This window comes from Vanessa tameamea, chromosome 3 (assembly GCF_037043105.1).
Source record: "Vanessa tameamea isolate UH-Manoa-2023 chromosome 3, ilVanTame1 primary haplotype, whole genome shotgun sequence".
In the NCBI taxonomy this organism is placed as follows: Eukaryota; Metazoa; Arthropoda; class Insecta; order Lepidoptera; family Nymphalidae; genus Vanessa; species Vanessa tameamea.
In genome coordinates this window covers 8,488,194-8,560,282 of record NC_087311.1, presented here as the reverse complement: position 1 = coordinate 8,560,282, position 72,089 = coordinate 8,488,194, and the positions used below count along the sequence as shown (strand labels likewise).

General features: G+C 31.2%; 3 protein-coding genes across 3 annotated transcripts; 1 reads left to right on the top strand and 2 right to left on the bottom strand.

The window, feature by feature from the left end:
* The first annotated feature begins 38,156 nt into the window (after positions 1–38,156).
* On the top strand, positions 38,157–45,114 carry LOC113397480 (cytochrome P450 4g15). The gene is made up of 9 exons (XM_026635867.2): positions 38,157–38,292; positions 40,171–40,396; positions 40,759–40,962; positions 41,400–41,579; positions 43,256–43,452; positions 43,562–43,846; positions 43,942–44,179; positions 44,256–44,441; positions 44,533–45,114. Exons 2-9 carry the CDS (start codon positions 40,186–40,188, stop codon positions 44,709–44,711), a joined length of 1,680 nt encoding a protein of 559 aa, XP_026491652.1. The 5' UTR covers positions 38,157–38,292; positions 40,171–40,185; the 3' UTR covers positions 44,712–45,114.
* A 42-nt stretch (positions 45,115–45,156) lies between these two features.
* Positions 45,157–51,522, bottom strand: LOC113397581 (uncharacterized). The gene is made up of 10 exons (XM_026635998.2): positions 51,328–51,522; positions 51,010–51,221; positions 50,154–50,345; positions 49,701–49,768; positions 49,142–49,316; positions 48,886–49,063; positions 46,949–47,144; positions 46,585–46,714; positions 45,705–45,885; positions 45,157–45,268 (listed from the first exon to the last, which is right to left on the bottom strand). The coding sequence occupies exons 1-10, from the start codon at positions 51,459–51,461 to the stop codon at positions 45,157–45,159; spliced, it is 1,578 nt and encodes a 525-aa protein (XP_026491783.2). The 5' UTR covers positions 51,462–51,522.
* Positions 51,523–67,077: 15,555 nt separating this feature from the next.
* LOC113397582 (odorant receptor 67c-like) lies at positions 67,078–69,568 on the bottom strand. The gene is made up of 7 exons (XM_026636000.2): positions 68,929–69,568; positions 68,620–68,815; positions 68,333–68,429; positions 67,887–67,991; positions 67,709–67,797; positions 67,553–67,619; positions 67,078–67,134 (listed from the first exon to the last, which is right to left on the bottom strand). Exons 1-7 carry the CDS (start codon positions 69,545–69,547, stop codon positions 67,078–67,080), a joined length of 1,230 nt encoding a protein of 409 aa, XP_026491785.2. The 5' UTR covers positions 69,548–69,568.
* Positions 69,569–72,089: the final 2,521 nt, after the last annotated feature.

Below are 72,089 nucleotides of genomic sequence, written 5' to 3'. Positions count from 1 at the left end.
AATTCAATATTCAAAGACTATTCATAAAAAACTTTTTGTTATAAATGAAATATAGAATGTCGGTAATCGGTAGTGATAATGCTCTAGCGTTCTTTTTTACATAAATCATAGCAAAATAGTTTTATTTCATTTTAAATGGAGCCTAAATTACAGTTAGTTTTATAAAATACTTAATTGACCTTTTTAGTATAACATACAACTTGGCATTGCATCCAATTCTGTGAATTTAATGCACGCCAAACGGTACTGAATACATGGAGTATTCTGTGCCGTATATTGTAATATATAGTATAATATAGTTATGTAATGAACCGTTGCAGAATTTATATATAAATACGGTAATAAAAATATTGAATTAATATAAAATGATTCGGCATTTCATAGCTTTAAATAATCCCATGTATAGAAAACTTGTTTGACTGTTAATAAACGCGGTTTTTTTTAAAAACATTTTACACCGACTAATTTTATTTATACCTGTGTAATATTCCTCATCAATGCTATGTCATCTACTTAATTTGATTGATCCGAATATATACTTAAATATTTTAGTACATATATTTTTATAGTCACATTAAAATAAGGGTTATTGATCTCAACTCAACTTAAACACACAGGATAAATAAATTGCAATGACAAGTAAATTTTATAGTGACGAATAAATATGTAATAAAGTAAGATTTTCGTAATGATATATTAAACGGGAACACCACTCAAAAGCGAAGTGCTACATGAGTATGTCATCCGATTCGTAACAAATGAATGATGTTATTTTAGGTTAATGATAATTGCGTTTAATGAACCAAAAACCTCAAAAAATTAGTCAAAAATACAAAAAAAAAAAAATAGCTTTCAGTTCGTGTAGTGGTAACAGTACCTTCATCAAAGATCGAATACCGCTTATGTAACTAAAAGCGAATGTGACAACAAAGGACGGTGTGATTTCCATGACACAACACAACGGTAACTGAGCAAGCACGGCGAAGATCCGAAAGAGCATAACTTTACCATATAAAGAAGGACACGAGCGAGCTGAATTTCATTTTCTAAAACTCGATTACACGAGGTGACGCAAGGCGGGCTGGAGGTCGGCTAACGGCGACAGAGACCTCGAAAACGAAAGGAGTTCGAAACTGAAATTGAAGGGAGCAATCCCGTTATCCTGCCGGACTGTTGAGATGGAAAGCTCCCGTTAAAGAGGCGTCATGAGCTCCGAACATGCAACTATGACTCATGGGATAGATTCCACGACGCCCCCTGATCGCTAACAATAGTTGATTGTTGTATGTAGTTAGCAGTTCTCATTCTTCGTTCCTAGAATGACACTGTATTTTATACCTATATATTTTCTATTTCGCTTTGCAATATGCGTATGCAACTTGCATTTATATTTATTATTATTAACAACTATGATAATAATAGAGTTTATGACACGATGTAATGCTAACATTATTTGAATAACTTATTATTTTAACAATCAGGTTGACTGAAATGTAATTTCGAAATACTATCAATTTTCTGGAGGGATTTATTAAAAAAAAATACAACTTTTAATACAATTACGTATCACATTATAAAAATAAATTATATTATTCAAAATAAGTCATGGAAATTTTAATTGAGTATATATAAGTATTGACTAGAATTATTATGCAAAATACAGGAAATCATTTTATAACTCTTATTTAATACCATTAAATTAATATACGTATATGATTAATTTGAAGCTGTTAAGAGGCTCCGTGTAACATTTTAGCTGCATAGTTTATGACTCTTAAAAGGAAATGAAAAATGCCGTGTCTAGTTAATCCTGTCTCAGTACGTCCGCAATGTCCTACTTCTAGGTAACGGTAGTCTCTTGTAGTGGCGTAATTTTTTTCTAGGGTGCCTAGGACATGGCTTATACTTATGTATTATGAAACAGACATTTGTTTTTACTATACAATAATATTTGACTAAACTTTTAATAAATAATTTTATTATTTATGTGAAGCATAATACTTCATACAATAATCTACTGACTTAAATTGATGTATATTCATTTCAGTTAATTTGATTGATTCCACCAACCCGCATTGGAGCAACGTAGTGGAATATGCTCCAAACCTTCTCCTCAAGGAGAGGAGGCCTTAGCTCAGCAGTGGGAAATTTACAGGCTGCTAATGAGGTGATTACGACCGAAGCGGTACACTAGGCTCTATTAATTACCAATCCATAAGTTGTTGCTACTTTAGTTTGTTAATTTCTGTATTTATATAAAGTGACGTAGTAGTCTTATTTTGGACTATAAACTTTTGGCTATATAGGAATTTAATATAGGTCCGAGTTGATCTTTGCTTTAACCTTTTATAATAATTATATTTATAAGGTAGTTACAGAAAACAACGATTATATACGAGATACTTTTATATTAGGCTAGTTAGGCTAAAGCCTATACTATAATATTGTCAAAGGATGAAAGTCTGCAACATATGTTTATCCGCATTGAAGTATAAGAGAATAACGAAATACGCTACAAACCTTAAGAGGAGAGGAAGCCCAGTCGTGGGAAGTTTACAGGCTGTTACTTTACTTTACTATACTATGGTTTCACTACACACATTTAAGTTTTAAGGAACAGGCTATTTAATAATCTATTAATACGTACGAATAATAAGATAACATTAATGTAATTTTAATAACAAAATGTTTGTTACATTTTTTAAAAAGCGCCTACAGTATTATTTTAGCATTTTTTCTTTCTTACTATATTGCTACTATTTTAAATAATGTTTTATAATATGTTTTTTTTTTATCTTTTTATGGGTTTACATTTAAGAATAATAACTTAACTTATATTTATGAATTAAGTAAGAAAAAATCCTACTTCTTATTTTTTGCAGTTTTACGAATAGTGCCACCTATACATCAAATTATATACTATTTCTTAAATGGCTGCTGACTGGAGTCAATATTTTGTGGTTTCGACTTTCAAGCAGTTCTCTTTAAGACAATAAGATGGCGCTAGTTACCCAAAGTATTACAAACGAAATTTTTATTAGTTTCTATTAAATATTAATCCGGTTTTAAATATGTTGTTTATTGAGAAATACACGAATTTTTATACCGCTTAATTCAGAATTAACATAAAAACCTTGTTTACGATGAATGTCAAATTTAAATAGAAAAAAATGTAATATGAACGAAAATAATAATAATATATTTGAAGTATTAGCATGTTCCAGGTGTCAATGTTGAGGTTAATGTATTTGAAAATGAAATCGATGACTTAATATTCTACCTATTTTACAGTTTTAAATAAAGTAGGTACAGCGTCTTCTAGGCGATACAATAAAAATAAAGCAAAATTTATATAACCATTTTTATTCTTTTCAACTTTTATATATCTGAGCAAATGTATTTTAATTTTTTTGGAGTGGCATTGTGCGAATAGAATTTAATAGTACACATTCACGCATTACCTTCAAATAGTGAAAATTGTTATTTTACATAATAATATGAACGCGAAGCGGCGTAATAGTACATTATTATCTCACTCTCATTCGGTTATAATTTATTTATTTTTATGTAATACATAGGCGGACGGGGCATCTGTGGGACTATTACGGTTATAGCATAGCAGCTGTTGCTATCAAATATTTGTTGCGGATTCCATTCCACTCCCCATAAGTGGTCATCTCTGCCCATAGATGTTAGTGCTTTAAGAAATATTAACCATTGCCGACTTGGCCAATACGCCACCGACTCACTCACCCGTAAAACTGGAAAAGAATATTTTTAATTGCTGTGTGGCGTTAGAATATCTGACGAGTGGTTGATACGTCTACCCAATCGGTCCAGCACAAAGACCACTACAACATTACAACATTAACAGTCTGTAAATTTCCCACTGCTGGGCTTCCTCTCCCTTGGAGGAGAAAGTTAGGAGCATATTCCGCCACGCTACTCCGATGCGGGTTGGTGGAATACGTAGAATTTCGTTGAAATTAGTCACCTGTCCTGTTCTGTCATGTCCTGTCACATCACGATGTTTTCCTTTACCGCTGAGCACGAGATGAATTATAAACACAAATTAAGCAAATGAATATTCAGTGGTGTTTGCCTGGGTTTGAACCCGCAATCATTGAGTTAAGTTAAGTTAAGAGTTAAGATGCACGCGTTCTAACCACTGGACCATCTCGGCTCATCACTAATAACTACTAATCTATTGCTTTTCTGCTATAAACTCGATGTATTTAATAAAGTATTTCGGACCACTTTTAATTTAATATGTATCTATTTATAATGAAATTTATTTCGATAAAATTTGGTTAAAAATGTTTGTTATTAGTTTTCGGGTGCGGTGTCAGGTGTTAGGCATAAAAATTTAAAGGCAAGTAAGAAAAGCCTATTCCCTTCCCTGGGATACAAACTTACTTCATACCAAATTTTATAAAATTCCCTTTGGTAGTCTGGATGTGTCAGAGTAACAGACAGACCGACAGACAGACAGAGTTACTTTCGCATTTATAACATTTGTAGTTTCATTTTCAAGCATAGCATCAGTAATCACTATTGTATCTTTAAAATTATGTACACGTATACCGTCGAGAAATTTTCAATATAATTTATTTTTCGTCACAAAAAATATATATCTTTTGTTCAGTACTCCCAGTACCGTTGTTACTATAAGAGCACAAGAGTCCAGGCCAGGGCTTCCGGAATACCGAACTATTCGCTTATGCTTTATTTTCTGGCAACGTCCCTAGATGTTGTTATGACGTTAATTACTATATAGGACAGAAAAAAAGTAATCTTTATCTGACACCGTATTTTCGTGTACAACGGAATGGTTTCAGTCGACCCTGGATACGACGATAAAGTAGAGTTATTAATAGTTTCTCCTATTACGTAATTAAGTTTTCCTCGTGGTTCAAAACAACCGTTTCAAGGTAACGTTGATCATGTGAATAACTACGGAATTGTATAATATTTTTTATATCCGGCTTCCATCGAATCAAAGAAATTACAGCCACATCGTTATAATTCCATTCTCATCCTAGTTTTTAATTACATTTAATTATTTAATGATTTTACTGTACAGGGCTACTTCTTCAAGTTCCGATTTACCTAAAGGTATCAAGTAGCAGGAAATGTCTTAAAGATTTAAGTCAACCTTTGTTCCAAGTAATAACTAATGTAGATTATTTTAATATACAAGGTATAGCTGCCTGTGTCTGCTTAGCACGAGTAGAATAAAGATTCTACACGGAACGTTAATATTGAAGGACAAACATACAGACATTAATTTTAATTTATAAAATACTAGCGACCCGCCCCGGCTTCGCACGTGTGCAATGCTGATACTAAATATACTACAGAATATCTTTATATATAACGTTCACAGCTTTTTTGTCATTAGACAATACAAACCGCTATCCTTGTCCTTGCATTTAAAATTTGTAATATCTTCGAAAATATTCATTTCAATTACGTGCTCTAAAGGGCCATATTGATCTATATTAAATGCACAATGCATTTATGGTGCTTAATTGGATAAGGATTAATGTTGTATTGCTTAAAATCGCTTCGTAAATAAGCTCTTTTTCTCATAAAAAGTAAATGATAAAAATGGTTACTATGGGTTATCTCTAAGAGATAGACTATCTCGGGCTTTTCTGTAGACCTTTTTAAGGGATAAAATACAGTAGTACATTTTGATCTATCTCGTCAGGTTCAGCCAGCGTTTGCGATGTAAGTGCAAAAAAATGTTTATTTACAACACCAAATTAGAAAACTCTAATATTATCAGTGTTTATCTACTATATTATGCATGTATTATAGAAATAAACATTCCAACAACTTAAATCACTATCTATTAAAAAAAAACCGCATCAAAATCCGTTGCGTAGTTTTAAAGATCTAATACACCGGGACAGACAGACAGCGGGAAGCAAATTTGTTTTAAACTATTAATATTCGACAACTGGGAATTGAATTTCAGGATCAAATTCCACGCAACGATCCAAGCATCGAGGCAAGAAAGGAGGGTAAATAAACACAATAATTTACGCCGTTACAGTATAAATAGAGATGACAAAATTTAATCAGAACGACAAGTCACTACAAATGAAAATGAGATCTGGATCCGGGAACTCCAACCAACTTGGGCGCAGGAACAACGGCTATACGTTATTAAACATTTTTTTGTCAAAATATAAGTTATTTTTCATCGGTAGCATTTTAAAATATTACATTCTTTAAAAGGAATATCCTTTCAGTAAAGAATGTAAATATAGATATGGAAAATTTAGTACGTCATTTAGGCTCTGCCGGTTTGGTAATGCTTTTGAAGCTTTTACAAATACTAAAGGTATAATTATTTTTTCTTATAAATTAACGACCACTTATAGCTTAAAAAACCCAAAAAAAAAACGCATTAAATCAAGAATCAATAATTTTTATTTTCTTATAAGTATATTTTTTACATGAGTTTGTTTGTTTTGAAACATGTTCTTTAACAAAAATTAAAAACGGAATGAAAATGAATTAAATTTGTACAATCCAACAATAGAGAACATTTAAATCTTCAGTTTTCGATTATTTCTACACCGATGTTTTTCAAAAGCAATATTTCTAATAGGTACTAGAGATTTTTACACCTTTTACCGGCACACGTCTGACGTCTGGACCGCACAGCGCCGTTGGTAATAACTATTCCACTAATTTATGACAGTTACAATACGTTTCCGATTCTATTCCAATGCAACTTTGATCGAAACATAACTGGATCGTTATGTTAGGTGAATAGAAAAACGGCTAAACGCCACGATTACGATTTGATTTTATTGCGATAAAGTAATAACTTGTTACTAGAATTATTGTCCTCGCGTTTTTCGTATCCTAGCCAATACAATCCTGCAAAGATAACATTACTATATAGCATGTTCACAAAACTCATAGATTACTATTACACGGCAGCAAAGTATACTAAAAAGGCCCATATGATTGAGACCACCAGATATATTTTTTTAATTTGTATTACTTAAGTAAATATAATACTTCGTAATTGTTGCTTTGATATTCTATTACTGAATTTTCTATTTTTTATTATTCTCTTACCTGTAATAGATATTTACTGCTCTTAAATTTAGTTCTGAAGCTTTCATTAAAAGCACTTTTAAAATATTCATATTACTAAAGCACTTATAAATAACAATTTCAATGAATTTTAAGCGGGACCAATGAAAGCAGTACTCAGGGAGAGTTTCTGAGTACGGTTGATGACATTACTAAGAAACAAAATGTATCTACTTTTTCTATAGTTATCTGAAATATAGTCGAATCTTCCAGTTATTTAGCTTTAAGTTTTTTTTACACACAAACGTGGCAATAATTCTAAATTTGTATTAACTAAAATTCCGTTATTCCTATCATTCCGCTTTGAAATCGAAAATGAAAAACAATGAAAATGTCTATAAAATTGTTAAGGTATAAATTTTGTTTTAATAAACACAACGCTTTACGATGTTATAACATGCAAATTTTTAGTCATAATGTTCGCTTATATTTGGTTTACGTAAAATTATTATTTTTTGCTTAAAGCTTCTAATTAGGTTTTTATTTTACAAGATACGGGTGCTTTGTAAAAAAACTTATAAATATATGCTGGCACTGAAGCGCAACAGATGTATCGCGAGCATGATTCTAATTTAATGTTAATTTCTGATTCCTCACGAACTCAGTGATCTTTTAAACAATATAGAATACAATATTTGTTAAGTTTTTTTTTTTGGTATTTGGCCGGCTCTCGGTGTCACCGTTTAACTGTGGCAACAATTCCATCGTGCTCTAAGAAATTCTCGCAAATCTTTTCTTTGTCGCACCTCCAAAAATTGGAATATTTTACCAGCACACGTGTTCCCCTGCTGTTATATCCTAGGTTCCTTTAAACAATGCGTGAAGAGGCATCTTTCGGGCCGGCATGGCGAGGGCGACTAGTGCAGTCATTCCCTGACTGTACTGACGGTTTTCGCGTTTTGACTCCACAACCACTTACCATCAGACGGAGTAGAGTCATGTTCCTACCCGGGGTACATATACATAAAAAAGGCTCACCTAAGTGAATCAGAAACAATCGTCAATTAGGCAACCGTCAAATATCGATAATCTGGTTGGAATGAGTGAATGAACCAGTTTAATTAGAGGCAAAAGAGATATGGAACATGCTCGTATATCTCATGTTGAGATGGAAAGTGGTTTACAGTTCTTAAATTTTACACGACAGCAAATAGGCTGTGCCCAGCAATAATATGTCTCCCTAAAATAAGTAATTTGTGTGAATTTACTTTGATAAATTAAAAAAAATACAACATTTTTAAAACTCAGAGGTTGATTTCTTGAAAAACAATATTTATTGTGAAATTTTAATATTACATAGTACTAAATACGGTAGGTATTACTACCATGTATAGTAGATATACATACATTATAATTTGATTTCGATAAACATGATGATCTGTGATGTCCGATGAACCCTTGCGAGTGCAAAGATACATAAAGTACTTGCGGTTGTATGACGCATACGGTGAATAATGTTCTTTCAATAAGTGAATGTCATTATGTAGCATGATTTTTGCTCACTTAATACGGGTAGCCTGTTTACTGCCGATAGGAAACTTTTTCATAATTCTAATCTATAGAGGTTTTATTTCTTTAACGGATTCGCTTAAATCCCAAATGAGAAACGAAACGAGAATTTCAATTGAATTCCGAATTGTTAAAAGTTATTAAATTATTATGTACATAAACTTTAAGGAAAAAAATGTCTGAGGTATGACGTTTCTTAAGACCGATTGCTTAACCCTAATTAAAAGTGACTATATAAACAGAAATTGTTATTATTTCTTGTAATCACTATAATATGAACAGATTATTACCTTATCGGTATAAACCCCAGCTCAAACCCCAAGTCTGAGACTGTCAGTGGGAAGTGTGCACGGAGTGCACTTGTCTCGGAAAGCACGTAAAATATTTGATCCTGCGCCTGAACTCTTTCCGGTCCAATAAATTATGAGAGTCAGGGAAGAAAGTGTGCATCTGTATTTGCGCACACAGTTGTGCACTACGTAGTTGGCTTGTCTCGCTTGATATTTGCTCCCATGGCCGCAATTTCTTAGGACGACATTATATAAGCAGTACACAAATTGAAGAGGATATAAAAGTAGTGTGACCAATAGATATAATATAATACAATTAGCCGAAGGGTAACCTGATATTATATCACAAAATATGTAAGGCCTTTTAAGAACCTACAGAAAAGGAAAAATTACCAATACTCTCCACATCAAATATGTGTCAAATTACAAAATGCGTTGGATTATCTATGGTATAATTTAATATAACTACATGAATGTTCTTGAAGTTCTACTAAATTGCGCGAATGACGCAAGTCTTGAACTTTATGATTATTGTAAAGTAATTAAAATATTCCACGTTTCATATTTATACTTATTTTATTCATAGATAAATAATATCCCTACGATATTTATTTCATAGTTTTGAATTTTTTTTCAAAATTAAAATCAACCCAACTTTTTTTTAAATACGGTTATATCCAATATACATATTTCTATATCTCCGGTATATTCAACTGTTATCATTTACCTATATCAGTGAGTAATACAGTAAAAAAAGAATGACCATTTTTTAAGCCATCGTACATACAGCCATTTTAATCGTAGGGACATACAAGACCCAGTCGGCTACCATAACTAAATATTATAAATGTATTGTGTATAATTATTAAATGTAGAGGTAGTCTTGAGGACCAGGTTCTTCCAATTCCATTTTACGCACATTGATTATATTATAAATCCATATATATTTATTTAATACTTTAATCATTTAACTTATTAAAATATACATTTATGTAAGTTAATATTATATACAATATTGTATGCATCGCGTGTTTATATGATATTATGATGTATATGTATGTGTGTTTGTATGCTTAGTCGTGATTATTTTTATTTACTTTTATAAGAATATTTCAACACAATATTTATTATTGACTGGATTAATTATTGACTATTCATAAATATAATTAACTAGGTAAACGTACTCTGTGAATTAATTTTAAGAACCATTTAAATAGTAATACATATTCAATAATGACTTACGTAAATTGTCAAAAAATAGCGTTTATTTGTCGTTTAATTGGTACGGCATAAAAAAATGACTAGTGATTTTCCAAGTAAACAAGGTTTCACTTACACTATTCATTAACAAATGCAATCTACTACAGAGTAGGTACCGGTTTTCCTTGCAAGCTTGAACTCTTCGTCCTCATACAAGCTACACAAGTTGATCATAATTTGCCTACACAGGTACTCGTCTATGTATAAACAGATCATTTACACATTAATATTGAGTCATTTTATATATTTCGAGGTTGAAATGTTAAACAATCAATACATTAGTAATTTTAATTTTATTTTGCACAAGAAAGACAAAGTAACTTTAATGTTTATTAAATTGTTATAAGTCTAACGTTTTGAGGTTTCAGTTGTATATCAATTTCACATATTTGATAGCACGGTGTTGTAGTAGCTCTAGACGCTACAAAAACCATTTTCAAATTTCGTGAAGGCTTCTCATTGAGGTCATCGTACACGAATCCCAAGTTGAAGGTTAATCCTGGTGGAATTCTCTTACACCTTGATAGCGATAGATTGTTAAATTTAATTTGTTCTAAATCGGGGACTAGTTTATAAAGTTTTATATAAACTGGTTCAAGGGTCAAATTATGAAATGGTATATGTTGACTTGTTACTCCTCCTCGCTTAAAATCAATTCGATATGGATTTGGATATGATACCAGCAACCTTTCACAAACGTAAGATGCTGTTTTCTTCAACGGACTAGAAAAGTACTTGGAAATTTCTATAAATCTTTCAACTTCTGATTTCAAGGCAGCATTTCTTTGGGAATTTTGTTGTTCGTCTTCTATAAAGTCAGATTTGGTTTTCGCCCGAAGTTTATAAGAATTCGAATAGTGAGCTTCCTCTTCAGCAAACGGATCAATATTAATTACAGGAATAGTAGTAGTAGTTGGATTTTGTTTACTAAAATAATTTCGACGCATTTTTTATCTATTAATTTTGCTATAATTTTACTTTTATTAACGTCACTGTCATCGAAGAGGATGTAATCACTACAGTGAAATAAATTATAATCTATGTATTTCGCAACACATTACAATCGAATATACAAAACTTCAAATAAATCAGTAACAGTGGGTCGCATCTTTAATAAAATAAATTTAAAATTAATTATAGTGGGTATTTTTTACATTTTTAATGGTAATAACTGAATGCAAAAAGACATTACCCACTAAGGCTGCGTTCTTGCACGTGTCGATAAGTATTAGCATCTTTGAATGATTGACTATCAAGTCGTGCAAATGGAAAAGCCATTTTCTGAACGTTAGAGACGACATATTCAGACGAATCAATATTTCAAAACGAATGCGTAGTTATGTACTATCATAACCGTGCAAAAGAAAACAGCAGGAACTTTTGCAAGTTTATTAAGTACGCGTTTTAGGGCTTATAGAAAACTAAAATATTATGCCTGTTACCAGTAATACACGGTCTTACCTTTAAAAATACATATGTCAAATGGTAATGTGTGTATTTTAAATGAGGACATTCTTAATAAGTCGACTATAATACAGTATAATTAAATTCTGATGTCCCCCTGACCGATTGCGGTCACGGCGGTCATTGTCGTCGGACACTAGGCTCAGGAAACATTATAGAGCACAAACGTGTGCGCAAGCAAATAACGTAAGCTCTCGTTCGACCTCACGGACTACCTCTTCGCTTTCCAAGCTGAACACGCTTCCCGCGCTATGCTGGGCGATGTCCCGGTTTGGAATGTTCTATTGACTAGGCCCTCTCGGCTCTCAGAACTACAAAATTATTAACTAGAAAGAGTACTAAGAACTAACGAACACTGTATTTAAAATTAATTATTGAAACTCTCTTCACTTTTATTATCTTTGAGAATTCTAAACAATGTAAATGAAAATTTATGTACGTTCATGAATCTTACTATAAATCACATTTTTAAAGAATAAGTTTTTTTAAAGTTTTTTTTTACATTATACCTTAAATGTTAAAATATCTAAAATACAAATTTTGATGAAGACTTTTACACGAAATACAATAAAATCAGATTTCACGGCGTCACGCAGCGATTATCCCATTAAGACATTGTAAATACTAATTTAATATCTACAATTAAAATTATTCATAGCTTTGGTTCAGTGTTCAGTGTTCTCTGACAAGCTAGCATGCACGCTGATATATTAGTGTCTGCTATGTCCATGAGAACATGTGCTTTGGGTAACTCCCATGACGTGTGTAAAAAAAAAAGAAATGCTATAACTTAATATGCTTGCTCAATGTATGCATGGACTCGTTTGAGCTTACGCTTGTCTCTTGGTCAGTTCTCGCGAAACTTTTGATGCTGTCATTAATTTCGCATTGAAATGCAGACCACCGTGCGAAATGCGTAAATAGCCGCGACAACGATCCACTTTCGTACGTCATCACACGAGTTTACAACACAAATGTGGTGCCTGCATAAAATGATGTCTCGTATAAGACATTATTTTAAATACATGTAACTTTATATGTATATCTAGGCATTAGGACAGGACATAGCGAAGGCCTTCGATCGCGTGTGGCACAAAGCGCTTCTTTCGAAGCTTCCTTCCTATGTGCTTCCCGGGAAATTATGTAATTGGATTACCAGCTTTTTGGCAGATCGGAGCATCAAGGTCATTGTCGACAGTGCATGCTCCGACCTAAAATTCGTCAATGCTGGTGTTCCACATGGCTGCGTTCTATCACCCACTCTGTTTCTTCTGCTTATCAATAACTTGTTGCAAATCAGGAACATTCACTGCTATGCAGACGACAGTACCGTAGACACCTCATACACCGGCCGTGCTAATATTTCTCGGGAAAACGTCGAAGAAAACCGGAACAGACTTGTGTCTGAAATCGAGTCTTCGTTAAACAAAGTCTCGAACTGGGGCCGGCTAAACATTGTCCATTTCAACCCCAAAAAGACGCAAGTTTGCGCGTTAACCGCCAAAAAAACACCATTCGTTGTATCTCCACGATTTGAGAACATTCCGATAGCCGCCACAGCTAGTTCAGTTCCGCGGTCAATTGGAAGGCAAAGCCAAATTGGCAACAAAAAAGCTCGGTGTGCTCAGCAAGGCAAGACAGTATTTCACGTCGGCCCATCGCCTAAGACTATACAAGGGGTAAATTCGGCCTCACATGGAGTACTGCTCTCACCTCTGGGCGGGTGCTCCCCAGTACCAGCTCCTTCCATTTGACCGTATCCAACGTAGAGCGGCTCGAATTATCGACGATCAAGCCCTTTCCGATCTACCTGATCCTTTGGATAGCCAAAGCGTAGAGATGTTGGATCACTCTACATCTTCTACCGATTTTTTCACGGGGAATGTTCCGAGGAATTGTTTGGATTAATCCCGGCTGCTGAATTTCACCTTCGGACATCTCGTCAAAATTCTAAGTTTCACCCGCACCACCTAGATGTCCGAAAATCCAGAACAGCGCGATTTTTAAGACATTTTCTGCATCGCATAACCACTCTGTGGAACCAGCTTTCGCCGGCGGTTTTTCCGAACCGATACGATTTGGAAACCTTTAAGAAAAGAGCACTCCTTCCTTAAAGACCGGCAACCCCCCGAAGTTGCAGATATCCATGGACGGTGGTAGTCACTTTCCATCAGGTGAGCCTCCTGCTCGTTTGCTACCTATAACATTAAAAAAAAAAACTGTAATAATTTATGCCAATTAAACTTAAGTCGGTATTTTGAACTTCGCTTTAAAACGCTTAAATTCTAAATTTGTTTCTAAGTTTTAATTTCAAAATATTGTTCATAATTACTGATTACGCTGTATATGGGCGAAACTAACCCAAGAGTATTTTTTTCTTTAATAGTATAGGTAGGCGGATAGTAAGTGGTCACCACCGTCCATAGACATAAATGCTGTAAGTTATATTAACCATTCTTTACATCGCCAATGTGCCACCAACCTTGCGAACTAAGGTGTTATTTCCCTTGTGCATACAGTTACACTGACTCACTCACCTCAACCGGAACACAACAATACTAATTATTGCATTTGGGCGGTAGAATATCTGATAAGTATGTGGTACCTACCCAGAGGGGCTTGCACAAAGGCCTACCACCAAGTAAGTAGAACATTTAGTGGCCTGCCTTTTAATTATAAACAAAAGGTCAGTCGTTTGGATGGTTTCATAACCTTTTTTTTTTTTTTTGTTTAACGAGGAGGAAATGCATTTACGCATGCCGCCCGGTCGGGGGACCGGGACGGGTATGTGGGACTCAACCGGGGCCTAATGCCTCGTGCCAGGGCACGCTGATGCTAATACCCTGTCCTACCCACTAAAACCATCCTCGGGTTTCCACCATGCCGCCGAGTGGTGAGGCAACGGGATCGCCAAGGGCATGCAACCGCGACCCCACCAGCGGCAGCCGCCGTAAGGCGGCTGAATATACATGGAAAGCGCGCCTAGTGCGCGCCTTCCCCCTCATCCTCCACGTGTGAATGTGACGAACTCCCCCGAGTCCGCCACTGGAGGCTGGGCGTCAACGAAGCTGACGCCCTGCGGCGGATAAGATGGTAGGCTCCGCCGCTGACCGCCGGTGTAAAACACCTGGGAGGCTCGAGTAGCGAGCCCTCCCACTCCCTCCTAGCCAACGAGGCCACTCACATGGTCCGCCCTGACGCCGATCAGGGACGTACCAGGAGCGGCCCCGCGGCTTCCCTCCCGCCAGTCTTAGCCGTGGCCGACGAGCAAGCTCAAGCCGGCCCCGTTGCCCAGGGTACACCACGAGGAGGTGACTGACATGTACCCCATGGTTTCATAACCTAGCCAACATATCACATGTAAGTATTTCTTATTAAATGAATAATAAGTTTATCTTGTAGAAATATAAAACCTATTCGACAATTGAGAATTTGAGTCCTTATCAATACGATAATATATCCTTGAATATACATAAAAACCATATTAAAAACTCAAAATGTTAATAAAATATAAGCAATTTATCTTTGGATTCAATCTTTTAAAACTCAAGTATTTACCTTGCATACAATAAAACAGTCAGTAGTTACGGTCAGTGATTTTCAAAAGCATTTTTATTTATAAAATAAATAGAGAGTAAAAATTAATATTCCCACTTAATCAAATAGAACTATAAGCACTATAAGAAGCGTGATCTTACTATAGTACAAAGTGCTTAGTTCCATTCATGATACGTCGGAAAAGTTATTGTTATTACGATGTATATTCGTAAAAATGTATACGATTTGTGATTTATGTTTTTAGACTGGATACAACTCTAATTAATCTAAAATTGTTAAACCCCGATTTGATTTTGGAGATGTAAATTCATTTTACTTTAAAATAATAATATAATAATAAATATAAAAATAAAATAATAAATTATATACGTATCAAGTGTTGATGATAATCAAAAATATAGATTTTTTTTTCGATTAATTAAATTCACAATTATAACATTATTTTTTGTTTATACTTGTAGCTCTATCTAGCACAAATTAATTAATTAATCTTTTGAAATAACAATTAGTTATAAATTAAAAAAAAGATATTTGTAAATTGCATTTTCACGAATGACCACAATCCTCTTGCTTGCCACGGGTACTTCAAACATTTATCTGTATGTTTCTTAAATCTGTTGCGATCGTTCTGTTCATATAAGATGACTACGGAAGAAGTTTTGACTGCGCTTTTTTTTAATTATCATAATGTAATTAAAATAAATAACAAGAAAAACCATGGAAATGCAAGACGGTCGTTCGAGAGACGGTCTACAGCTAGGTGGAAATATAGAAATGAAATTAATAAATTTTACTTGGTGCTTTGTGCCAGCCCATCTCGGTTAGGTATCCACTCAGCACATAATCTACCGCTAAACAGCAATATTTACCTTGTATTGTTGTGTTCCGTCTTGAAGGATGATAGATTTCCAGTATAGCTACAGACACAAGGGATATAACATCTTATATAGTTTACAAGGTTGGTGGCGCATTGGTGACGTAAGAAGTGGTTACTATTTTTCACAGCATCAATCCCTATGGGTGGACGTGACCACTTACCGTAATGTGGTCAAATTGCCTCAGGTCAGCCTACCTAATTCATATAAAAAAAATCAAACAATCATTACGAAACAAAGAATAATCGCGCTTCGTCCCCAATCACCAATCAATAAGCAAACGAACTTCGTACGTACTATTAATTAAACAAAAAATGAACTATACATACATATAATAAAATTGAAGTGTCTGTTTATAATATTAAAATAACTGCTTTTTCTTAAAGGCATAATATGTATATATACACGGTACATATACTAATATAACATTGTTTTCAATTATTGTCTGTCTGTCTGTCTGTTTGTTCCGGCTAATTAAGTTTTTTTTTTTTAACGAAACCTAACGTCAACCCAGTCCGGTCAACTTAGATTATATGAACTGTTACAGCGAAACAAATATGTTATCGATACAAAAATAGCAACACTTAAACTAAGGTGTCGAGAACCCTGCATTTAAACATTTAAATATAATACGCTACACTCATTACTCGTGTATTGGGAAATAACGTATTAATTTAAATTTATCTTTGTCTATCTTAACCTTCTACCAATTGTATCGAGATTTAAAAAAAAATATTATGTACTTTGTTCATAAATTAAAATAATGTGTAATTAATTTTAAATATATAAGGTTTAGTTTTAATTTTGTGACTAAATAATTACTATCACTCGGATATTGACAACTTACATGTTTGTTACAAGTTAACGTACTAAATTATCAATAGTTTTAAGTCGATAATTCAATCTATATTGTTTTTTTATTAAAAATGTTAAAAAGAGCTATTATTAACTTAAAATTATAGGTAAGTATATCTAAAGCAAAGTTGCTTTATACATAGTTATATTATAGAGATTGAAGTTAGACGTTATTTAGACAATACATAAATAAAATTAGCCAAGGTATATCATTTCCCATATGAGGTCACATATACGCATATTTTTGATTATCGACAATGACATTATTTGACAGCTTAAAGTTAGTGAGTAGAGATACCTAACCATTATTTTCTATTTCAAATCTTAACTGCGTTCAACATTATAAGAAGACTCATATAGTATATACAAACACGTTAATTCGACTCTAAGTAAAAACCATTTTATTATTCTAATAAAAAATTCCGACGTTTTTATATGAAAGATGTTCTTTTTTGTATAATAAATAATAATAAATATTCTTTATTCGAAGCAATTTCAAACCCATAAGATATACAAAACATACATTAAAATTTAAAAATAATAAAAGAAACTAACAATAAAATCAAAAAAAAACTTAACCTAAATTAAATTAAGAGTAACTATAAGTCTTTTCTCTCTCTTTTTGAATAGACGATATGGAATACAGAGGACAGAATTCTGTTGTTATTCATGGCTACTCTGCTGTAGAATGAGACCCTGAATTTCTATAGTAGCGCGGCAAAACCTGCAACTCTGCTCTCGGCGAACATGTCAGTCGCACTACACTGCCAGGGCAAGTTCATCATCACCTGGAATGCATTATTATATTATACACGAAGAGTATTATACGCACTCCTCCTGTACCGGTACCAGAGTTGGCTGGTGTATAACGACTGACAGTATGCCTTGAACAGAGTTACCTTCACTTGTTTGAGGAGTGGTAGAAACGTCTGGCTAGCATGTTACTTCTACAGGCTATATTGCGCCTCTGTTGTTCCAAATCGTCATCATCCGATAAATTATCTGTTACAATATGCCCCAGATATTTAAATTTGGTAACAATTTTTAACACTGTTCCACATAATCTTATCGGTAGTATTATATCAGGGCGTCTCTTATATTTAAATATCATAACTTCCGTTTTCTTTACTGTATGTTAGGTGGTGTCTAGTTGCATACTTCTCACATATGTTTATTAATTGCCTAATGCCGTTGACCGACGGACTAAGCAGCACCATGTCGTCCGCATAACTAAGGTTATTAACGCGCACTCCATCGACCTATAAAAATATATATGTCCATGATTTAAAATAAAAGTATTAAATTGTTAAATTTAAAAATATATATTCTCATACATTCATACTGATTCTCTGCCATTCACAATGAGGATGAGAAAGTCAAAATCATGCTCCTTTATTAGCACGACTGAGAAACTATTATGTGGTCTGCCTGCGTCTTAGAACCGACCTACGTGTCTGCTTTTTTAGATATATGTATATAATAATAACATAAATAATATATATAAATTTCAGCCTTGCTGAAATAACGTAAATTTTTGTCAAATTTAAGTAGCTTTGAAATTATAAAAAATAGAGAAGGAACCGGAGTAAGTGTCTGCCATTGAAGTTTTCTATATATTTATTTATATATTTTAAGATATCAAAAGGGCAGACTTGCTGCGATCACATTTTGAAAGTCAATTTTTATGCTTTTCGACTCCATGGCACGCTCAAAGGAACCCTCGATGGGAATAGTGAACCTCCATTTCACCGACAGCAGGGGAAGCAGTATACCTGGCAGTAATATGGAGCTTGCTACTAAACCGTAAGTCTGCCGATCACTGGCTCTCAATTTATTCGTTTATAACTAGATTATTGCACTGATTCGACAACGACATTTTATTATTTCGTTAATTAGGCGGGTAGGTAGGACAGGTGCGTTGACGCACAACCGCACGCGGAAGCGGTGCGCAAGGGACCTTCGGATCGGCCTTGATTAAATTTATTAAATTCGAGCTTTTTAAACGTTATTATAACAACTGAAGCACACTGTATAGTCCAGCCAATAAAGCCCAAAATCCCTAACAAATTCGTAACTCGGCGAAATTTTGTGGGTTTGTTTAGTAAGGTAAAATAACTTACCGTGTGATTTTGCAGCGTCGTGGGTTGAAGAGAAAGGGTTGAAAAGGGGTGAAAAGCGTTTTTTGTTAATACCTTTGTTAAAAAATTAGTAACACGCTGCAAATTTGCAATTATCATGTTTATGGCATTTTATAACATCTATAAAATTTGCAGCGTTTTGCAACATACGCTAACAACCCACGACGCTGCAAAATCACACGGTAAGTTATTTTACCTTACTAAACAAACCCACAAAATTTCGCCGAGTTACGAATTTATTAGGGATTTTGAGCTTTATTCACTGGACTATTATATCATTGTAACTACAGTACTTTGAATATAAATAAATACAATTTTGTCACTAAATGTAGCCAACCTTAAATTAATATAAGCACATCTTAACTTTTTATAAAACAATACATCAATTGGATTACTGGTACTGTATCGAATAAAAACCTAATATAAAACAAAAACAAATTTAGACAGCGACTATTAATTTTGCTTAATATAATTTGGCTTAATAATGTTTATAACTAAAATTCGCCCATAGTGAAATATTCCACGGCTTGTTGACGTCATAAGTGGAAACATACCAGTTATTTTTTTAACCTTTAAGATTATCTCAGTTTTTGCATTGTTGATTTATCCTCGACTATTTCGACCTACTTTGTATAGTGTTATAGAAAAATAAATATTATTTTATTTAGTTGGTGCTTAAAATGAAAAAGTATATTACATACAATTACATTCACAGTATATATTCTTATAGATACTGGATGTTTGTATTGACAACACCATCTTTATATAATATAATTAATACAATATATTTCGTTAGTGATCGCGTAACTTCTGAACGATTTGATCGATTGAGGTCATGTTCACGCTATATACTCGTATATATTATGTGTGTATGTTGGCTTCTCCTGATTGGTCAAAGCCAATCTGGGTACGTGCGTCGAGGCATGGCTCTACTGCGGCATTTGCTCATAGTCAGCATCTTCTACATAATGATGGTATTGTCAATCAGAGGAATGTAAATAGGTGTTATATCGTGAGTGTTTCTGCACTCAGAATGGACTGAACGAGTGATGATTTTTGATGCGAATTATATACCAATCTAGCGCTGTATACGGCAGGCGAGAGGTGACTTTTTAGACCCTCAATACAGTCAATTCTTCTCAACAGCATGCATACGCCAGCAATCAAAATGTGTACTACAATCTTTGACTGCTTGTTGTAATACCTCCAGTTGAATCGCGGATGACTAATGTCTAGGACAAATTACCCCTTCCATCGTGATTGTGAAATCTACTTAATAAGCGACGAAATTCGCTAGCGCCACTCATTATCCATCCTCGAGGCATAGTATTATGCGAATAATCAAGTCATTAGCTAGGAAGGAAAGTACCAGATAATGATTACGATTTATTTGACAAGGATGTATCTCTGCATAACCAATTGCGGAATTCACGAATATTTTTTTCTAAGTTTGCGTTGGTTTTATCATCATTCACAGTCTCCACACACTAAGGATTTTGGCTAACTTTCATCACCAATGCATGGACACTGTGGAGGATTTGTCTTACACGGATTTAGTCCATATCAATAATAAGATCCGAGAGATGGTGCTGTTGCTGTTGTTGTTGTTAAAAACTTGTACATAACAATTAAAATAAAAAAATAATATAATATATTATGAGATACTAAATAAAACAATACGTAACGTGAAGATTTTACTAGGAAAAGGTATAAGCTTTTAATGTAGAATAAAATAATAACTGGCAGTAAATTTGAATAGATACCATTGTATATAAGACATAAAAACGTATGCATATTAGCAACATAAAACATAACATAAGTTTCATCTTAGATATAAAAATTTACTAATTATTTCTGAAGCAAGTTTACGAAATGAAGTGAAAATTGAAAAATAATCATGAGTTTAATCATTAATAATTTAATGCAACCTGAATCTGTAAGCTTAATTAGTGCTAACAGAAATCTAAAACTTCATTTTTCAAAAGAGTTAATTAAAACGGGCAATTTATTTACCCTTTATAATTTCTTCAACCATTAATTTAGTTCATTACGCAGAATAAAAGAGGTTAAGGCTACGTTGGAAGGCTCTAAGATATTAATTAGGGAAAATGGTTCTAAATATTTACAATCGTAATGTAATCAAAATTATATTTCTACAATTCCCATTTTATATTAAACTTTTGATCTAATAAATAGTAGTAGGTGTTCTACCTGAACGGTCTGAAGGCCAGATCAGGTACGGGTCTCGAAGATCTTCTCTTTAGCTGGATAGCCTCAACTACCGCTTATTGGCGCAAAGATTTGCCTTTAGGTCTGAAAGGCCAGATACATACATGACACAGTGGAAATAAACAGTGACTTTCAGTCAATAAAAAAGAGCTGTTCGGTATATTTATAATCTAGGAAATCGAGACTTTCGAGAAAATCGAACCAGGAGCAGCCCCATGGCACCCCGCCGCGTCCCGTTGCCCAGGATGCACCACGAGGAGGTGACTGACATGCACCCCATGGATGTAACTGCTTATCAGATTTTTTTTTTTAAAACCTCTCTCAGTTTGGGTTTTCTGGAAGGGATGGCTAATTATCCATAAATTCGCCGGTTGTACAACACATCAAATATTTTTTAGTCCTAAGATTTCTGTGTATTATGTTTGTGGTAATAACAATAAATTATATCAACATTAAACCAGAGGTAAAATGGGCAATGCAAATAAACAAAAACTCTATTACTTTAAAATAATCGGTGGGTTACCGAACCTGTTCCCGAAGGGATATCCTATCGCATCAGCTAGTATCATTCGAAAATAATAATATCGAATTCCACAAATAACATCATTACTTGGTATCGGTAACATGAAGTCCGATTATTTCCATATGAGTATTTTTTTTTTTTAAATTTAACCTATTGTGCGCGTGTTAGTTCGGCCCCACGAATTATTAACATTATATTTTATTAGATATATTTGATTTTAAAAATTGATAAATAAGATTTGTTGTCTTTGGATAAGGATTATAATTGATGAGTAAATAAAAAATATATCATATATTCGATATATAACTTCATATCCCGGAACCTAAAGTACTAAAATACTCGACTTATTATAATGTTTCAGTTACTCGGAAAGTATTTATTTGTATGTAATGTAATAAAAACGTGATTCTATGAGTTTCTTTATTAGAAATGTATGTGCATATGATTAGTATAATGTATTGACGTTAAATAGTTGACGATGAAATGTTATTGTTGTTTTTTGAGTAAAAAAGTCACACAATAACATTTGAAATTACTTAATACATATTAGAAGATAATCAGAATAAAAATTTCTTGCAAAAATCCTGGCGTCTAAATTATTTTTGTTTGTATCGGATTTCGCGTATCGTATTATAATAGTAAACAAAAAAGTGCACATACGTGTACATTATAATATGCTCTGGCTTGCCTTCAGTTACATACATCATTATGTACATACAACGCCAATTTGTATGAGTGATGGCGACCACTTACAGCAACTTATTAGCTGGCCTATTTGCCCGTCTACCCAACTGTTTATAAAAAAAAAAAACAAAATAGGAATGACTTTATATTTAAACTTCAGATTCAAACGCGGTTAGGTTTAGACAATTGACTGATGTTGGTGCTCGATTGATATAATTTGCATATGTATGTAATATACATATAGCTTCAGACACAAAATCCATGTCACATTTGCTTACCAATAAATATATTTCGAAGTCATGTTAAATAAAATATTCAAATTTTAGGCTAGCTAATTTTATTTTAGGCTCAAATTGCATAGATTGACTTTACTCTGCATATCTTAGTTAAAATATAATTTTAACTTTATATTTTTAATATTTAAATATCGGTTTGGCTCGTGATTTTGTCTAGTTGGTTAGAATCCAAATAACGTTGATTTTGTGTAATAAACGTGTTCTTTTAGAGCGTCAGAGATTATAAGGTTATTCGACTATAGAGGAGTCAAATAAAACCAGGTTTATCTTTTAAATACGTTTTTTGTATAAATATTTTGTTTAATTAATTAAAATAATAGTAATCGGTTGTAATTATGAGATACCGGTCCCATTTCCTTTAACACCTCTTACGAGTAGCTGAAGGATGTCGCTTCTTCCCATCTTAATATATTTAACTGATTTTGAAAAATATAAAATAGGGAAGAGGTTGAATTGGCCCGCGCTAGCCATCATCTGTAGATTCCAACCATAGATCGGTGAACGTTCCTCGAACATGGGACCTGCAATTTTATAGTACACCCACATTTTATTAATTTATTTATTTATTTATTGGAAAAGTTACACCATCAACATATCACTAAGCACTTAAAATTAATATCTGTTGGGTAACATACAAAATGATACGTCTTTAAAGGTGTAAACAACATAATGTATTAAATAATGTATGGACTAGAACTAAAGTCTCCACCAGGTATCACAGCCGTAGCTGAGGTATATATATATATATATAAAGACTAATCATCTAATTAATAAACTAGACCGTAATCTAGCAGTAATAATTGCAGTATTTAAATTGACGTTTAGACTTAACAATAAGTCAATAAACTGGCTGTGGTGTTTATAAAGTAGCCAATGCCACAACAATAATAATAAAAATAAGGACCAAATTCCCATAAATAGTCAATCAGTCACTGTTAATAATTAATTAAATCTCAAGTGCACAAACGCCAGACGGCCTAATGCAAACAAAACGTTTTTCGTGCCTATATGCGTCAATACGCACAGTGTCGTTAATAAAATATTCTTAGAAATAAGACCAGAAGTTATTTTTTTTAAATACAAATTTATTACTACCCTCAAGAAAACAATTTACAAAACGATTAAATTAAACGAAAACTAAAAATGTAAGACCTCTGAAACTATTACAACAATTACGGAACAATCTAACGAAAAACCCAACGGACAGAAATGACGTTGCCGATATGTTGACTCGATAACAGCCGAACAGCAAAGACAGCGCGCCGGGTGCTGGCGCTGCTTTTTATATGTTTTCCCCACTCTTCTTCCATCTTCTACAATATGTAATAATTCCATACATAGTGGAAAAATATTCAATCAAACTCATAGATAACCGTGTAGGAATTATTTAAGTGGATTTAACATAATTTGTTATATTTTCTACCGTAGTAGGCTCACCTGTTTATTGTAATACTATTTATAAAGTATGAATATATTATATTTATTTATGATATCTATACGCAGTACTCTTCTTATAACTAAGACTTATAACTACAACTATTTCCAATCTAAATAGTTAACTTTTAGAAGCTACATAGCCAATCTAAATAAAGTATATTTCGATTTTGTTATATATAACGTCATAGTTATTCGACTCATAGGTTAATTTAAACAACCTTTATAAGTAAGCTATTAATACTTGTTTACATTTGAATTGTATTTTTTTTTATAGATATCCTAGAAAAGTGTATTATAATTGTAAATAAGTAATTGCCTAGAATCTTCTAGAAGCAGTAAATATACTATAAGAGTATGCATGAGATTAGTTGTTATTTTTACACACTATTTAAAATAATTGATATATGAAAGCACTTCGTTTCTCATTCGTGAATTCATAATAACCAACTTACGCTGGTTTGATGTGGTGTCGTTTAATTTGTTAAAACAATAGGTCATTGTCATATTATATTTCACGATCGTGTTCTGTGGTGAGTTGTGCGTTTGTTCATACAGAATAGTTCTACAGGTTCTATCAGTGCCTAAATGTATCTAGATTTAATAAATAACTTAAAATTGAAAGTAAAAATTTTAAATTACTCTATTTTGTTTTAGATTTAAATTGAATTTAGGAACAAATTAATTACACATTTAATAATAACGATTACGATTTTTTATCCAAGTTATTTTACTTTTTTGAATATTTGAATTTTACATTGGAATCCCCACTTTTTATATCAACATACGTACTCTTTGCGTGACATTCAAATAAATTTAAACCAGTTCTTAGTTCAAACAATTAAATATACGAAGTTGGTAAATATAGTGATTGATTTATTAATAGTTTGTTTACGCAGGATCATATCCGATATTGAATTTAGTCTTGTCTTGAGTAATTATTTTATAAATTCGGAATATTTCTGTCGAGAAAAACCAGAAGAAACAGAAACAAACGCAATAGTTACTCTTTCTAATTATTAAATTACAAGGTATAAGTACTTATCTATCTAATAGCTGTTACCCGCGGCTTTGCTCGCGTAGAATATGAATATATTTACAAAATATATAAATATTACGTTAATGTAAGACCTCTTTGTATGGGGTACATGTCAGTCACCTCCTCGTGGTTTACCCTGGGCAACGGGGCCGGCTTGAGCTTGCTCGTCGGCCGCGGCTAAGACTGGCGGGAGGGATGCCGCGGGGCCGCTCCTGGTGCGTCCCTGATCGGCGTCAGGGCGGACCATGTGAGTGGCCTCGTTGGCTAGGAGGGAGTGGGAGGGCTCGCTACTCGAGCCTCCCAGGTGTTTTACACCGGCGGTCGGCGGCGGAGCCTACCATCTTATCCGCCGCAGGGCGTCAGCTTCGTTGACGCCCAGCCTCCAGTGGCGGACTCGGGGGAGTTCGCCACATTCCCACGTGGAGGATGAGGGGGAAGGCGCGCACTAGGCGCGCTTTCCATGAATATTCAGCCGCCTTACGGCGGCTGCCGCTGGTGGGGTCGTGGTTGCATGCCCTTGGCGATCCCGTTGCCTCACCACTCGGCGGCATGGTGGAAACCCGAGGATGGTTTTAGTGGGTAGGACAGGGCATTAGCATCAGCGTGCCCTGGCACGGGGTATTAGGCCCCGGTTGAGTCCCACATACCCGTCCCGGTCCCCCGACCGGGCGGCATGCGTAAATGCATTTCCTCCTCGTTAAACAAAAAAAAAAAAAGACCTCTTTGTATACCACATTGATGTGTATTTCAGCCCTAAGGATAGAATATCCAGAAAAGCTTTAATGCGAATCAACTCATTTTTAATCAGTAGCCCAAAAATAAAATTTCGAGCTTCTAACTTCAAAATGACCGACTGCCAGACTAACCTGTATACAATATGTCAACCCCTACTTTTCCCTTTAGGCGTAAAATATCAAGAAACTCTTAAACACGTATCTACTCAATTTTAATCAGTAGCCCAAAAATAAAGTTTCTTACTTCTAACTTAAAAAATGACGGTCTTTCAGACTATCCTATATACGAAATTCCAACCCTCTTTCCCTCCATAGTCGAAAAGTATCCAAAATCGTTTAAATACGTATCAACTCATTTTTAATCGGTAGCCCAAAAAGAAAATTTCATGCTTCTAACTTTAAAAATGACGGACTTTCAGACTAATCTGTATACGAAATATCAAACCCTATTTCTCCCCTTAGGCCTAAAATATCCAGAAACGCTTAAATACGTATCTACTCATTTTTAATCAGTAGCCCATTAATAAAGTTTCATGCTTCTAACTTAAAAAATGAAGGACTTCCAAACTAACCTATATAAGAAATTTCAACTCCTATTAAACCTCTTAGAAGTAGAATATCTAGAAACACTTAAATACCTATTTAATCATTTTTAGTCACTATCTCAAAAATAAAGTTTCATATTTTTAACTTAAAAAATGACCGACTTCCATAAAAACTTTCAACCCTTATTTCACCCCCTCAGAGGTAGAATATCAAAAAACGCTTAAATGCGATTTAATCATTTTTAATCAGTATCCATAAATAAAGTTTCATGTTTTTAACCAAATAATAACGACTTCCATAAAAATTTCATCCCTTATTTCGACCCCTTAGAGGTAGAATAGCAAAAAACAATTAAATACGTATTTACTCATTTTTAATCAGTATTCCAATAATAAAGTTTCATGCTTTTAACTTAAAAAATGACGGACTTCCATAAAAGCTTACAACCCTTATTTCATCCCCTTAGTGGTAGATTATCTATAAACGCTTTATACGTATTTACTCATTTTTGATCAGTATCCTAAAAATAAAGTTCCATGTTTCTATCTAAAAAAGTGGTGACTTCTATACAAACTTTCAACCCTTTATTTCACGCCCGTAGGGGTAGAATATGCAGAAACACTTTTGTAAATAAGTATCTACTTCTTTTTAACAAGTATCCCAAAAATAAAGTTTCATGTTTGACATGACAATACTTTCAACAACTTACAACCTTTCATCCCCCTTTTCAACCATTTACAGCATTTTTTTCCAAATAAAAAGTATGTCCTATGTCCTTTCTCAGGCTCTTGAATATTTGTGTACCAAATTTCATTTAAATCGGTCTAGTAGTTTTGGCGTGAAAGCGAGACAGACCGACAGACAGAGTTACTTTCGCATTTATATTATTAGTATAGTATGGATATTCCATTAATGTAAAAAAAATAACGAATTCTGCACTTTTTATCAGAGCCCTTTCAAATGATAAAAAATACAAAATTTAATATACAGTAGTAATCCGATCCGCTGGTAACTTTTTTACACTCAATATTTTTTTAATGTCGATGTTAACTTTTTTCCATTGTAAGTGTAGGTATATTAGAAAGAAGTGTATGTATAAGAAATTAAATTTACCTGTATAAACGATTAGGATATTTAAAATTAGTCAATGTCAATCAATATAAAATATGTATGTACGAATATGTATGTTCTTGAGCAGTTGGCTTGGAACATATCCCATGTTGTTTCAACCGGATTGGTACTTACATACATACAGGGTTAATATAAATATATAAACCCACGGTGCCCCAGTTACTGTGGGGCTGTGGTGTGCCATTTACTATAGTATAAAAAATAAATACAACCGAGTTTCTTTCGCATTTATTCACAGGTCTTATTCTGTCTTAGTCTTATTCGCTTCTACCAAAGATTTTTGACTTTGACTTTGATTCATCCGGCACATGAACACGAGACGAATGAAATTCATTAATGTATTCATTCAATCAATCAATCATTCATTCATCCATGAAAACATACTGATATCTGCCCAGATTTAAATACATCTGCAATAAATATTTGGTTAAGATTTAGATGTTCTAAGCTCTGGGCCACCTGGGCTTATAAACATGTATTCATATGTTAAATAATAGATTATTATATTTTCGACATTGCTTTAATGTAACAAGGTTATTTTACCCAGTGTTAAACAGAGACGTGACCACGTTGTAGGTAATTTTTTTTTTAAATACGTATAATATGTTTACAAGTAAAATGTAAATCACAATTATTTTAGTTATTCAATAAACTTTCAATTCAATTTAAAATTAAAATCCAACTAAGTTCATTAAAATAAATATAAAATAAATGTTTGAAATAAATGAAACAGCTGACGTACGTCTAGCAACACCGGTATGAGGATGCTATTTAATTTAAAAACGTCTAGAGGTACTTTACAGCAACACCACATTTCTAAAGCATATACAATCTCATCACAAACGATTATGGTTCGTGTCTGCGATAGAAAGTCATTGTCATTCTTTTCTACCCATCAAGTAGTCAAGTTTAGCCTGAGTTCACCTGAGGACGACTATGGTATACCGTACCATAGTATATACCAAAGAGGTTAAGTACGTAGTCTTCTGAAAGTTCTAGACTGATTTTAGCCTTATTATTATTATCACCTTTAAAAATATTTGTGATTTCATTAGGTTTGATGTTATTATTGTTAAAGCTGCGTGCATGTCGGTTTCGACATTTAGTCTTCCCATCTTGAGTATAATAAAACATGCGTCTATTGATCATAACTAATAGCAACTAAAAAAAATCAATTTAACCGTTTTAAAACAATTTTAATCACAGCGAACAATAATTATATTAACCTTTCCTTACATCACCAATTCGCTACCAACCTTGGGAGCTAAGATATTATGTCCCTTGTGCCTGTAATTACACTGGCTCACTCATCTACCAAACTGGAACACAACAATACTAAGTATTGCTCTTCTATTAATTAAACCTTTCTAAATATTGTTAGAAAGAACTCACGTGCGATAGCACTATTTGTAATTAATAGGTAACTAACGTAACGTGACCTACACCTAAGTCAAAAAAAATATTGGTTCATCTCATTAAAGGTTTTCATAGTTGAAATGACAAATAAGTTAACTAAAAATTAGATAAAGTATAATATATATTGCATTATAGTTTTAATCGTTAAATAAATATATAATTAAAATAATGAACAAAACAAATTTTACTTACTCACACATTTTTAGCTATATCGACAAAAAATTATATGTTAAGAAATATTCTCGGCTGCCCCTAAATCTTTAGATTAATATTTTAATGTTTATAAAAAGTAACTATAAAAACGTAATTCAGCTAGCACTGATGTATGTAGCTTCAGTTAATTTATTTAAGTAACATATAGTCATCATCTATATATTTTAAAACCTTAAATTAATTATATATCAAGATATATAATTTATCTTAGTGATTTCAGAAGACGAGTCAACTTTATTATCTTACTGCTTTACATTCGCTAAACGTCAATTTATTTGACTAGTGTGCATCATTAGTGGCCAAGAGTTGACTATTATTTTTTTCGATGCGTTCAGTTTCGACAGTCTATCTAGACATGTTAATAATTTAAGTAATATGAGCTAATATAAAGAAATAAATCTTGGTGATTGGTTAATTTGATGGTTAACAAAATACCAGCACATATTCCGGTAACACTTTTATATAATTAAAAATCATTTATATATCCTTATAAGATTCTCTCGACCATAATATATATATTAAATTATTTGTATCAATTGTATCAAAATTTTGTGTTTATGAGTAGCGACAGCCGACTTGGCTTACGGGTAAAATTAAGGATGATTTTATTAAACAAATATTATAATACATTAAGCGTCGGGCAAAGAGATCACTCCACTTGGGCTGTCCAAGGTCATCTTACATCTCACGATTCACTGCACTTCCCACATTTTTTTTTCTTATAAATAACTACCGGTGTACATTTTTTTTTTGTTTTTTTTTTTATGGCATTGATTGGCGGACGAACATATGGGCCACCTGATGGTAAGTGGTCACCACCACCCATAGACAAAGGCGCTGTAAGAAATATTAACCATTCCTTACATCACCTATGCGCCACCAACATTGGGAACTAAGATGTTATGTCCCTTGTGCCTGTGATTACACTGGCTCACTCACCCTTCTAACCGGAACACAACAATACAGAGTACTGTTATTTGGCGGTAGAATATCTGATGAGTGGCTGGTACCTACCCAGACGGGCTTGCACAAAGCCCTACCACCAAGTAAAAAAATATACGCATTTTTTATTATTACACTATTAATAATATATCATATATTTTTATAAGAACTAATGTGCCCTCGCCCACGGCTTTACCTGCATGGAATTCAGTCTGTGCCTGTAAGTGCCTGTAACTTCACATAATTATGTATACTATTATTTCAGGCTGAAATCTTATTCTTATTGGTATAAAATATAGCCTATATGGCTTCTGGATAATATAGCTATCTAATGGTGAAAGAATTAGGCTATAATTTATAGGCTTATAAGGCTTATCATTTATATGAATTAGGCTATCATTGAAGTCGCGGGCGAAAACTAGTTATCTATTAAAGTTACCCAGTCGTATTCTGCTAATTTTTAGAAGACATCTTCAGATCTACAAGTCTTATACTGTAAGTATATCTGCTCCGTGTTGGATAACGCCTGTACCTTCAATTTCCTCACCGAATACATACAATGGCCTATTTCTCGTAAAACGTACAACATAATATAGATATGCTATATAGCTTATATGTACAGTCAGTGTAGCATGCCAGTAACGTAACTATATATTAATTATAAATTATAAATTACTAGTTTTTGTGTAAACATACAAACAAGTTACCTCTTTATAAAATAAGTATGAGAGTAGATTTCCGCTCCCAGTAAACACGTGTAAGTGATACATTATAAGAATGATACATACTAATAAACATATTTCATTTCTAATAAACACGTGCTTAAATATTAAATTCTATTATTATGATTCCAAATACAGACTTTCGTACATTTTTCAACCTCTATTTCCCTTTCTACGAGTAGAATTTCCTTCTGGTAAAATCTCTTATCGAATGCCTACCTACATGAATCTTACCAATAAAAGCTATCTTTTTAATCATCCTCATAGCTAAGCAGGTTTCCTCACGAAGTTTTCTTGTACCGTCAAGCACGAGAAGATTTTTAAACACAAATTAAACTGTAAAACATTTGAAACATTGAAATTTACGTATGCACATTGCAATCGATCGTCACCGAAACTGTAAAAATAGATTTTTAGATCACATAAAGTTTTGTTGTAAACTATGTGATGGTATTCATTTATCTTTTATATATATTTAATTATTGCATCATAATATTTGTGTATATCTCAAAATTTAAATATATATTATGTGGTAGCTTTTATACACTGTACGTAAGAAATCAAAACCGGTAATAGGTATTTTATAAACATAGATTGCACGTATTTTTTTTATAAAAAGTATATACTTTTTAAATACTAATTTACGTCACCTGTCATAAAAATGAATTATTTTCAAACGAAATACTGAACAGGTTTTTGATATAGTACATCTTGTTGCTTGACTGTCTTGACCTAGAGACGAGATATACGTTTTTACGTTGAAATAGCGAAAAATAATTTGATAGGAGGATATTCATTAAATTATTATCTTTGTTAATAATACCCATAATAACTACACATATGACCCTTGAAACTGGCCCGAACACAGAGAATAATAATTAGTTATAAAAAATATTAAATTGAAGCAATGATATTGAATTTCAAATAACATCAATAAATATATACTAAGTTGAATAATTAGTAATTATACTTGATAATTAATATTAGCAATGGTTTATTATTGTATGATTTAAATTAATTCATATTACTAAATTTTCATTGGAACATATTAAATCATATCCATGATACATCAAAATATTTCTACTTATTATTATTTAAGAAAAAAAACATAATTAAAAATAAGATATACATCGTTATAAGATTAAAGAAACAACAATAAACCTTTATTAAATTAAAGGCTTTAGGTTGGTATTTGACAGGTGGAGGTTTCCTTACTACATTTTCCTTCACAGCAGAACACGAGATGAATTATAAACACTAATTGAGTATATGAAAAATCAGTTATGCTTATCCGGATTTAAAGCCTAGCCCTATAATGAAAATCGAAGATCTACTCTGATCTGCCTGTGTTTTCTATGCATGAGCCCGGGCCATCTCATCTCAATGACCTAAGTTGCCCAAAGATATTTGAATAATGATAATTTGTGGATTATTACAGATTATCCAAAATTCATCGAATAAAATATTTTATAAGAGTAACAATACCATTATATCGATTTAAACACGTATGAAGATCTGACGTTACATAATATTATATCGCGTTGTTTATTGTACCGAGAAACTAGAATTCCATAAGATATTAATGGTGAAGCAATTAACATACTTGCTAAGAACATAACAAACTTATATGTAGATTTTAAATTGCTTTAAATCGGATTGAATCGGAAAGAATTCGCATTTATCTTCTAGAATTGACTAACACTGTGAATTTTTTATTAATATTCATATATAATAATAGTAATAACGTATCTGGTTATAAAGTGGTCTTGTGCTATATCTCTCTCCGGTCGTGTCTGACCGCGCGTCATCACACAATATTGCAACGACGGCTGACCGTCAAACACGTCACTTTCGCGTATCAATAGAGAATGCACCCGTACTGAGATATTGCACAAGTTTGTGGATATTTCCTGTGCAATTTGGTTTTGATTTTGATCTTGAGTCTTATACTTGATATTGATGATTAGACATCATTTTGTGGGGACAATTATTTGAACACAATAAATATTTCCTACTATATGGCGAATCTATTCATATGATAAACTTTTATGCATGCATTCACGTCAAACGATTTCTAAGTACTAATCCATAAAACTCATAAATATCAATATTTTATTCATTTCCTCAGAATAAAATGATTATTAAAATTTAGTCATTTATTAGTGATAGTTATTGAGATGTTATTTGTGATCTTGTAAATTTAACATTGAACTAAATAATATACCGCAATGGTCTAGTACGTATCATATCGATCTTGGCCTTTATATTTTGTTTGATCCAAGCGAACTCCGCTTTTATTGATGTTCTAAGAAATTTATACAAATAAATTTATAGTAAAATTTTAATCAGATCTAATTTTGCAGTAGAAATGTATTATAATATACTAATTATACTTCAGTTTCACAAAAACAGTTGATCAAATAATCTACAATCTTATTTTTGGCAGCTTATTATCGAAAAGAGCAGGAAGACGTATGTAGAAATAAAAATACTAACTTTATTTTCGTCAAGCTGTCCCAACCATCGGGCCAGTCAGGGACACCACCGATTCGGGGACAGGGAAATATATCACCAAAGACTGCGCTCCCAAGGTGGGCGTCGTTTTTTTCCAAGTCATAATTTAGGAGCGACAATATAAAGTGTTATTACGCAGTCATACAAATAACCATATTTCTTATTCATGCGTATATATGCGTGACCTAACTGAACTCGAACTTACCTATTAAATTTATTTTATATGTTATGTATGTATTTGCACAATAAAATCCACAATTAAAAAAAAAATATTGCTAATCTATTAGTTTATCTTACTTTAATTAATTTATTTATTTATTAAATAGGAAGCCAACACAATGTACATACAATATTAAAATATCTTATAAAATATGTCATTTTTTTTAAATTGTTGCGTTTGCTAATACATCGCAATTATAGGCTAACTCATCATGTACAACTCCATTATTGATATGAACATTTTTTAATCTAAAAACATAAAAAACGAGCATGCATTAAATTAAAATTATTTATATTAACACGTTGACAGTCCCTGCATCACATATGATACAAATTTATCTTTCACCATACGTCCTTGCATCACATCTGATGCAAGTAGGCGTACAGACTCTACACCGTTTATTGGCGAGGACGTCTGAGTTAGGGAAATAAATATTATTAGGACGTCTAGAATAGATATTAAGAAAAGTAAAACACCAATGAACCAACACATTTTTTTTACTGAATGAAAATATTGCTAAGACAAAAAATCAATGAAATTCGTTAAAGCATGGGATACAAAATGGCTTATTACATTGCTTACACTCTGTGTGTACCTGAGGTGATTTCTTCTGAGCTTCTTTTGTGGTGCTGCCAGCATCCTTCAATTTCTTGTAGCAACTGAGACAACGTTTTCTTGCAATTTTACCATTAGCTATTCTAGGTATATTGGTAATTTTATGCGATGAAGCCATTAGAGATCTTGATGGCCCTGTAGCGGGTACAGCTAATGCTCCAATTGTCAATACTTTTTTTATTATGTGTTCATGGCCAGCTAATAATCTAAATTTTTTGGTTGGATTTAATTCATTGTGAAGGATGATGGCGTTCACAACTCCAATAGACAAAATATCTACTGCTATCTTTTTGTACCAAATACATGTCTTTCGCACAGGAGAATTGTAGCTTGCTAATTGATCCGCTAGATCAATTCCTTTTTTTTCATTATTGTACGTAAGCACCATCTTTGGTTTCATAATAGGTCGAAAACCTCCAGATAGCTGCATTTCATGATTGTGGCATGTAGATAACATGAAAATATCACGTTTGTCGTGCCATTTGAGGCACGTCATGCAGTCATTTTGTTGAGCGGCGACTTCACCCTTTTTCAATGGTTGGTGTACCACCTCATAAGGAAGCCCTCGCCTTATTTTTCTGACAGTTCCACAAAAATCAGTTTTCTGGTTTTTAAGAAATCTAGCTAAAGGTACACTGGTATAATAATTAGCATCACTTAACGGTCGGGAACTCATTTTTGCTAACTATTTTGTGCAACAATAGATCTGCGATGCTCGATTAATTATGATTAACGTTTATAATTATTTTTATGCAACTACCGCAAGAAAACTAAAACAATTAGTTATATGAATACCCACATTTTTTGCTTCGACGTTCCCTGCATCATATGTGATACACTAAAATTAAGGACGAGACGTCCTTGTATCACATGTGATACATGCTGAAAATAACTGTAATATTACAGTGACGGAGATTTCAAGTATAAATTTATTAAATGTGAAGTATTTCCAACTACCTTTAATAAAAAAACCGCAGGACGCCACGTGAAGGTTGTTGGATTTGGCCTGGACAGTCAACGTGTTAAGGTAACTATAACAAGATATAGATAGATTTAAAATAATAATAATAATACAATAAATAAATTTGAACTACGCTAGTTCGGTATGCGGAAAAAAGAATCCAAACCAAAATATAAACAAAACATTCGATGCGAAGGTAGTATGGACAATTCGTGGCAGTGTTTATCGATTTATGTAGTATATAAATTGTTGTAGTATGTTTTTATTTTAATTTTGTAGTTTTTGATGTTGTCACTAAAAAGATCTAAATCCGCTTCTTTGTAAATATTGTTGTAAGTTTTCACAGCCCTATTTAAAGGGGCTAAATTTGTTTTTGAAAACCGACATTCGACACAAGATCGGAGCAGTATATATTCCCTGATATTATTTTATGTAGAAAACACAAATCCATTATATCTCTGCGACTAGTAAGTATACTCATTTTGTAATATTTTAACAATTTGGAGTAATCATTCAAATAATTCTTATTATTGTCTTTATAACACAAATACTTTAGAAACTTTTCTGTACTCTTTCCAATCTGTCTTTATGAGTTTGATAAAACAGATTCCATGCAACTGAGCAGTATTCTAACTTACTTCTTATAAATGATTTACACAAAGTAACCATAGAGTTTGATTTCTTAAAATGTTTTGTGTTTCATTTGATAAACCCTAGTGTAATTAAAGACTTACGTATAATTTCGTCAATATGCGGAATAAAACTCAATTTATAATCAACTGTTATCCCTAAATCTTTTATGTGGTATACTTTTTTTTAGAATACAATAATTAAATATATTATAATCATAATTTATATATGAGGTTTTTCTGCTAAACCTAATACTGAAACATTTAATTTCATACAATTTTTAGTACACCATTTTGCAAACGTATTTATATCTCTTTGTAAACATTTAGTATCTTGAATTGTTGAACATTCTTATAATTTTTTAAGTCATCTGCATAAAAACCAAATTTACTGTATTTAAAACAACTAATAGCATCATTAATAGAAATACCAAATAATATTGGGCCCAGACAGGAACCCTGTGGAACTCCAGATGTTGTTACAAATGTTTTTGACTCATATTCTCCCAAAACTAATGTATCATTTCTCTGTGTTGCAAATAGGTATCAAAAAGTTTAAGAAAGTTCCCATTAAACCCGTAATTACGAAGTTTTCTTTTTAGAAGATTCTGATCAACGAGGTCAAACGCTTTAGCTAAATCAGTATAAATACAGTCCACCTAGGTATTGTTATCCAATGACTTCGAAATATCATGCTGATTTTCGAATATTTGTGTTTTTACTTGCCACGTGAGAACGGGAGCAATCAAGTTTTCGAAAATCTTCGAAGACACAGATAAAATTGAAATTGTTCTGTAGTTTTTTTATATATTTTCTGTCACCACTTTTAAATATAGGAACTACTCGAGCTTTCTTCCAAAGACATGGATACTTTCCGACACCTAATAATTTACGATAAATTAAAGAAAGTGGCTTCACCAGAGTAGAAGCACACTGTTTAACGAATATTGACGGTATATTATCAGGGCCTGCTCCTTTATCAATGTTTAGAGACTTCAATTTTGCTAGTACTTGTTTCTCAGTTATAATGACGTCACAAATCTCGGAATTACAATGACTTACGTTATATATAGAAAGCGAAGTATTTATTGTTATTAATTAAAATGATTGAGACTAATATTGGGCCATTCCTCTCTTACGACCAGCTACCCCCATATTATTAGCAATCGCTTGAATAGCACATCGACCAACTATTTTCTTTCCAACTACATTACGATAAATAGATATATCCCGAAAAATATTATATATCACTATTACTATTCATACAGTTATTAATTTTATATCTCTATTGAAGCGAATCCCGGGCTAGGGGTTCTGGAAGAGCAGAACAATGTTCTTAAAACATATCAATCCTCATTGTCATATTAAGGTGTCATAAGAGCAAGCTAAAGAAAATTTTGATAAACATAAGGATGCGATTCGAGTGAAGGCACTCGATACCGTAAATGGCTTAGCCACTCGTATTGTGGCAGGAAACCATCCGAAAGTAAAAGCATTTCTAAGAAAAGTTGGCATCAGGCACGTGTTAAAGCCTGCGAAAGGATTTTTTGTCCATCTATTTTCTACACGTATCCCAAATAAATGAGATAGGAATTTGAACGGGAAGGAGAAATTATAAAACTGTTGATTTTTAAGGCAAAGTGTCAAGGTATTCAATGAATTATGATTTAAAAAGCCCTAAATATGATGTCTTATTTAGCTAAGTAAAACCCTGTTTCTTTACTATTTATAATATTCTTATTCGAACGAATGAAACGTAGTTTTAAAAAAAATATTATAGAACATGTACGGATTGACCTTGAAAACTCCACAAGAGCAGCCACAAGGTTAGACTAACTATATAAATCATACTGAATTAATGAATATTATTAAATGCATTTTTTATATTATTTGTAATAATGAGCTAATGGAAAAATTACATTTCATTTAAAAAAGAACGAAATAATTAAATATATCAAGTAAAAAAGTCTTAGGTGGCAATAACGTTACATATCTCTTAGACAGCAGATTTATCAGCCTAAACATCATTGAGTACATTGAGTAAAATGTTTCAGATCGATGTCATTCATTTCCTTAATTTTTACTTTTTTATAGTATGATCATTAAAACATCGATATTATGTTTAGATATAAGTTTAACTTCAATACACTATAAATTCGAGTTACTTTTTAAGCTGATCCAAGCATAAACTTACAAACATTTGCATTCAAATAAATCAGATATTATGCCACAATGTCGTATTCGTGACGTCAAGCGCGTGTATATAGGTGGTTGCGCCGGACTTTTGTAAATAGTCGGAACGCGTGATACGCGCCCCTCAGAACTCAAAATAAATTGCATAGTAGTGAGGCCTTTGTGAGCCGGACATAAGTAAAGGTAGGGATTATAAAAAGTTTTATAAGTGTGATGTGTAAAATTGAAATTTTAATAGTCCTCTTTAATGGATTTTGTTTCTATGTATAAAGTTGGTGGTTATTTTAATGTTTGAATTGTATGATGACCAATATCGATCAATAAGGTAAAGAGTGTCACTGAATCTTATTTTATGATTTTATTAATTTGTTCCGATAAAAAAGGTAGGCCATATACATTTTCATACTAACAAAATTATGAATTCAAAGAAAATGCCCGCGTGTTATGCCTTTACTATATATTGTAATTTTAAAGTTTTATATATATTTTTTATGATTTTTTCTTGTTATAATATCATACATGCATTTCAATAAAATACTTGTATCTTAAAATAAACATTGGTTTAAAGAAAAACTTATTAAGTAATCAAACGATTACTTATAATTAACATATTTACACAATTATTAATAATTTCGTAAAATTTATACTTGAAAAAAAAAAACATACAATTTTTTTTTCATATATTAAAAGATACGGTCGTTATAGTTAATTATAAAACTAGTTAAAATGAAAAAAAAGCTAACTCATAAAGTACCTATACAATGATTTTGCTAGCTCATTGAGTTAGCTTAAATAAAAAATAAAACTCAAATTTAAACAAAATTACTACACAAAAAATGCCAAAATTATTAAATATAATTAAAAATAAGAGTGAATTAATTTAATTAATTCTTTGTGTCATAATTAATTTAAAGAAAATGAATATCTTTTACCGTACTAACTTCATATAGCAACTTTTATAACAGGTTTCATATTTTTAAGCGAGGATTCAATATTAAAATTTTCCATGAGGCATAAATATAATAGGTATGCTTGTTATTTATTGAAATATTCTGTAGGATGTTGCAGCCTCGAGCAATATATTTAGAGAAATTGTTTATGAATATATTTTAAAATGTAACAAACCTTTTTTTTTATATACCTTTGGCACGTTAGCTTGCAGTAAGTTATAGAATCTTATCACGTTGTATTTCTGAGTTTTCTTATATCATTTGATGCATATTTTATCGAGAAATAGTTGTGATTTTGTAATTGCTGTCATACATATTAATTTAGATTCGATTAAATATTTATGAATATGTATTTATTATGTACCTCGTGTACTTTAAGATGCAAAGACTTTTTAATATGTTAAAGTAATATATTTTAAGTTACGTTAAGTTGCGTCGCCTTATTTAAGGCATTTTTATAACCAAGGTATTTTTTTAAATAGTTCAAAAATAAAGACAAAAGTACGAGATTTCTTTGACAAATATTTTTTCTAAATATTAATTAATTAGAGGAGGAGAGAGAATATTATATTAGAGGATAAGGTTATTTATTTATTAAAAGATATAAAAATAACTTTGAATAAAATTATGTTGAAAATATATTGAATGCCTGAATTGTTATTAATTCATGCCGTCATCTTTAATCGAAAATAAAGATACAGGAAAAACGTAATTAAATTTTAGAAAATTTACATAAATGTTGACGTAAATAAATGTGTGATAAGTAACATTATGATTAATTAATAAATAAATCAATCAATATATTTTTGATGTTGAGGTCATAAATCTTTAAGATATTTATTATTTAAATTCATTTGGTATTTGATAGATCATTAATTCCTTTAATCTCTCGGAAATTAAAATTGTTGAGTATTATACATATGAATAAAATGTTTTAATGTATTTATATGTAAATTTTAAGATGATTCGTTATAGCAAGTATTAATTATACCTACTTAATATTCACTAAATTTGTTTGTAATGTTACTTAACAATAAGCACAATCGTTTTAACCTTCTTAGTATAGTATTTTATAATCTAAACACTTACAATATTCCATACATTTTAACAGAAAAACAATATCAAAATGAGTTACGCGGCCACTGAGACCGTCGCCAGTAGCAGCACGTGGGCAGCCACCAATTTGTTCTATGTGCTGTTAGTACCTGCAATCCTTTTATGGTATGCATACTGGCGCATGTCAAGAAGACATTTGTATGAACTCGCTGAAAAGATCGCCGGACCCAAGGGCTATCCTCTCATTGGAAATGCTCTGGAATTTACTGGAGGATCAGACGGTATGTGTTAAAATAGAAAACATACATCGTTTTAAAGCGAATTCATTTATTAAAGAAAACATATAGTAACTCGTAAGTTTTTCTCAAACTATGAACCTTTTTTTTTCTAATATTACATTATAATAAATGTAATACGATTTTTCATTATTTATTAACAAAATTATTTCACTTAAACACTACGAATGTATCTTGTAATTATTTTTAAAAGAAAATATATATTACAAAATCTTTTTTTAATATTTTTTCGATTAAATAATAAGCATTATAATTTAATAATATAATCTGGCAAGACATTTACAATATACAAATATTATATTAAAGAAGGAAAAACAAAGAAAGTTAATACTTAAAAAAATGTACAGATATTTTCAAACGTGTCGTGGCGAGAGGAGATGAGTTCAATGCAGAAAATGCTGTCAAGATCTGGATTGGACCTAGGCTTATAGTGTTCCTGTTCGACCCTCGTGATGTTGAAGTCATCCTAAGCAGCCACGTGCACATTGACAAAGCCGAAGATTACAGATTCTTCAAACCTTGGCTAGGAAACGGTCTGCTCATCAGTACTGGTAAGCATTACCATCAATTTATTAAAAGCAGACGGTGTTTACATATTGTATAAATATTGTTAAAAGTATATATCCAAAAGTAGTTAATTGACCGACAGACTCATAAAATAGTTTTGCTTTATTCTAATAGCAGTATCTAAATAATAAAATGTAGAGTAAGGTCTCTGTATTTGTAACTTGAATACTGTTTTATAAATCATCAGCTATTTTTATACAGAAATTACTCAGCGAAATAATATTTTTGCATAATTTCAAGAACTAAATATTGCGCAACAAATACAATACGTTAGCGAAATACAACTTTAAATATATAACTAGTAAAGATAGCCTACATTCTCAAACATTACGACGTCTCAATTGAATACTAATATAGCAGATTCATTGAATACGATTTTAAGCCTTATTACATTTGCTTGACTCTTGTGTTTTTATTTTAGGTCAGAAATGGCGTTCCCACCGAAAATTGATCGCTCCGACTTTCCACTTAAATGTACTTAAAAGCTTCATCGATCTATTCAACGCCAACTCCAGAGCCGTCGTCAACAAACTGAAGAAAGAATCTGGATCCTTCGATTGCCACGATTACATGAGCGAATGTACTGTCGAAATCCTTCTTGGTGAGTATTATGTAAAAAATCTCAATAAAAAATATATTACCTACGTATAAATAATTAATAGGAGTAGTAATAAAATGCAAATCGTTGCTAAAAGTCTAGTTTCAATGTCAATTTTAAATAACATTGTAGACCTTGGCCGACTTTACAAAATATAATAAAAATTATGTATGAATATTTAGGCAAAATAAGTCCTTCTGCTCTATTCTAATTTCAAAAGTTATAATTTATGGAAAAATATATTTAAAAAATATCTTTCCGTCTGTGTATATTGCATGACTAATTGAACGGAAGCAAGGAAGTTGTTGCCATCTAGTATACTACCTTCAACTTACGCTTCGACTGACGTTACTAATAAGGTGTAATCATAATACTGCAGAAAATACTTCACGCCTATTAAAAGACAAGGTTAAATTGTATGCATTTATTAAATCTTGAGGGTTAAAGTTTATTAATTACAAACGTACATTCATGATTTCTTTCTCATGGGTATTTTATAAAAAATATAGAAACCGATCGATCGCTTGATACATATTTAGGAAAGTATTTCTAAGCTTTTCAATCTTTCCTTTAAATATAAATACTAAGGTATTTTCAATAACAATAACTTCAACGACGTATCAATTAGTTTAGAAAATTTAGTTAATATATTAACATTAAAATAAAAATAAAATCTTATTCTTTTAATAAAGTGCAACTTTTAAGGTTTTCATTCACTGCTTATAATTAAGATCATCTCTTTAATGTACGCGTAAATTCTTATCATATAACAACTCTACTTTATAATAACATTTCACGTTAAATCTCACGTGTCGAAAACTCTCGTTTGGGTGGACGTTATCTTTGATGTTGATAACATAATGTATCAATAAAAAATCAAGAAAATTCGATTTCATAGAAATTTATTTCGAATATAAAACTATTCTACATCAATTTTGACACAATCCACGTCATATTGATCTCTATCTCAAGGATCGGCTACGAAATATGTTTGATATAAAAAACAATTTATACGCCAAGTCACGTATACGAGTATCAACACTGACCGCCATGCTCCGACGAACTGTTCTTGAGAATTTACCCCACTCCATCACATCAATGTTTTGCAAAACGAGGCAAAATTACTAGTCTATAAATTAATTATCCTTATTCACAGGAATAAAATATTGTTCGAAAATCCTTCCGTTTCTTCGAGCTATTATAATTGCTGAAACCAGTTTATTAAATTATTTTTACACATACATTATTGTATTTTACACATATCTTTCACTAGGAAATCATTTCAGATATAATCTTCTTATCAAAGACAAATCATTATCGTTTAGAGAAACATAGAAACATGCTATAATACTCGAAATATAATCTGTGTATTTCAAAATCTACTTAACTGCGCAATGAATCGTATAAGTATATCAAGTAGTGTAACTCACCATGATGACATAAGGAAAAGTTAGTACACATTAAGTGTCAAGTTTAGCGACCCCCCACAGCCACACGTAATGCTAATGGGCCATAATCACCATCTGTAGGCAGAGTATAATTGTCCATTACTATAATGATTACGAAAAATTAAATTCAATCAAGGTTAACGGTATTAGTTTTTAAATAGAAATATCTAACTGTTACTTAGTGCTTACTCTGTTGTTTTGTAATAATAAGACTTAATATTTTGTCGGCAGAAACTGCTATGGGTGTCAACAAAAGTACCCAAGACCAGAGCGGATTTGAATATGCTATGGCAGTCATGAAAATGTGTGATATCTTGCACTTAAGACATACTAAAATTTGGCTAAGACCCGACCTCTTATTTAATTTCACTCAGTACGCTAAGTTGCAGCATAAACTTCTTGATGTCATTCATGGTTTGACCAAAAAGGTATGCTTTTTTGATTTCCACTTTTTTACGTATGTATAAATAAAATATTAAGCAATTACATAAATTATTAAGGTTAAAAAATGATTTCATGTTTGTATCAACGTTTTAGGTCATTAAAAGGAAGAAGGAGGAGTTCCAGTCTGGCAAAAAACCAACCATCGTAGAAAGCCCAGAAGTTTCGGAGACTAAAGATGGTCTACCTTCAAAAGTAACCTCTGTTGAAGGGCTTTCTTTCGGTCAATCTTCAGGACTTAAAGATGATTTAGACGTTGATGATGATGTTGGTCAGAAGAAACGTCTTGCTTTCCTTGACCTTCTTCTGGAAAGTGCTCAAGGTGGGGTTGTAATTACTGATGAAGAAATCAAGGAACAAGTAGACACTATCATGTTTGAGGTACATTGGCTATGTTATATGTATTTATTTTCATTTATATTCGTTTTTTTATCTTTTTTATTTGCTATAATTTTTAACATTATGAAATATTTTAGGGTCACGACACCACAGCTGCTGGAAGCAGTTTCTTCTTGTCTTTAATGGGAATTCATCAAGATATCCAAGACAAAGTTGTTGAAGAATTAGACCAAATTTTCGGTGACTCTGACCGCCCAGCCACTTTCCAAGATACTTTAGAGATGAAGTATTTGGAGAGGTGTCTAATGGAAACTCTTCGACTTTTCCCTCCAGTACCAATTATTGCCCGTCATCTAAAACAGGACATCACAATGCGTAAGTTTATCTTTTGGTAAAAACATAGAGGGAAATTAATACAATTAGGAATAACACTTATTATTTTTATCGATAGCATCTAATGGCAAGAAAATACCAGCGGGAGCCACGGTTGTTATTGCAACCTACAAACTACATCGTCGTGAAGATGTCTATCCTAATCCCGCCAAGTTTGACCCTGACAACTTCCTGCCAGAGCGCTCTGCTAATCGCCATTATTACGCTTTCGTGCCTTTCTCTGCTGGACCCAGAAGCTGCGTCGGTAAGATAATAAATTTAATATTCGTATATTACATATTTATGCAGTCTTCGTATTTGTTTGTATTGTTATTTTACTGTATCTCGTATTATAGGTCGTAAATACGCAATGTTGAAGTTGAAGATCATTCTTTCAACTATCCTGAGAAACTTCCGTGTCCACTCCGACCTTAAGGAATCTGAATTTAAACTTCAAGCTGATATTATTTTGAAGCGCGCCGAAGGATTTAAAGTACGCTTGGAGCCCCGCAAGAGGACAGCAAAGGCATTCTAAACAACTCTACCAATATAGTACAAAAACCTGAATATTTATTGTAACTGTGTGCACATTTTTACAATATCTAGAGTTAACATTATGTGATACCAGTACTGACTAAATTATACTTAATTTAATTACTAAGAATGATAATTTATCAAAGGTGGCAGAATTTATTCATGGGATCGAAGGAGGTACGACAAATGTAGTTTTATTTTGGTTTGCTTTAGCAATGATGTGTTGTTTTCTGGGCAAGCAAGAATCCATCTTAGGCTGGATCAATACTTAGATATTATTGAGTGTGATTGTAGTCAAACGTAAGCCTATTGTCTACAAAAAAAAGGAATTATATGTTGTAAATAGTCAATTACATGTATATTACGAGGATACAGATAAAGCAATAAACGATAAATAATAAAAATATGCATTTTTATTATACAAATTAAATATATAACAAGAAAAATTAAGAAATACTACTTCGAAGCTTTCTTATATCTTCAACAGTATCTATTCTACCCAATAATGCTTCAGCATCTGAATTAGCCATCATCAAATTTTTGTTAGCAAGATGAAATCTAAAACAGATTTTAGAAAAATATTAGTCAATCGTTTTATAAATTAGCTTACAAAATATAAAAAATGCAATAAATATTAGTTTTACAAAATTCTGCCTTAATTTAAAGACAATCTGAAACATCTTGACGAAATAATAAAACATTTGCCATCTGCGAAGCCAAAAATCTACTATTAAAAAGGATTTGCAAATTGTTTCACCACGATGCTTCACTCGATGGAACTTTTAGCTTATAGTCACATGCCTGGCATGTATCAGAATTCTTTTTAAATTTGAAAAATTCGTCATTTTTTTAATGATTACTGCAGAGGTACATATTTGCCCGGGTTACCCACGACATTTGTTTAAAATATATAAGCATGTTTTCTATCACTAGAACCCTCTCAGAACTTGTCATAATATATAATTATTGTATCATTCTGAATATTAATACATACTGCAATACATCCAATGGTGTCCGATTATGGACAGGACATATACATGGAACTAATTGGTGATGTTGTTTAGTAACCCACCAACCAGAACGAGCCAATTTCCATTCGATCATTTTCAATTTCGCAACGGAACATTTACCAGACTCTCTTATCAAATTAAAAAATGCTGCCATTAATTCTTGACCTAAAAAATGATGATTTATTTTCTGAACGAAATCTTTACAAATATTATGTTACGTACGTATTTTATTAATAAAGAGATATTTTGATAATATCATACTTTTTTTAAATCTGGTTAGATAATATCTTTTTGGATTTGTAACATAATTATAAAAATGATAAGATGAGTGTGGATAATAAGTATGTCTAAATATTAAACCTGATTTTTCACTTCAGTCTTAGTCTTCAGTAACTTTATATTAAAAATAGTGGTCATTATTAATATAGAGGAATTAATAATTAAAATTATTTGAATTAGTAATTATTTAAATTTATTGTATATCAAATTTAGCATCACCTTTAAACTTATACCTACATAGCTTTAAATAAAATTTAATTTGTTACATAATATATTATATAGGACTTTAGCCCAGGAAATAAAAAGAGCGTTGTGTAATTAAAAATAGTTATATCCAAAGTCCAAATAACAACAACTCGTAATGTTATTTATCATCAGTTATCAATAATGTTGAATTTTTTGTGTACGTTACTCCAAAACTAGGTAATTTATGACACGATTTAAAAAAAAAAATATATTGATGTCAGTTAAATTTTAAGAAACAATTTGAAGTCGGTTATTATTTTGTTAATATTTTATATTATTAAAGTTAAACAACAACAACAACCTATTGAGATTACAACCATTAATTAATTAATTATATACCAGCTGATATAGCCATCATCAATCTAGATTGTTCCGCTTCTTCTTCATAGATTTCTATGGTATCGGTTTTGTATATAACATCCAGCTCGCTAGATGTCTCTTTATCCTTTTTTACTATATTTTGTTTGGGCTGTTAAAAAATTACATAAAAAAGTTAAATTAGTCTCCAATATTTATAATTGTTCAAACAGCTCATAAAAACTGTGTAAATACTGAACGGACTCTTCTCCATAATATGGGTTGCCAAAATTGAAATGGTGTATTTAATTATAAATAAGTAAATTATAATAAAATAAAATTTACAGAAACTCAGAACGCTACACATAGACTATATATTTATTTGTAATCATAAAAAATCAAATACATTTTGCCAATTCAATCCCATAAAGCATTGAAACGCTTCAGTGAGATGTTGTGTGCCAAGTTCAGGTCTCTCTCGTCTCAAATGCAACTCTCCTAGAAGATGTAAGGCTCGACCAAGCTGTCTCCGAAGGCCGTGTTCCATTGCTAAAGCGCCCATTTCTGTAAGTAACTTAGCCGCCGTTTCGTGCTCGCCTAGTCTATTGAACGATACAACATTAGTAAATTAATTAAAACATTAATGTATGTTAAATATGCACATGACCCATGACAAATATCGAATATGTTATTTTGTTCCTCGTCAATTTAATAATATGCAGAATTATAATTAACAAATTTGCTTATAATGGAATAAAAAAATACCATTAATTAGCCTGTAGGACACTGTTATATGTTTTGTTGGCTTTATTTAGTGTATTAATTTACTTTCAGTTAACTACATATTAAACTATCTATTCAATTTAACTTGGTTCTAATAGATTTTGGGGACAATGATGAAGTTTTTCACATAATACATTATGAAGAGTAAATTAAATGATCAACAAAATATATATAGTAAGTAGTACTGAAAGTAACATTATTTAAAAGACCCCGCTACTAGCAAAGATGTCGTCTCTCCCAGAGGAAAGGGGGCTGAAGCCTAATTCACCAAGCTGCTCCAATATGGGAGTGTCCATACACCTGTAGTACCACCTTCAGTTCTAATATTAACTCTAAATCATGTCTTTTTAGAGTTATCCAAATAAGTATGAAAATATGTCTAAATAATTTTAAAAAACATTTTATTCGTGTTTTCGAAGCGTGTTTTCCATGCGTATTTCTTATTCAATAATTACGCAACTGCTTTTAGTATTTATTTATGATAATAATCTAATTATGTACATACTATTTATTTTATTTTATTTACAACATCCACAGGCTTACAGTGGCCCGTGCCTTTTCTTACATTATACTTTTATACATTTTGGCGTTTTTATATTTTATATTTTTACTGAACATCAGCAGATCTTCGCTGGACTTCGAGCTTGTCGTCTTCTTGGAAGACGTGACCCACACTGCCTTTTTTTTTACATATACATACTATTATTGCAAAAAATAGGCCCAAATAATGCGTATTACCTCTGACATTTCATAGTTAGTAAAGTAATATCTTTAAAGGTATTTTTTTATACATTGCTTTAAGCAAAATGGCTAAGCCTTCGATGGAGTTACCATGAGTTCGAAATATTATTATCGAACAGTTTTAAAAATACGATTTCATGAAACTTAAAATATTATAATTATTTAAAATTAAACATATCGAATAGTCGATAGTTATAGTTTAGTATAGTTTAGTTATAGTTCGAACAAGTCACTTTTAATGAGTCTGACATATGATTGATTTTATTAATTATTTCGGATAAAAGACTATATTGTTATGTGGTGCCTAACAACTACATTTTTATTTATTACCAGACAGTATCACAATATATTTTTTAGGAGCAAATTAATGGCAACATTTTGTATTGAATCCTGTGGCGACGAGTGTGCCACATATATTATGAACATATATTACGAATTATTGAATGGTATTGGATCCTTCTCTATTACCGTACTCATGGTCTTGAAAAGATTCCTTCTCTGCCTGTGTGTATATATCTACAGGATCTAAGGTTAGATTTCAGGCATCACAATACCGTTATACGGATTTAGAAGCTGGGACTTTATTACTTTGCTGGGTGAGTATACTCGTATACCTCCGTTAACTTTACTAAGACAGTACGCTACGTGAAATGGTTGACAAGAAATTGTACGGATACAATTGTTAACTTAAAGAGATTGTTTGATTGGTCATTTTTAAAAAAATTGATATCAAATTTATTTTTAAAAAATATATATTGGTTTATATATAAATATTGGTCAATATATAAATATATTGGTTAAACAACACATCACAGATACCTTTGCATGACAGCGGCTAAGTGCATCTTCGTTTCGCATAAACCTTTGACATCACCACTTTGTTCATAAATTTGAAGCGCTCTTAGAAAAGTTTTGTGTGCATTGTTCAAGTTATTCATCATTAATTGACTTACGCCAATTTCTATTATAGCCTCAGCTATTTTTGGCGTATCTTTTGCTTAAGAAATAAAAATATTTTTAAATGTAAATTTAATTCTAGTTACATGTTGCTTTATATTGTTGAGTTTAACCTTACCATCCCTTGCTCTACGTTCAGCGAGTCGCGATAGCCTCTCTGATTTAGCGGGATCGACATCTCGAGATAGTCGCGCTTTGCTAAGTAGTACTCGATGTAGTTGAATTGCAGTTGCGGAGAACACTGTTTCGGATGATACATCACCGCCTTCATCAGATTCGATTAGAAGCCAATCCTGTTTGTTATAATTGTGATCAAATAAAGATTTTATTTATCAAACAAGTACATAAGTAACTTTTACTAACTAGTTACAAAATTAACCAAATTGGAATTAAGAGGCTTTAGTATTTCCTTACAACTATGGTACCAAAGGTTAATGCATTGTAATTACACTTTTTCACTTCGACACCTGGTCCATGAAATTTTATTCTTCGCTGTAAAATATTTTTTTGTTGATCGAATAACTATTAAATGGATATCATTTCTGAAGGACCAACTACGCATCACTTATATTACTCTGTCTTATTCATTTTATAAGAAAATTGTTTACCTATACAGTAAAGTTTATTAGTGGGCATATTTCTCATTATCTAACCTTGCTTCGTTTTTTATGACATACCTTTCCGATAGCACAATCTCTAACTTCGGTGAGGATGACAAAAGGCTCTTCGGGATCTGCACCTGGAACTATTTGATTGATTTATTTATATCATTTGTAAGTACACATAATAAACGGAAAAAAATATATTATTCTCAATATTCGATATATATTCGTCACATCAATATATTATATCAAAAGTACTGCGTAGTTCAATCGTTTACTACGTCATAAACTATGATTAACTACTTTTTTTTTTTTAAAGCATAGTTGTTTTATAACACTAATAACGCACAATCAACTCCGCGATGAACATACCTAATTGTAAAACTTGTTTCTATGAACAAAAAATATATCGTGTACATATTTTGTACGTTTTAATATAATAGATATTACAATATCTCATCGTGTTTTTTTTTAATTAATATATTAGATAAAATGGAATCAATTAGACATTGTTTTTTTTTAACTCACATTTATCAAGCAAGAAACAAGCGTAGTGATATTTACAACAGCCTTTCTGTCGCCCTCCATCTATTAAATACTGACTTGAAACAGCTATGGACGCTAAAAAGAACTTTTCGGCAAGCCACAAAATTCCTTTTCCTTTTTCAGAGTAATATAATGCGAGGCTTAATAGTTCTAAGCACTCTTTCTTCGTATTTTCTAAGTGGAAAATATTGAAACATAATAACACTATCGCAATAATTCTACTGTAAACTATATACTTGTCGGGCTTTATGCTAGCACATCTAGTTAGGCCCATTCATCACATATTTTACTGCCAACCAGCAATGCTTAGTAATATTGCATTCCAGGTTGAAGGACGAGTGAGCCAGTAAATAGGACCGCAAAGGATAACATCTTAGTTCCCAAGATTTTCCCACGTCTAAGAGCATTTTGTACAGATGCTTAAAATTTCTTACACAGCCGATGTCTATGAGTGGTGGTGACCACTCACAAAAAAATGGCATATTTTCCTGCCTACCGAAAATAAATTAAATAAAACCTTTACAATTTTAAGCCAGTTTTACCTAATTGGCACTACTAGGCATGTTACAGTATTTAAAATATAAATAAAATTATCTTCATTAAATCTATCGCATTAAAATTTTTAATAGGCCTAGTATATTATTAACTTGTTATACTTTGACTCCCCCCTCGGGCCTATGATTGTAGCTAATCAGGGCTTTCATATATATTGTGATCCATTTAAAGTTAATCTATTTTCTATGTATTTGTTTTAAATATTGTATGAAATATTATAAATATATTTTTTAATTTAAAATTTAAAAGTGATAATCTTAAACGAATACTATTTTCGTAAAACCTTTGTCACGATATTTTTCAGCTTTAATTAAGCAACTACTGATATGTTCAAGGTAGTCTTCCTTCTTCCTAAGATCCACAACTATACCGATGTCATCCTCTGCCAAAAGCTGTATGTTGTCATAAATAAGATCTTGTAAGTAATCCGACGATTCAGAATATCCGCTTTCTCTCAATTCCAATATGAGGCATTCGTGTAGAGGTAATTTGCGTCTGATTGACAAACAAAATATTATACTTTATAGAACATCTATATAATGATTAAAACGGGAAGTAAATATAAAGGATATGTTAATGTAATAGAGACCTTTGGATTTACCTTCGGATTCCTTTGGCATCTAATGCATCTAAACTAAACAAGGCTCTATTTCTTAGATTTTCTAGACTATTCTGTGTCATACAAGCCATTAGTTTTGGTAGACGACGTCTTCCCGGTAAAGTATCAGCTTCCATGATTTTTTTATGATTTCGAGGTAAATATAAAAATAAACTTTTTTATTTAATATGCCTCAAAATACATATTTTTTAATAATAATTACATATTCATTAATAAAAATTAGTGACTAATAACATATTTTTGACTTTTTGTCAACTATTTGTAAATATGTCAAAATTGATATTTTATTTTTTATAATTTAGTATAAAAAAGTATGTAGTCGTCGATTTCAAGTTCGTCCAAAAATTGCGAGTATCTTAATAGGTCGTTATAAATATAAAAAAGCGGTGGAGTAACTCTTAAAAATTTGATTTTATGTTTATTAGTAGTTATCATAAAAACTTTAAATGTTTCAATAATAACATTTTTTTAAGGTTATGTTTGTTATCTGTGTTATAATATTTATAAATGGTATAATATATAACATTTCCACTAGTTTCAATGGATATAAATGTTATATATGATTTTAAGATTTTTATGTTTAATACTGAAGCATCTAAATCCAAGATGATGGAAACCGCAAACGCTGCGCTCCTTTGATCTCTGAAAATAGATAATATTGTATCGAAGATTCATTAATTTCTATCACTTATTTGATCTGTTTTTTATAAATTCTCAATTTTAATGAGTAATTATTTATGTACACTCAATCGAAGTAAACAGATACGTTTTATTAAGCCGGATACTACTTATAATAACATAGTTATGCATATGTAAAAATGCTACGCTAGTCTATTCGTATTAAAAAAGAGCAAGGGCGGAGCTGGTACGAAAAAACTCACTTAGGGCTAGCCAACAGTGCAAAAATCGGTCTATTAATTTATTTTCCATTTTGTAATACATGTAATTAAAGATGTTCCGAATACTAATAAATTATTACTTGTGTTGTTTACCTTTATTTAGCTTATCAATTTATCTTGGTAGTCCCTAAGTCTCATACTGTTAAGTTAATATAAATGTTATGAGTTGTTGGTACACTTGATAAATATTTAAAAAAAATAGCCATATTATAAAACGTTCTGGGTACTTGCGCAATGTGGCCATCGCCTTACACTAGCAAATAACTTCTCGAAATAATTATACCAAAACGTTTTTGCGTGTTTTTATAAGTTTTGATAGGTCCGTAGTAAAAAAAAGTAACTACCTACAACAACATAATCATATACCGTAATAAATATACATCAATTTGCTTATGAATATATTACGTTTACATACAGACTAATACAAACTTAACTCCTTAACGAGGGAAAATCTTAGAAAGTAAAACGTGGCGTAGAAAAGGAGGCATTGCTTTCCCTCTATTTAAAGGCCTCCCTATAATAATAGTGCCTAAAAGCCGATTAAAATTGCTATTAATATTTACGCTTGTGTGCGAAAGGTTACTATATATTATACAATTAGTGAGTTTATGTTTGATAGCACACTTTGGGAATGAAACGATCGCCTCCTGGCTGTTTCTATTCATATACAATGATGTATCTAATTAATTTGACAAAAAAAAAAAAGACCCACTGAGTTTCTTTCGCCGGTTCTTCTCAGGTCAGGGTGTTCCTTTTTCCGAATCGGTGGTAGTGTTTAATTTGACCATCAATAAGTAAGTGTAATGCTTCTATGTTGAATAAAGAAATTTGAGTTTGAGTTTATCAGGCGCCTAAATATTAAATAATATAATATTTACAATATTTCACTTATTTGAATACTTGTGATACAAGATCAATATAATTTTTCTCTATTTTTCATATAGTTAATTTGTTATAATAATTGGTTCACGTAGAAACTTTAAATATTGGATATAAGATGAATCTTGTACGTAATTTGTTTTTGCATGTATTTATCTGAATTTACGGAACAAACAAATACAACATCCGCAAATAGCTAAATACAAACATATTATTTCAAGTTCAAAAACAACTATGACTAAATATTATATTTAAAAAAAAAAATTTAAAAGTTTGGCATACATCTTTGGCGAATTGCCTGTCTTTAAAATATGGCAGTGACTGACAGATGTCGTAATTTAAATCTTTGGTAACTAATGTGAACAAAGGATATGTGTGAATGATTCTTAGAATTATTTGTTTTATTTTGTTTTGAACTAGTTATTCGTGCCAATAGTTCTAACTCAAATTGTGTTCTGAAAAACAAGCGATCTGCTAATTTAATTAACTATTTAAAATCGTTTGAATATAATTATGACATTAATAAGAACGTTCTTTCATTTATTGTTTAATATAAATAAATTTACTTCAAAAAAACTTATCTACTTAAAAATAATAAAATAAGATAAAATTTGGTATAAAAAACACATAATCAAATTAAAGTGGGACTAATAAGAAGTATTATTCTTAACAAGAAAATCATGTTTATAAATGTGGTAGTAAGTAATTCAACCAAAAAATCGAATAAAAAATCTAGGTATTCGTTTTTTGCGGTTATCGATAGCATGTAAATTCTTAGTCGGTTAAGATGAATCTCTCATGAACTAAAATATTATTTAAATTAAATAACGCTAACGTAGTTTACCTTCAAACAACTAAATCATGCCTTCTAAGGTCAATGTCTCAATGTTTAATTGCAAAAATGGTTTAAAATTTAGATACGTCTATTTAACTTCAAAACAAGTAATATTTCACACAATCTCAGTAGTTATGCATATTAATACGATGTAAAGTTCTTAATCTACTTGGTAGTTGGGTTTTGTGCAAGCCCATCTGGGTAGGTGATGATCATCTTCATCAGACATTCTAGTACCAAACAGCAAGTTACAGTAACGTCCTGATTTAGGGGTAAGTTAGCATAACTTTAGGCACACGGGACATGACATTATAGTTTCAAAGGTTGGAAAAATAATAGGATTGTGAAAAATTGAGCTATCATGAGATTCTTACTCACTGGCCTCAATACGGATCGCAAAAACTGTGGTATTGTTTTTACCTATGCATCCGCTACCCCTCCCCGGGGGAGATCTTTTATGGCGGCAATCATGCGCCCACACTCTTCATTAGTGAATGCGGCAACGCGATGCCATCCTTTTCAGGTGCGCAGAAAACAGAACAAACGAGTTCACGGCCCAAGGAGTCACGACTTATCTTTTCGGATTCTTCCCGAAAAATCTCAGACATATCTGATTGATGGACGTACCTAACCAGTCCATGATATTATCGCACATATTAATCACCACTATCGGAACCTTATAAAATACTTACATAAAAGTTAAGTATTTAATTGTGGAAGTATATTTCTCGCGATTACACATTGAGCGCAAAAAGCAGTACCCACATATCTGTGTTTGTTAATAGAAGGAATCATCTTTTTATGTCATATTCTCAATGCCATTATAACATAAAAATAGACTTTCATGATCAAGATTTTGATAATGTCTTTCTGACAGATTACGGCCACAGCAGACATTTTGCATGCATATACATAAAAAACGAGACAAGTTTTTATCGCCCTAACCTACTGGCCCAATGCAGTCAACGAATCACTTCAATTTATTTTAATACGGACAATAAGAACATACCATATTTGATTATTCATGAATATAATAATCTTATCAGTTAACATAAATGCGATAAACTATAAAAACATAACCCATAGACTCTGGTACTGCATAAATAGTCCTTAAAATAGCAAAGGGAACTGAAATCATATAATACTGGTATGTGTGGTGTAGTCACTAACCTTTCAAACCGGCACACACCAATACAGAGTAGTCATGCTTGGTTATGGAACAATTTATGAATTGGTGGTACTCAGAGAGGCCTACACAAAGCCGTATATAATTTTTTTGCCACTATTACCATTTTATATCTTCATAATTTTATGTAGGTAATTAATCTTTTTTTTTAATGAAATATACCAAGAGTTCATTAAAATTCAAATAGCTTATTGATATATATATTATTTAAGACGTAGAAATGAATCGTCATTTTCTTTACAAATATAAAATTAAATTAATTACTGAACCTTCGGCTCGTCTTCAGACAATTGTTTGCGGTAGAACGGCCTAAAATATAAAAGATCATTGACAGGCGACAAAAGGAAAACAAATTATCATTATACTTTTCTTGTCCTTTCATAAGTTGGAAGAATACACCAAGGTCATTTATTATTATTACTAGCCATATTATTACATGTATGCTTGATGTAGTGGTTTTAGTTGGTTCTTTGTACAAGCCCTTCTGGGTAGGTACCACCCACTCATTAGCTATTCTGCCGCCAAGAAGCAATACTTGTTGCGTTCCGGTTTGATGGGTGAGTGAGCCAGTGTAACTACAGGCACAAGGGACATCTTAGTTCCCAAGGTTGATGGCGCATTGGCGAAGTCGGGGATGGCTATTATTTCTAACAGCACCAATGTCTATGTGCGGTGGTAACCACTTAAAATTAGGTGGTCGATTTACCTACCTATTACATTAAAAAACAGTATTATATAGTATAATGTCAACCTTTAAGATAAAGTTATATTTTCCTCATAAAGCTCGATCACATTAATTATATAACCTATAAGAATACATTTACTCGCAAATTATCTTACAGATTTATGCAAATTAATATTTTTCTATGTATTCTGTTATTAGATATCTGTAGTTGCTCAGAGCCAGTCTTTATACTTAATACATTTAATTTTATAAAAGGCTGCGAACAAACAACATTATCTAACAACATTTAATCTCGGTAAACAACCAACTTTATTACATGAAAACCTATATCAAGGCGCCGGATCGTCGGCCCTAAGCTTTTAATTCAAATATTACTGCATAAACTTCAATCATTATCGTAACATGATTTACAAAAAAAAAAACTACTCAAACATTATCTTTGTAACCATTTAACATATTGTTATACTAAATAATTTATAACAATTATGAAGATAATAATGTTATTATTAGAAGCTTACAAAACAAAACGTGCCAAGCACTACAAAAATAAGTTATTCTATCGCGAAATATTTAAATTAGTATCTTCATAACACGTATGAGCGCACATATTTTATTAAAGAGTAATGGACAGTGATTAATTACAGGTAAATAAAACTTTGTTCCTAAGCAGGTTTGATTAATTTTCTTGAAGTAAATATTGCATTACTTCTCAGAATATTTAAGTAAAATTAATAATTACGGGCCTCCTCTTCCTTCTTAAGGAGAGTATTCTGTCACGCTTATCGAAAACGGGCTAGTGTATATAAGAGAATTTTTTTACTTGGTAGATACAATGCTTGGGATAATTTTCTTTGCCGCAAATCATAATATGAATTATAAACATAAATTACGCCCATGAAAATTGTTTAATTAACAACAACATCACAACAGTGGTGCTTGTCCGGGCTTGAACCCGCAAACTTCGGCTGATATTTACTTGTTCTAACTTTCTGGATCGACTTGGCTATTATAATATTTACTAGAATACGAAATAATTCACTGTATGAATCAGCTCATTTGTTTGTGAAACAATCATCAAATTATCATTAAAATAAACAGTTTATCTAGAGCTAATAAGATTCTACTTTTCAATTTGTAATTAAGTTTGGCTTCTGTTATAAGTATGCCTTAACACTAGTACTGTTAAGTTAAATTATCCTTACCTCAGATATCGGTAAAATGATGAAGGAATTTGAGTAAAGTAGTGAGAAATGTATTAAAACATAAATTTGTCTCATTATAATTAAAACTTTTTTTTACGCTTACATAGGACAAGATGCCTAGTTTAATGTGTAATACAGAAATCATAGCACAGGTTTTATTAAAATTTTACAGTTTAGCTCCAATGATTTTATTTAGGGCTTGCGGTTTTATGCATATGACCGAAGACTATGGGTTTTTTTCATGAGCCTCAACCAGTCATATAATATAGAGGAACAGTAAACGCATTATAAAACAAATTGTTATGAGTAAAGATCATTTTTAAATATAAGTTTATGTATGTTATCAATTAAAGTAATTTGCTTTAAATATATAAATAATCTACATATGTCACATAAGGCGAATTGAAATGCTTATAAATAATTTGATTCGTATTAAACTAAAATACTACGCGAGCGAAGTCATGGAAATAAGTTAGTATTGATATATTTACACAATTTGTATTTGAAAGTTAGAGTTTTCTATATTGTTTTGGTAACTAAAACATCAGCGTTTCAGTAACGTGTCACTAAATGAGTGCCTCTTCTCATTAAACGGTCATCAATCATGCTTTATCCTATAATTCCTCATCCGCCTCCGATGGCGCTGTAAATTGAGCCAATCAGCCGTAACTGCATATTTTATTTGACGCAAGGAACATTAAATAACATTAAAACTTGCATGAAGAATATTATTATTTTTATTAACTACGGACCCGGCCCGATTTCTCTCGGGTGTAATTTATTAATAAAAAAAATAAGAAGTATTTTATTTATTAGATTTTAAAAGTGATAGTAAATCATACAACAAAATTTGTCATTTTATGATTTAAGATTCAAATTTGGGTAAAATAACCTGCCAAAGTCAAAATTTTATTCTTACGGCCCAGTTATCCGGCCGACCGACGTAGTAAAAGATATTTTTCGTTGCACTTAATTTGGAACCGGTAAAATCTTCTAAAGTAATAATTTTAATATATTATTGTCTTTATTATTAGAATAAGGAATAACTTATGGTTTTTTAATAAATTGTTATTATAAGTGCACCTTAAAAGATAGATACATGCTACTATGGACTTTTTTATATTCTTACAACTTACTTTTAAGGCCTGCTTCTAGTATAATGATATTTCTCCCAAGGCTTAACCAGGGTTAACTATGTCATTGTACGAAATTCATTTAAGAATTAATTTTAGAGAGCGAAAAAGTTACTAGCCGGCTAGAGACCAGTGCTACGGATGTCTAAGAAAACATAATAATAACATAAACAAAATCAAAGTAAATCGCTATCGACAAACTCCAATTCTAACTGAACTAATGGCGCCAAATATAGATGAGTGACTTGAAGTTTACAATGAAATGAAATTAAAACAAAACAAGGCATAGGTTCCGAAATTCTGAAAAAAAAATTTTGAATAAACTCGAAGTTTGCGCGAGACGCGCTAGTATTTATTAATAATACTATCTCGGTACATTCAACCAAAATAACTACTTACAAAAAAATGTGTAAATACAACCTAGAAATATAAATTACTTATATAACGAAGACGTAAAATTTATAACATTTATGTAGATCATTTTATCTGATAATAATTATTCATAAGTCATAACAAATGGCTCTTATGTTATTTGGGTCAAAGTCTATACAGTAATCTTCTATCTGTTTAAGAAACCTGTAATCCGCTTTATAGATATTTTACTTACCATTAATTTAAATATTACTATTCCGGTTAAGTATAAACATAGGAAAAGGAATTACTAATCACCTTGCGTGTCAATTAACTGACATTCTTACTTACTTCTATAGGCCTATTTGAAACATGCAAATGAAAAACAGGAAAACGTTTGCACGAATCTATGAGGGCTTTCGCTTAAATATTTTCATAATAATGTAAAAACTAAAATACTGAACTATATTAGCTCAATATTACTTGATTTTATAATATGTACGAATTGAAACCGATTTGTGTATTTAAGATCATAAAAATATCAAATATAATATGAGCATAATTTTTATCTTTCATTTCCAAACAGGTCATGAAACTTTTTCAAATTAATAATTCATTGTTAATAATGTTTATTTACATAAGAATTATTCTGATTAAATCCTTAAATATATACAAATATGAATTTAAAATAGTTACTGTATCATGACCGTGTGGAATGGTGACAAGAATGTTTAGCAGCATTTCCCCGTTAAATCGCAATCCGATCCTCTGGGCAAAAAACAAATCAATGGAGGCAAAAAGACAAAGTGTTATACTTTTAATGAAACTTTTTGCACTACACTTTTTTCATTGTTTTGCAATCAAAGTCTCACTTTGACGCAATATAGCATCAAGACTATTTCTAAACTAATTTGATAATAAAATATCTATAAATATAATATCGATATAATTCTGTGTCTCAATCCAATTATTCACAGGCCCAAAATCAAGGGCTTGACCTGCCATGGAGGCAAGATTACGATTACCGATTAAATGCCTTTGCTTATAATTCAGATCTTAAGTAAAATTTAATTAAATACTGAAAACATAATCGATCTTGAATAATTCCTGGCTCGAAAGGATCAAAGCAAAGTGGAACAGGACTTAAGCCGATAGTCACCCCAAAGGGCACGCTATAATACTAAGACCTAGTTTGCCTTTAGATTGAAATTTATAGTATCGCTGTTATGATTTTTTTTCACAACACATAATCTTATGTTGGTCTATTTAATATTGTATTGTTTTCTTTTACAAAACAAACTTTTCGTAACAATCGTAATAATTTTACGATAACAATGACACAACATTTGTTTGAATGGGTGGTCCGTAAATAAAAATTCGAATCGGGAAATGTTTTCCTTATGCATTATTACGCGTATGTGAAGGTCAGGGCGATGCTTCACGCTCCATAAATACTAACTTGCCCTGCCTTATAAAACTCTACATACAAAAAGCCTTGGCACATCTTCAAAATGGATTAACAAAAATAGGTCACACCTTATGTTAGTACACATGTTACTCTATCGACCACAAATTCCTGTAAGAAAGATTAATAGTTCTCCGTCACGAAATCAGTGTTGCAAAACATGTCGTCTATAGAATCGTTACTCAACATTACGAAACATACAAATTTTTCTTTGGTTAATAATCTTTTACTGGTTAGTAGAACATGGTTTGTAAAACTACGAAACTTAAATAGAATCGCTATAATTTAAATCAATGTATTCTTTACGTCAAGATTACACTTCAATTTTACTTCGAATGTGTGTTATTCAAATTCGATAAAAGTTTCCGTTTGAAAGATGTTTGTACGTGAAATGAATATACAAATAAGTATGTTGTAACAGTCGATTGTATTCTTTTTTTTTATGTGCAAAATAGGAACGATCTCTATGATCCCTGGCTGTTCTTCTATTATTTAAGTAATAATTGTATTTGTCTTATCAAATATTATAGTGCTACCATATCACAGAAGAACTACGCACCAAAATTGACTTGACTTTAGGAATATAAGCAGTTAATGAGTACGAGAAGGTATTATGCGTTTACTAGTTTATTCGTCGGTTAATATTTTTAACTAGAATTGCACTTTTATCTTCAGAGATACGAAACAAAAGAAGCACTTAACAATATTGTGTATTAATACATAATTATAAGCATGCAGACGGAGATGTTTGTAACAAATTCAGGCTCCAACTCCTGCTGTTTCAGCTGTCATATTCACTTTTGTAGTACAATTTTATTAATGTTGTTTTTAAAATATTACTATGGTTCTGCAAAATAAAATCTCACACAGTATTGACTACACTGATTATGTCGAATGTCGAATATAGTATAAATAATAGTACAGTTTCCTTATTAGAAATTTATCGAACTGAATCACAACCACACCCCTTCATTTTTCGCTTTTACTATTGAGATATTAACAAAGATTTTCTTGTTTTCATGTTATCTTTAGAGAACAAATAATCAATAATCGTACTGAATATCGCCATTATTCATTCATTCAAAAATGTATGTAATTTACTCGTTTCCGCCCGCGGTGTCACCCGCGTGTGAGAGGGCTGTGAGAGGGACAGTGGTTAAGTAATTTTCCGAGATAAAAATGTACGTGCTATTCCAAATTTCATAAAAACTAGTTCAGCCATTTTAGCTTGATTAAGTAACAAACATACATTCTCCATTCAAACTTTCCCATTTTTAACATTTGTAAGATTGACAAAATAATATGAACACTTTTACAAACAGAAACATTGTCCCCGGTGGACCAGAATAAACTGAAAATCTTATTTGCAAAATTATGCGCCTTATGCGCCTACTCATCATGTAAAATAAAATGAATGATGCGGTTTAAGCTAATAATAAACTCAGGCTCAATTTTCACTAAGTCTTCAACGTTTGAAAATAACTTGTAATTTTATTTTCAATTGAAATTGTCCCACGACAAATATTTTTTTGCCTCCTGTTTTTCCGAACCGATATATCAAAGAAAGAGAAGAAGGAAAGAGCCGACACATTTCTCTAGGGTTAGCTAGCAAGGGCCTCAATGTTGCAGATAGACATCTGGGCGGTGATAGTCGCTTTCCATCAGGTAAGCCTCCTGCCTAACCTTTAGCATAAGAAACGTACGACAAATATTATGAATATGAGTTAAGAGTTTTGAGTATTTTCTATGATAATTATACTACTAAACTAAAAGAAACAATTGGTTTCTTCTAGTTAAATTATACTTTAAGAGTTTCAAAACCTTTTTCTAGTATCTCCTGGAAAATAAGGCATTTCAGTTGTAACAAGAACGCCCTTGGGAGGAATTTAAATGAGTTAGAATTTACTCATTTCCTCTGAGACCGTAATACTTTTATATTAAAGTAATTCCGAGCTTTCTTGAAAGCAAAATAAGGAGGCTTAAAAATGTATCTAAACGAATAACTTCATATAAAACCTTATCATCGTAATCCTAAATCCACTCCTAACGTGAAAATATTTAATTCGGTTCTATACTATTATTATTAAGCTGAAGCTTAAACTTTATAAATACATTTCCATATGTACAATTGATGTCAGAAATTAATGTATACATCATTGTTTTAATTAGTAATATGACTTCAATTGTTATAAATTTCTAATTAAGTATGTATACTTATTTGTATTGTATTCAATTTTAAATATTATTTAAAGAACAATACATAGTTCATCGATACAATATTAAATATAATAAAATTATAAAAGTTATAAATACCTACACTAAGGGTTGAGCTAGATCTTCTAACAAAGGTTTTACTTAAAAGGTCTCATTTGCCATAATTTCATCGCTCATCATTTCAATTAATAAAAACAAATATTGTATTTAAAAAAAGACATAACAGCCGAGATATTAAATGTTTTATTTCTGAAGAGCTCTATAGTAACCATTAATACTTACGTTACATTGTGAATATAAATAAAATAATAATGTATGATTAGTATTCTTATAAAAATCCTTACATATTTCATAATAAGTCATAAGTAGATACGGTCATTCACCAATACATTTAAAAAAATATTTAGTTAGGTTTTATTAAAAAAACAGCTTATTCAGTGCCAAAAACATTACTTTGAAAGAAACAATAATTTATTTAAATTGAACCAACTTGCTTACGGATAGAAATCTAAATTTTGAAAAATTTACGTAAAATTTCTATGGCAAAATTCTATTTTATGCAGTACACTAGGCGTTATTTAACTAATACAAACATTGGATTATTATGGCCTTAATGTAAATAAATATAATGTTAAAAAAAAATATGATAATGTGGACAGCACTATATTTAAGTAAACGCTTGAAGATAAACTCCACCTAGTTTGAGATTAGTTCGTGAGATAGACATATTCTTAGTGGTAAAAACATGCACAGTGTTTTTTATTATTTTACGCTATTATAATGTTAAATGATTTCTAATTTTATTTTTAATTGATACAATCAAAATTAAATTGCCATTAGTTTATGTAAATTGTGTTCAGCATTATTGTATGGTCATGTTTAATGAATATTATAAATAAATACATAAATTATGAACCATTTAACAATGAAAGGAAATCGTTGTAACAGGCATGAATATATATACCTATGTGAAACATTTTTATACGATATTAGACAATATATCTGTTAGCATATATTATTAATAGTCATACATACAACGTTCATATTTACAATATTATATATATACTTATAATATATTTTGAGCTAAAATGTACTGAAAAACAAAGATATATCATATATGTTAGGTATATTTAAAGCATATATCTTATAATTGATAGTATATTTTGCTAATTAAACTTCTGATTTATATTTCTTTCTTAATTTGCCATTAACAAAATTACGAAGTCAATTAGGAAATTTGCCAAATAACGCTTAGTTTGTTCCGCTAATTCTTCTTAGCTTATTCTCGATTCTAGTTAATGGTTGAGCAATTCTTCATTTAATAAATAAATTAGAATTGAATTGATAAGAGAATTATCTGCATAGCTTCAAAAAGATCAAAAATATGTATGTATCTGATCTGATAGCGCCGGCCGATTTTATATAGCAAAATTAACAGATATCAACATTATTTCTCGATAACTTGATTTGATATAAAAATATTATATATTTAAAAATGCATTTTTGTGTTAGTAAATTAAATACAGCTCTATAAATCTTCCCCCATAAGCCACAGACAGCATGGCACGTTAACCACAGTATCAAATATGCTACCTGTATCCATAATTACCAGGCCCATATTATCCATGCTGCAGAGAGCGCCCCCCGCCGCGCGTTTTGGGGCTGTTTCATCCAGTCTTTTATGATCGCTGAGGCGTACAAGATTTTTTTTCAAAATCTTTTTTGGAGGGAAAGAGATAGCCAGTACACTGCTTACATTATTATATTACATTAAATTATTCATCGACTTCTTTTGTATACAATATTGTGTGTATAAAAATACTCCACACCATAGTAATATAGGTAATATAGCTTTTATCTAGTTAAAAAATGTAAAACTGCCATCGTCATAAAACGCCTTGGCTACTGTTGTAATTATTCTTTTTATTTCCCATTCGTTACTTTGCACATAACTTTTTTTTTATTTCTTGAAAAAGGCAGACAGCCACAAAGGTTAGGTAAGGAAGTACTATACTGTAGTATTTTAATATATATAATTATTTATTACAACACCGTAGATTTTTTTTATAGTTATAATTGATGATATAGTAGTTTCTTCGTAGCCGGGCTTGCACAGAGCTGGTATCTGGCAAATAAAGTTTTCTCAGTATGATGTTGACATTTTAAGAAAGAAAAACCATTTTTACTGGGTTAAAATAATTTAACCTTACAGACAATCAGAATATTTTCATAAGAAGCAGATGAAAAATTTATTAATATATATATTATGACAATTGTTTGTTAGTTTAAAATAACGGAATTAATAAATTTTTCATCTACAAGGCTACAATTTTTTAGCAGATTACGTACTTAAAAAAAGGCTTTATTTTTTATTAAGTTTATTTAATTTTAAGAATTAAATAAATCTCGCTCAATATTGTGTAAGCCCGTAATTTTAATGTGTGTTTTGATTGTATTCTGTTTGTATACCTTTGAATAAATAAATAAATTAAGGTAAAGGGCATTTTATATATAAAAAATATCTGAGAATAAAAAAAGCTAAATAGTTTTCAGCTCTATATTAAATAATTCATTAAATATTCGAATTTACAAGAAATGCTCTAAATTTAAATGAATATAATAATATTTGCATTCAAAACATAAATATTTCCAAAACAATCACCGACGTATTCTTCTCATTATTTGATTGGCTTTGATATTGTCGACGTAAATAACTATTAATTTAACATATGTTTTATAAACTATTTTTACGTTATTTGTGATTTGCATTATATAAAAGTGCGATTGTTTCAACCTTTGACGGCAACCTTATTAATTTCCCTCATGAGTTTTATGTCAATAAAGGCCATAATTATTTATATGTCAACAAACAACGTACTGAACTAAATTTACTGAATTATTTTCAGTCGTATACATGTTTATATGAACGTATAAAATATTAACAGGTACTTAACATAAATTTCTACCTGTATAGATACGAAACTATTACATAAAATATCCATATATCAAATACATTTACCGGTAAATGTGCTACCGCAGTACTATCAGGCGGCTTATACATAAAATAAACGAATTTAATTAACGTGTTCTCCTGTTTCCTGCATCTGTTAAATAAAATAGTTCTACAAAACTAAACCAAACAAACAGCAGATGTGTGTTTTGTTTGAAAACTTTCTTAATTTTGACCGTTTCATAGATAGAATAGGTAGGTATGACGGTGTAGCTTGTTCACAAATAATACTTTTATTTTTTCCGACAGAAAGCTATACAAAAAAATGTACACACTTGCGTAATACATAGTCCATTAGTATTCTCTCGGAATTTCCTCTATTTTATTATTCTTGTCTATGATCTTTTTCCTCATTGATAGATAATAAAAGAAATTAAGACGATTGTGTGGCTTTACTAAAATCGTATGAAATGGTGTTCATGTTTTCAATTACACTAATGATATAAGGTGTACACATGATATACGTTACAGCAATTTGGTCACACCCCCGATAATTACAGGTAACACACTGATCAAATTACCTCTGATTGAATTTTTGCTTTAATTAAGTGTTTTGCCAAATGTCTAAAAACAATCAATTATAATGTTTATTTCACAAAATAATAGCAACGTAATTGAAAATATGATTTATGTAGATCATTCTTGCAAACTGCAAATTAAATCAAATGTTTATTCATAATCAATAAATTAACATACATAATGATATTTTTATTATGACAGATTCAGATTCAGTTATTGACACAAAAAATCGAAAAAAAATGCAGCATTCCGGCGAAAATTCCACGTGTTCACGTTTTGTAGTAAATATTTTGTTGGTTAATTTATTTTTTAAGTATATATAACAATACACAGCACGTATAATTTAGCAATTTAAATGACATGTATACAACTTAATAAATTTGCTAATTAACAATGAAATTATTACAATGTCAAGCTTATAAAATTTCTCCGAAAAAAACTCTAGACTACAATAAGTAAATCAACTTTATATTGCGTACAATATCATTACGCATCATTCTAAGGAGCTTTTAAAAAGAAACAGATATAAATACGCTTTGGATACAACAAATGGTTTAACTATCAATATTATTTAAGTGCCAATATGTATTATTAGTACGTACGTCCATAAGCAAGAATTAATGATACGAAACTGCTTCGCTACGTTTACGTCGAGAACTCATTTTCCGAACTATTTACAGTACTCGTCTTTCAAGATGACTTAAGTGCGCTGTAAATCATGAAATTTACTGCCTCGTACAGTGATCATCGGGAATGTTTCTTTTATTATTGTCTGTGACTCTCACCGCTGAGTGGAGTGTTTCGTCAAGAATTCTGAGTATTTGGCACGCGGTGAAACAAAACTGCCGCGTGGCTGCATACTGACTAATTAACTAAAACTATTAATATGTGTAATTATTATTTTTTAACTGGAGCAAACCATTATTTTAATATTAAATCATTATTTCATTTTTTTATTCTGATATTAGTAAATATTGATATGTGTATAAGTATAATGTATATTTTATAATTAATTTAAACATAATGATTCAGTGTAAGCTGTACGACTAATGTTTACAAAGAATAACTAGTACTTACTTCAACTTTTCCTTAAAAAGAAGCACTAACTAAAGAATAACTAAGCGCTTAATTCCTTCAGCAATATAAATATTTAATAATAAATATATTTAGTTGCAAAAAAAAAACAATTCTATAAATTATTTTTTATTTGATGGACATTGAAAACTTATAATGAGATTGTATTTGTCCCCAACAAAAAAAGGGTTTGCAACATTTCAGCTCAATCAGTTGAGTGAAACTGAAAATTTAGATCCAATGATTAAAAGAATTATTAATTACAAGATCAAATAGCTGGTTACTCGCGATATAGTGATGTCAGCAAAGCGAAGTATGACCAAGAAGAACTTAATATCTGAAAAAAATAAGGTTTAAAGCCGTTTCCTCAAATAAATTCTACAGCAATGATATACAATAGTGATTACAATATGATATATGAAACGTCGTTATTTGGCTTCCTTTCAACTATTATTCTCACATATTGAGGAAATTTATCGGGTGCATTGCACTTATATTGTTGAGCGAAAATAATAAATCGACTCTACTACCGATTGCAGACTGTATGTATGGATCATATAGGCAATATAAATATATGTATATACCTACGTGACATTTTTTAATACGATATCATACAGTTCGATTTTTCATGTATTTATAATTTTCATGAATTCATATGAACTTTTTAAATATACAAGCATTACAAGAAATTGTCAAAAAAAAGTCTAATCCTCGTAAACATTAATACCTAAGTAGTGAAAAAAAAGTATATTTACTTTAGTGAACGTTTTGAAGTTGACATCAGAAAATCTGAGTGCAGTCATTTTACATGGTTTCCGAGCTCTGTAATATAGACCTCAAGTATAAGTTTAAAAAGTTCCTGAAATTTATACTACAATACCATCCATTTAAAGCATAATAGTTCCTTATACCTGGTAGATATTATCATCAGATATTTTACAATCGACTTCTCTGCTCTATACCACTGACAATTGTAGGCCGCATCACTAACTTTCATGCTCTGAATAAAGATAATATGTTCACAAAATAAATGAATAATTACTCAATAATTAATTTTATCATAATTTTTAGTGAGTATAATTTACTCACATAAATCATAATCATATCGCCATAATAGCACAGAAAATATATTTGTGCAAAGCCCATCATAAGAAACTCCAAGAAAGGCACGACTAGAGTGAAGTCTTTAATAGTCTGAAATTAATATAAGAGATAAATTAAGCGAACTATTATTTAATGTTTAAATTACTAATTTATTATACTTATTAAGGTAATACTATATACTATTAAATTTATTTTGTTGTTTTGTTATTCAATTTACTTAGATCAGCACGAAAAAGGTTTTCTTAGACATTATATTAATAATAATCTTTTTAATTTGACAAATTGGGCTCATTTTGTGTGTCTTTATCTAACCCTAGTTGATAAACCTTATACGAGGGGGAAAATAGCTTTAGGATACTATGATTACGTGAGATGATAAATAATATTTAATATCAAACTAATTTTAAATAAAATATCAATCAGTGAAATACCATGACATTAAATCCAGTGAGGCATATAAGTAATGTACTCATAACGACATTAAGCAGAATAGACTCCGTATAAATAAATTCCATAAGATCCACACACCTAAAACACAGGAAACGGTTAATTTATCAGTTCACATGGCAAACTTAATTTTCCTAATGACTAAAGAAACTAAAACACCAGAACATTCTTATAATTTCAAATTCGATCTTAAATCGCTATCAGTTTTACACTAACTTGTATCATTATAAAATCTAATAAGTCCAAAAATAAATGAAACAAAATGTTATACTCAATCAATATTCTGTGACGATCAATTATTTTCAATAGATTCTTCTTAAAGTCCTCGTCCATTAATTGAACATTAACGTTGATGGGTATAACGTTTTCCAAATTATTTTGGAGGACATGAAATTGGAAAACTATGAATGCTGAGCAAGCGTAACATAAAAAGTATGGACCCAGAACTCCTAGTACTGCAAATACCGCTGAAAGAAATAATATGAAAAAAAAACATTAAGTAATTAAAACTTAACCCTTATACCGTGAACGCCTATAAAAATATTTATACTGTCTTTGAAAGTATTAAACAGTTACTAACCTGCCCACATTTGATGTATGTAAGCAATCGGCCAAAATCGTATATCAGTTGCATCGAACGGATACAGCAGTAAAAAAGGCAATACTAGTTCAATTTCACCCGTACTATAGTAATTCACAGCTATAGTTATTAAAGGGCTTATTCCAAATGCCGGTACCCCAATAGCAATAATAATTGTTAGACTATTTACAGCAAAATAGAACATTTTCATTTGATTTTTTAAAAATTGAATATCGACTTCTTTCAGTTTGTTCTCAGCGGTCATCGATTGAAGAGTACGTATGGCTTGTACTAAATCGCAAACCTTACGACCATGTTTCACGAAGTAAAGCGAATGGATATTACTTTGGAGACAAAAAACGAGACATGGAGCTAAGTTTGTAAGTTGTATAAAACTCTTCCCTGTGACAACACCTTGTATCAGCCATGCCATCTGACTACATATACTAGTAATTATCCACAATGTATTAATTGAGAACAACCACATGACTCGTAAGCGTTTCCAGATAGTTCTACGATTGAGATAATCGATTTGCAGTCCAATCGGTTTTAAATATGCTTGCACCTTCCGTATTGCTACATCGAATAAATCTGTTTCACAATTACGTTCCCTCGACATAATGCGTCATCCACTTCAGATGTATTTTTTTGAAATAGTATCAACTAATCATTGTCTGATATATCTATATAGCATTTTTTTATAATTAAGTTATTATACAATTAACTTCATTCCAATTATACGATTGCGTGATTTGTTATTCGTATATTATGTTTGACAAATATCATGTAATTATTACTTTAAAAATTAGGTAATATATAGGTAAAGAGAATATTTTATTATTCCATTTAAAAATACTTGAAGTACAATTACAATAATTGAGACAGACATGATTAATTAAAAGAAATGTTTTGTTTGTAAAAACGAAACGCGCGATACATATATTATGAGACAGTAATTGTTTTTAAACGTGACCTAAAATTAAAGTGAACACATTTTAATTGACTCATCTTAAAAATAAAGCGCATATGAAAACATTTAAAATAAAATTCGAAGTAAAATAACTCACGGTAATCTAGTAATAAATTGTTTTGTGAAATGTTACATCTTGTACCTACTGTTAAAATAAAAATTGTTATTTTGATAAAATGTTTAGTGTTAGCTTTTATAAACTTCTTATGTCAGATATCTCCTAAAACTCAACAAATATAATATTTGCTAGTTATGATATATGAAGTAGAATAGACAATTCGTTACGTACAAATTGGATGATATATGAAAGAGGAAATGAAAGAACGGAAGTCATAACGAAACGAAGAAAGAAAAGTTCCATTAACTTTATACTATAAATACCTATATTAAAAATAAACAATATAAAAATATTTCTCTTTTGTAAATAACCGTTTATCCGTTTATTAAGTATTTTTTATGGAAGAAAAGCGAAGCAAATTCTGCCAAATCTTGATGGCTACTTATCTTAATCTGTAATAGAATATTTATAAGACAAATGTGTCTATGACATGAATTATATTTTAATCATGACATTGTGCGTTTATTTTAAAATCTATTAAAAACAAATATTTCGTGTGAATGATTACTGGTGTGACAGATAAAATTAAACATATGTTTCATTGTACATAAAACGCCCACATCCTACCATTACTTTATAAGAAAATAAATATAAAACTTCGTAAACGTTTAAAAAAAAAGAATGGTGCAATACTATTTTATGTTTTCAAACAACACAAACGCTTCTCTGGTTTGCAACTCTGTACTTTCGGTCTACCTGTTTTCTTCGATATTTACATAGTTATAAAATTAAACAAGAAACAATTATAGAACTGTGTGGTAAAGCACTTCCCTTACACTTTATCTTTGTTGGGTTTTATAAACATTTACTCGTGTTGAGAATTAAGTGAACTGAAGTCTTTGATGTTTTTACTTGCCTTGATTATTGACATCAAAATGTTATTCCATAAAATCTAAATTTAGTTGTTCATAAATATCTTAAAGCGTCGTCTATACCATTTTTATAATCTTTACCTGATAAACAAAAATACACACTGTTTTTTGATTAGTTTGGTAATAAATCTAGTATTAGTTCATACGGAATAAATAACACCAAACAACTCATTCATTTGTGTGTACACAATTACTTGTCTCAGATTGAATGAATCAGGTCAGTTACGATGCCTATTCATAAATATTAGGAATTCATCCTCATATACGGAAATGACTCATAATACAGTTATATATCAGCTGAAGGATATATTTTATAAATAAATATTTATGGTATACTACATCGAGTATAGTATTTAAGGTCATATATTAATTATTTTATTTGTGATATTTATAGATAAAGTATCAATCAACAATAAGTTTTCATGATCTTGTGTCAAAATTAAGAAAGTTACGATACTTTAAAAAGAAAAAAAACGTAACCGTTTTGTATCAGTATCTCTGTATTTCTTTGTTCTTCTTCTTCTTCAATCCACGATTACTTGTAACTAATCGATATATACGATAATACGATAAGTGTCCCATGAAAATTTACTAAAGTAACATAAACATGTTCGCTTAGTAAAAGTCAATAAAAGGCCATAAAGTCGTTGGTCTTCGCGTGAACTCTAGTCGTGCCAGATTTCTGTGTCGTCGGATTATGAGAGTGAGGGAGTAAAGTGAACTTCCTAGTATATTGATACACACTAAGCACCATAACGTGATAACTTGTGTTGTCTTGTCTAAGTTGATATGGCTCTTGTGGTCGGAATTGGTCAGGAAGTACAATACATTGGTGATGTTATTGCATTAACAAATAAAATGTGTGCTTGTATTTGATGCTGCAAAGCAATATAATTGCCACGAACTGGATAACAAAGAGATTTTTTACAATTTACTACCCATCTCTACGTTTTAGGTTCAAAGTGGGCAATAAAGTTCGCGTTCGGGAATTATTCATCTCAAAGAGAATTGTTACCAAATCACAGTCGAGCAGCGTGTTCACGCTTTCACGTAACGAAAATCAGGCTTATTTGTGTTCATGTGCCTCTAATGTTTTTTTAAGCATGGGTGTGTTATTGGGCCTTCTGATGGTCGGCATTGCCCATAGAAATGGCGCCAAAAAAACTTATCATTCCTCACAACGCCAATGCGCCACCAATCT

What these genes read in the sequence shown, in the direction of transcription:
- LOC113397480 (XM_026635867.2), top strand. Translation starts at nt 40,186, where the DNA reads ATGAGTTACGCGGCCACTGAGACCGTCGCCAGTAGCAGCACGTGGGCA. An exon ending in TACTGTCGAAATCCTTCTTG is followed by an intron (nt 41,580 to 43,255) that starts GTGAGTATTATG and finishes TTTTGTCGGCAG; the next exon opens with AAACTGCTATGGGTGTCAAC. An exon ending in TAGACACTATCATGTTTGAG is followed by an intron (nt 43,847 to 43,941) that starts GTACATTGGCTA and finishes GAAATATTTTAG; the next exon opens with GGTCACGACACCACAGCTGC.
- LOC113397581 (XM_026635998.2), bottom strand. Translation starts at nt 51,461, where the DNA reads ATGGAAGCTGATACTTTACCGGGAAGACGTCGTCTACCAAAACTAATG. An exon ending in TTAGCCGCTGTCATGCAAAG is followed by an intron (nt 47,145 to 48,885) that starts GTATCTGTGATG and finishes ATCGTTCAATAG; the next exon opens with ACTAGGCGAGCACGAAACGG. An exon ending in GATGATGGCTATATCAGCTG is followed by an intron (nt 45,886 to 46,584) that starts GTATATAATTAA and finishes ATCATTTTTTAG; the next exon opens with GTCAAGAATTAATGGCAGCA.
- LOC113397582 (XM_026636000.2), bottom strand. Translation starts at nt 69,547, where the DNA reads ATGTCGAGGGAACGTAATTGTGAAACAGATTTATTCGATGTAGCAATA. An exon ending in CATACATCAAATGTGGGCAG is followed by an intron (nt 68,816 to 68,928) that starts GTTAGTAACTGT and finishes TATTTCTTTCAG; the next exon opens with CGGTATTTGCAGTACTAGGA. An exon ending in GCGATATGATTATGATTTAT is followed by an intron (nt 67,798 to 67,886) that starts GTGAGTAAATTA and finishes ATCTTTATTCAG; the next exon opens with AGCATGAAAGTTAGTGATGC.